The 72,089-nt window shown below is 37.1% G+C and overlaps 5 protein-coding genes and 2 pseudogenes across 11 annotated transcripts in view; all 7 read right to left on the reverse strand.

Annotated features, from left to right (window-relative positions):
* Positions 1 to 28,755: 28,755 nt before the first annotated feature.
* LOC147522531 (uncharacterized) lies at positions 28,756 to 35,474 on the reverse strand (annotated as a pseudogene). The gene is made up of 4 exons (XR_015199515.1): positions 35,363 to 35,474; positions 35,267 to 35,280; positions 30,870 to 31,539; positions 28,756 to 28,818 (listed from the first exon to the last, which is right to left on the reverse strand). The product of XR_015199515.1 is annotated as an uncharacterized LOC147522531 (transcript).
* On the reverse strand, positions 35,336 to 37,304 carry LOC147522532 (myb-related protein 306-like). The gene is made up of 3 exons (XM_086594038.1): positions 37,038 to 37,304; positions 36,704 to 36,833; positions 35,336 to 36,479 (listed from the first exon to the last, which is right to left on the reverse strand). Exons 1-3 carry the CDS (start codon positions 37,168 to 37,170, stop codon positions 35,735 to 35,737), a joined length of 1,008 nt encoding a protein of 335 aa, XP_086450164.1. The 5' UTR covers positions 37,171 to 37,304; the 3' UTR covers positions 35,336 to 35,734.
* Positions 37,305 to 50,089: 12,785 nt separating this feature from the next.
* On the reverse strand, positions 50,090 to 56,598 carry LOC147522533 (pentatricopeptide repeat-containing protein At1g74630 pseudogene; annotated as a pseudogene). The gene is made up of 4 exons (XR_015213123.1): positions 56,043 to 56,598; positions 55,442 to 55,516; positions 51,615 to 55,310; positions 50,090 to 51,486 (listed from the first exon to the last, which is right to left on the reverse strand). The product of XR_015213123.1 is annotated as a pentatricopeptide repeat-containing protein At1g74630 pseudogene (transcript).
* Positions 56,599 to 59,130: 2,532 nt separating this feature from the next.
* Positions 59,131 to 66,987, reverse strand: LOC147522534 (putative aldehyde dehydrogenase). 5 transcript variants are annotated; one of them, XM_086594052.1, is made up of 10 exons: positions 66,853 to 66,942; positions 65,612 to 65,856; positions 62,232 to 62,345; positions 61,769 to 61,900; positions 61,595 to 61,684; positions 61,259 to 61,348; positions 60,641 to 60,850; positions 60,189 to 60,299; positions 59,622 to 59,701; positions 59,131 to 59,536 (listed from the first exon to the last, which is right to left on the reverse strand). In XM_086594052.1, the coding sequence occupies exons 2-10, from the start codon at positions 65,768 to 65,770 to the stop codon at positions 59,398 to 59,400; spliced, it is 1,125 nt and encodes a 374-aa protein (XP_086450178.1). In that variant the 5' UTR covers positions 65,771 to 65,856; positions 66,853 to 66,942; the 3' UTR covers positions 59,131 to 59,397. The 5 variants fall into 5 exon arrangements, with proteins under 5 accessions (XP_086450178.1, XP_086450187.1, XP_086450191.1 ...); XM_086594061.1 differs by lacking the exon at positions 65,612 to 65,856 and having other exon boundaries at positions 66,853 to 66,952; XM_086594065.1 differs by lacking the exons at positions 65,612 to 65,856; positions 66,853 to 66,942 and adding an exon at positions 65,368 to 65,482.
* Positions 66,988 to 67,591: 604 nt separating this feature from the next.
* On the reverse strand, positions 67,592 to 69,218 carry LOC147522535 (pentatricopeptide repeat-containing protein At1g74630-like; the record flags this gene model as incomplete). The annotated part of the gene is given in 2 exon segments (XM_086567973.1): positions 67,592 to 68,882; positions 68,884 to 69,218. Coding segments are annotated over 2 exon segments (1,626 nt in total), but the record flags the coding sequence as incomplete, so codon positions are not given.
* On the reverse strand, positions 69,197 to 70,279 carry LOC147522536 (uncharacterized). The gene is made up of 2 exons (XM_086594074.1): positions 70,164 to 70,279; positions 69,197 to 70,089 (listed from the first exon to the last, which is right to left on the reverse strand). Exons 1-2 carry the CDS (start codon positions 70,168 to 70,170, stop codon positions 69,251 to 69,253), a joined length of 846 nt encoding a protein of 281 aa, XP_086450200.1. The 5' UTR covers positions 70,171 to 70,279; the 3' UTR covers positions 69,197 to 69,250.
* A 917-nt stretch (positions 70,280 to 71,196) lies between these two features.
* The window catches only part of LOC147522537 (uncharacterized), a 4,117-nt gene continuing 3,224 nt past the window's right edge, over positions 71,197 to 72,089 (reverse strand). Inside the window, exons 11-13 of the mRNA XM_086594048.1 lie at positions 71,630 to 71,801; positions 71,459 to 71,519; positions 71,197 to 71,374 (exon numbers count right to left, since the gene is read on the reverse strand). Coding sequence (XP_086450174.1) covers positions 71,345 to 71,374; positions 71,459 to 71,519; positions 71,630 to 71,801 — 263 coding nt within the window. The 3' untranslated portion in view covers positions 71,197 to 71,344. The remainder of the gene's footprint in view (positions 71,375 to 71,458; positions 71,520 to 71,629; positions 71,802 to 72,089) is intronic.

Genomic DNA, 72,089 nt, shown 5'->3' on the forward strand with positions numbered 1-72,089 from the left:
ATCCATGAACACTTCCATAAAGCCTCTACCATGTCACTAAATATATGAAGCATACATCACCGAAGGTACCAAGGGCATTACAAAGGCCAAAAGGCATTCGTTTATAGGCATATGTTCCGGGGGACATGTGAAGGTTGTCTTTTCTTGGTCATCAATATCAATAATAATCTGAAAATAGCCGAGTAGCCATCCGAAAACAATAAAAGGCATGACCAAATAGGCGTTCTAGCATCGATCTATAAATGGTAAGGGGAAAGTGATCCTTTCGTGTCATAGCATTTAAACGCGTCGTAATCAATACAGATTCTCCATTTCATAGGACCATGAGTGACAATATAGTCACCCTTCCCGTTCGTACCATGGTAACTCCCGATTTCTTAGGAACTACATGAATGGGACTTACCCATTCGCTATCGGAGATTGGGTATATAATACCCGCGATCGAGTAATCGCAAGACTTCTTCCCTAACCACCTCTTTCATGGCGGGGTTCAAGGCGGCCGAGGTTCAAGAAGTCTTGGCGTTATCCTCCAAATGGATCGATGAGTGCAAACATTAGGGTCAATTCCTTAATGTCGGCTAGGGACCAACCAATCGCAGACCGATGTTCCCTAATCACCCTTATTAAACATGTCTCTTCATCCTTAGTTAACGAGAGAAGATATAATTATCGGGTGACTACCATCCGGATCAAGTTGAATATATTTTAACTCGGGAAGAGGTTTAAGCACCGGTGTGGGCCGGAATGTCCGTTGATGTTTCATAAGTGTCCTTATCTTGCGTAATGAAGACTTGCTTAGGTAGCAAGTCTTAAGTAATCGATATATGGAGCAACCGGCGGGTCTACAATTGGTGTGGACTCCGGGATGGTGTTGACTTCCTCTAAGTAGGAGTCATTTACAAAATCGAAGTTCCAAAAAGAAAGGAATTTGTACATATTGTTTTCGAAAGCGTGTTGTTAAAATAATCTTGAGCTAAACTCTCGATCATGCTAACCTCCCCATCTACGAGGCATCGATCGTGGTAACTGTTTCATCATTTTAAAACATTTACCTCGGCGGAACGGATGGCCAAAAGATAAGGACATCTTTCCATCGCGACAATTTATAAAGCGCGTTGGCGGTTGCCAAGAAGGGGCGCCCTAAAATGATCGGTGCAGAGTCATTAGCGACTTACGTATCGAGGATAACAAAATCGATAGGATAGTAGAAATCCTGAACCTTAACAAACACGTTTTCCACTACACCTTTAGGATACTTAATTGACACATCCGCTAATTGCAATGTTATTTTTTTGTAGGTTGCATTTCACGTAGACCTATTTGTTTATACAAGTAATCACGGGAGTAAGTTAACACTTCGCCCCGGGTCTAATAAAAGGCGGTGATGGTGTGGGAATCTCCTAAGGTGCATTTTACATGGGGATCGACCGGGGTCCTTGTACTTAACAATTCCATTATTTTTTTAGGATAAAGGTTTGGGAACTGCTCCAGGTTAAAAGGCGTCTTTAGGTATATTGGTCTTCGCCTAGTAGTGCACAACTCTTTAAGAAACTTAAGCGTGGTTAGGTAGCTTTTTAATAGCCGAGAAAAGGAAGGTTTATCGTTAGATTCTTGAAAACGTTCCTAATTTCCTCAAAGTTTGTATCCCCGGTTAGCATGGCTAATTTTTTGAGGAACGGTGGTTTAAACTCTATATTTAGTGTATGGCTCGACTTGAAGTGTAACCTTGGCTTTCTGTTTCTTAGGTTGTGGTTTAACTGGGACCTCTACGATGGTAGGTTCTTCGGTTTCTATTTCGGTTATCTAGTTCGATATCCGGTGTAGGAATCTTGATGGGGTAACTATAGGCATAGTTACTTTGTTATCAACCACTCTTCCAGGCGGAGAGTGGTGATGGCATTTAGGTCACATCTGATTGTAGTTTCGTACTAGAATTACCGTTTACCTCAAAAGTTTGTGTTCTTTGTTTTAGGGTTTGGTATTGCTTGTCACGGAAACACGCCTTTTGGTTGGGCTTTTCGCTTGGGCTAACTGTTGTATGCCCCGATTTATGGATTGTAAAATCTGTTGGTTTGATTGAGTCATTAATGCGGAAAAGTTGTTGGGTAACTTGTATAAAGGCATCGATCTGATCCGGTTGTGTAGGTGTAGTAGTCACGGGTGGTGTGGGGAACTATCTCTCGTTGATTATTTATGGGTGGGTTGTGATAGTTATTATTATTAACCGAACGATACCTCTATTGGTATTATAATTATTATAATTATTCTGACCTTGTGCTTGACCTTGTCGTGGTTACGCTTGGTTGTTATAATTATTATAATTCCCTTGACCTTGTCCTTGTCCTTGCCTAGGTGGAGCTTGGTTATAATTGTTTGCTTGCCTAACGTTTTGATTATTGTACCCTGGAGGTGTTACTTGTTGATTATTTCTCCAACTGAAGTTGGGATGTTGTCTCCAAGGGGCGTTAGGAATAGGATAGCTATTAATAGAGTAAACATTATCTTGTTCTGGTGGTTGTTGTTCATAAGCTAGAGGACAATAATCGTCAGGGTGCTCTGGACTCAAACAGAAATTACATGGGTTGGAGTTTACATTCATGACGGGGGGATAGGCTTTTGTTGAGCGAAAATAGCCTCTACTTTTTAGTTAGAGATTCGATTAGATTTTTAAGTTACGGATCGGTTTTCTTCTCAAACATACCGGCCTTTCTTGTTGAAGAAGAACTAGGCGAAATGGGATATCATCGCTACCCCCAATTATTATTCCGTTTAGTTTGGTCTTCTAAAAATTTATAAGCCTCCGAGGCTCCTTTACTTAGGAAACTACCCCATTCATTATGTCAAGGACTTCTTTATGGTGGTGTAGAAGACCTTTGAAAAGGCCGCGAACTAACGTGTCTTTAGCTAAGTTATGATGTAGACACTCTATAAGGAGATCGGTGAAACGATTCCATGCCTCGAAAAATGATTCATGAGGATTACGGAAAAAATGAATCTTGGAAAGCATCTCATCCGTCTTTAGGGGTGGGTAAAAATGTTCCATAAACAAAAACAACAAGTTTAGCCCACGAGTCCACGAAATTAGGCGTTTGGGCGGTTAACCAAGGCGCCGCCTTATCGGCTAATGTGAAAGGGAATACCCTCGGTTTAATTTGTTCCGCACCTACCGTAGGATGATGGAATGTTGTAAGGACTTGTTCAATCCCTACGCGTAATGTCTTTGATAAGGTTTTCATGGTCTAACCCATGAAAAAGCGGGTAACAAATTAAATATGTTTGGGGATTCAAAATCCCCACTTTGGGTCTGCTAGAAACGATGCGATTTAGGGCTATCGCTCAAGGCTTTGTAAAAGTCGGAGAGAGAGAGTCTCTTTTCTTCACCATTATGTCGGGTATGGTGTGTGTGATAGTAGTTAGAGGTGTCGGTGTGTGGTATACTAGATAGACTTGTTTGTTGCCGTGTAATTACGTTTGTTGTTTTGTTCGACCGGACCTTAATCTCATGCAAGACTAAGTTGAGCTTAACTAAACACATGCAACACTCCAAACAATTCTAATATACTAGTAAAAACCTCTAACGGAAATCGAGGGTATGGAAGAAAGGAATACGATAAGCGTCCTTGCTTCGCTTATGAATAGCGTCTTGTATGCAGCGTGTTCGGTGTATATATAAGAGATTAGAACACTGAAAAATATGAAAGATCAAAGTTTGAATCAAAACTGTGGAAATCCGGGAATTTTAACAGCGGCATTCGCTCGCTCGCTCGAGTAATTTTCAGATTCACAATGTTTTTAGGGCGGGTCGCTCGATTAAGGAAGTCGAGTTCCGATGTTTGGCCGCTGGTCGCTTTAATATGGTAGCGTGGTATCGATGGTAAACAAAATTCCGGTAACTAAAGCGGGGTCGCTCTCCTTGAAGCCTTGGCGGCGCTCCGTTATATTTTTTCGCCGAATTTGTCATCTTGAAATGGGCAACCGACCACGGTATGAAACAAACAAGGGTGGGTGGGTTTAATGGGACTTAAAATTGACTACTTCTACTATGAAAACAATGCTAAAGTGTAACTAAGACGGCGGCAATGCGCCATTTGATAAAAGTAAAATGAATAGTCTACCTACGAAAATGAGCGATGAATTCACAACGTAAGTAAACTAAAACTATTTTTGGTGTCTATTATCAAATCTTCTACTCTCGATCGAATTGCACTAAGTGGAGTAGGAAGTTCGTTCCACTCCTAGTACCCTAGCATGGATTGTTTCCTAAGTCTAAGAAATCAGTCTTAAATCTAATGAGAGCTTTACGAAATGTTATGCTAACAAGACGCGTTATTTTAAATAACTAGATATAATAAATAACAAGATAAAATATAAACTAAAGATAATCTCAAGCTACGGAATCGATTGTTGACTCTAGATAAAGAAATAGAGGGAATTAAATCCACCTCGAATCCAACTTAATAACCTAGTATAGATTGTCGTATCTCGATTCTTACGTTTTCCGCAAGAATTTCGAGTCTAATCCCTAGTGTTCATGGCATTCCTACCGGATACTAACTAGCATGTGAGGTCGTCCACCCATTCTCATGGCGAAACACGACCTTCTAGAGTGGAATAGATTCTACTACCAATTCTATACTAACCACTAAGTTTTCATCAAGGCTTCATCAACCCCTCTAATGGAGGTTTAGCCTTGAGTCATCAAACTAACATTTCCCATTGAATCTAAACTAAACATAATGTAAGAAATTGAGATTTACTTAATTAACAATGATGAATCTAATTTAATGGTTTGGAATGGAATAAGAACAAAAATTTAAATTAGATCTAGAATGGAAATGACAAGAACGAAATTGAATAATGACTATTTTATTTATCTAATCAATCAAGAACAATCATTCAAGAATTTAATCTAAAACAAGAATTGTAATGGAACTAAAACTTAATTAACTAATTAAAACTAGATCTAGAATTCTATATATTAATTTAGGTCTAACTAGCTACCATTAACAAAGAGCTAAGCTTTTGTTTTTTATACATCCAGATCTAAAATTCGTGCATGGGCTTGGAGCCATGTTTTGGGCGAGGAATCGGGCCCAAAACCCAATTCTTTCAAAAGGCCTCTTCAGCTGCAGTTGGCTTCCACAGACTTTTCGTCCACTTCTGCTCCTCTGATTGGATCAAGGCTTGGACCATTGGAAAGCTCTTTCCGAGCCGGTCGTTTTGACATAAGGTAGGCCCAATTCCGAGGTCTGAGTCTAAAGATATGGTCTTCGGAAGTTCTGTTGACTTTGTGCACTATTTCTGCCTGCGTGGACTTTGACTTTTCATCTTTTGACCAGGCTTTACAAAGGCTTGGTCTTCTTGAATCTTGGCCTTTAATCACCGAACTCCTTAGTAACCAACCATTGCTCCTTTATCTCATCAAAGTGGCACATTCACGCATTATAATTGACTTTGAAGCCTGAAATACATAAAAACACGTAATCAGTCTTAACTCTTACTTATTACTCACATAATTGGTCTAAAAGTATGACTGCTAAGGGGTTAAAACTACAGTTTTGGGCTCTTATCAACTTTGTAAGTGAAAACTTTATTCAGCTTATTTATTTATTTCTCTACGGCATTGTGATCTTTCCGTTCGAAATTTTTTGTCAATATCTTTTGCTCGTAATTCCGCCGTTTCAACCTGCGAAGAAAATACAAATCTTTTCGTTAGTCTTTCAGACTTAACCAAAATTTGAAGCTAAATGGAAAAAAATACTGACATACCTGTTTCATGCTGTCGAATTTTTTTGCCACCGCTTTGTCATATTCTCTGAACTTTTCTCCGTCTTCTTCGGCAGCCCAAAATAACTCAATAATTGCGCAATTTCTTTGTTTAACGGAATTGCACTCCCGCAACTTAATTGTGAGTAAGCCGTTACTACTTCATCTTCTTCGACTTTCGTTTCAAATTCGTACACTTCTTCCATCTCAAATTTCTCGAGTCCTAGTATTTTCTGTATTTCCTTAAGCGACCATCGACGCGGTTTCAGGTAGTCGATGTATCTGTCACCTTCTTTCCACCTCACCAAGTCTGCGATCGTCATCGAGTTTTCTTCTCGAGTATTTTTCACTCGTATAGTACGGTCGTTTCTCCCTGAAAAAAAAATCGGGTCGGATAGGTCAAAAATTAGGTCAGCTAGCGCAAAAATCAGGTTCAATGGGCCATATTAGAAACGCAAGTATGGTGCCCCTCCTTTACTGGCGATGCACCATATCCTGTTGGTTAATATCAAGTTTTTTAAATAAGGGCGCCATCAGTATCGCCTTCACCATTTTTCTTCTCATCAACTCATGTAGGAATTCGTTCCTTACATACACCAAACACTTTTATGTCATCTCCACATGATCCGTGCAGAGAAATTCTTGGGGAAAGAGTTCAACAATTCAACGCCATGCACAAAAAAAAAAAACAAACAAACAAAATAGCATAACGCGCAAAGGTTACTTACCGCAATATCATCGGAATCCAAGATGCGCTGAAAGGTGAGTATTCCGTAGCCATGTCCCTTCTTGATGAGTTCAACTCAAGCCCAAGCAAGCTATTTAAATCTCGAGTTGGTGGACTGGTTTTAGATTTCCTCAGTGCTACATATTGGAATCCTGCTCGCGCCTTAACGCGTTTGTGAGATGACCTCAACCGTTGTTGGAATAACAGTGATGCTCTCAAATCTTGCTGTATCAGGCAAGATGCAACACAATATTTTGAAGGCGTCCAAGTAACAGGGTGAGCTTTGTGGATAAGCAATTTATTTCGTGATCTTTCCGATCAGTTTTACTGGTACGATAGTTAAGATGGGATGCAGAAGATGAGAAGAAGAGTTGCCTGAAACCAGAGGACCGTATAATAATCAAACACAGTACTAACCTTTTTTCATCTTCGAAACCAGCGGCGAAACCGTACGGAAACTCGATGATCCCTGTCACAATGGTGTACTAGTAAAACGGTGGTGTTTACTGGTTTTGGTTAAGGTTTTTCTCACGTTCCTTCTGTTTATATTCTTTCTCTTTTCGATCTTCTTTTTGGTCCAATTTCAGTCCATGTATAATTCTATTAGCCAAACCAACTTAAGGTGCGAGACTTGATGATAAGCATTATCCAATCCGGATTTAATTTTGGAGTTCTAGTTTTTTGTTTCTGTGGTATATTCACGTGCACATCTTCTCGTAATTTCGGAACAAATTTTTGACTTTTGAACATTTTTTGAATTCCAATTATTTCGTTCACAATAATTCGCAATATTTTTCAACAGCTTTCAACGGTCTAATCCTCGTATCGCTATTCCGCTGGTACGCGTCGTCGACATCACTTTCGCATTGTTATGTAATGCGTTCGGTACAGTGTTCGGCACTCAATTTCTTTTGAAATTTTATTTATGTGCATCTTTTATTTTATCTGTGCATTTTTGGCCATTTTTTATTTTACTACGTCATTGCGTCCCGTATACGTTAATTTGACATTTTTTTATTTCCGCTAATTCACAAATTTTTTCCGCTTGTCCATTTTCTTATCGTTTAAGTTCACACGACAATTTGTTATACACTCCGCTTACTCTTTTATTATTTCAAGTTTTCCTTGATTTTTCTTCTCTTCTTTGCCATGTGAACTTTGTTCGCATGACAAAGAGGGGGCGGTGTTTCGACCCCCACCTACGTGGCAAACGTCCATTAGTATGGGTCTCTATTTTATTCATTTAATCAACAGGGCTAAAGCCCAATTCGCAATATTATGGATCAATGTACATGCCCATTAACTCATGTGTCTAAGGCTGAACCTTAGCCACATGGCTTGCCACTAATGTACATTGATTTATGTCCAGATTCATTTCTTATCAAAGAGATAATTATCAGTTGAGAGTTGTATTCTATCACAATTGCTCAAGCTACAAGATTACTTGAGCTACAAGGACTCTCTACTCTACCTCTATAAATACCAAACTATTTTTCATAAGGAACTATGTGGAAACTTGATCCCTAGAGAATATATCTTGGGTACGTAGGCAGCCATTATCTTGGTTCAGTTTCATCTCCCCCAACATCAAATTCCTCTGTTTCTTAGTGCGTTCTTTACCATTGCTCTCGTTGTGTTGAAGCAGTTTATTGCCGAAACACAAAGCATAGCACGTCTTAGCAGCCACCTGATCTCCTCTGATTGCCTCAATTTTCCCATGATGTGGGAATTTTAGACATTGGTGATAGGTGCTGGGAACGGCACGGAGTCTGTGTAGCCAGGTCCTGCCTAAAATCATGTGATATGATGTGTTAGCTTTTACCACAATAAAATTTATGATAAGAGTTACCGGACCAGTGGCTACAGGTAACTGGATCTCTTAAACTGTGAGAGCTTTGTCCCCACTGAATCCATACAGGTTAGAGCTGGTGGCAACCATCTCCATATCTGGGATCTGCAACTTTTTGAATGCATCATAGTAGAGTACATCTGCTAAATTGCCTGGGTCCACCAATATGCGATGCAAATCATAATCTCTAAAAGGGAGTGTGAGAACCAGTGCATCCTCATGTGGACTTTGGATGTTAAGCTAGTCAGCTTCAGTGAAAAGAATGAGTGGATCTTTCTGGGGTACCGCATTGACCTGAGCTTTTATAGTCAGCTCGCTGTCTATGATCCTTATCTGCTTGGCGATGCGCATTTGATATCACGCACCCTTGTCAGTGACCTGTCCACTTCGTTTACTTGCTTTATCATAAATCATATTTATCTTGAATCGGCTGTTGAGCGGTCCAGTACTTGGGGGTCCTGAACTGAGGTGCTGATCTCCTTAGGCTGTACTGCATTGGCCTATTCGTGTGCCACAAATTGCTTTAAATACCCCCTTTCAATCAGATCTTGTAGTTCATTTTTTATGGTCCTGCAGGCTCTGGTGTTGTGACCCTTACTCTTATTGAACTTGCAGTAGGTTCTTTGGTCTCTGGCACCCAGGGAACCTGGCTTAAGCAGAGCTAGCCATTTGAGGTAACTCTGATTTTTTATCGAGTCTAGAACCTCATCTCGCATTTTGTTCAAAGGGGCAAAGTTTCTGTCCATTGAGGGAAGAGCTTCTTCAGCTCCTTCCACACGAAGCTTCTTCTATTGCTTTCCATTTACATTACAGGCTACATTTTGGTATTGCCCTCTGGGCATTCGTCCCTTTGATGGGGATTCGGCCCTTTGGTGACCACGATTACGGTCTCTCTTTGATTTTTGAGGGGTAGAATTTCCATTCCCTTCTTGAGGAACTCCAGGAACTGTCCGACTAGTTTTCTTCGCTTCTTGACGTCTGTTTAGGACATCTTCTTCCCACCTCGCATGAGTTTCAACCCTGTCAAGGAGTTCCTCTAAATCACGGGATGGTTTCCTGGAGAGAGATCCGAATAAGGCATTGTTTTCATCCAACCCTTGTTTAAAAGCTATTATAGCAGTCTGTTCATCACAAGACTCTATTTGAATTGAAATTTCCATGAACCGTTGCATGTAGGATCTCAATGCCTCTCAATCTTTTTTCTTGATGTTGAACAGTGCATCGATCCGTTTAGGTTGATGCTTGTTACATGAGTACCTGTCTATGAAGGTCCTAAATAGTTCTTCTTAGGACCTGATCTGATGTTCAGGTAATCTGTGGTACCACTGGAGCATAGATCCAGACAAGGAGGCTTTGAATTTCTGACACATGACATGGTCATATCTCTCATATTGTCCTATAGTGCCACGATACCTGAATATGTGATCCACCAGATCTGACTTGCATTAAAGACACTGAACTTTAGTTGTTTGTAACCACGGGGATATGGTTTCCTCATCACCCGTGATGCGAAAGGAGATCTGCCTACCCCCATTATGGCAGATTGAACAAGGGAGTCTTGCATTTTCTCCCCTTGCCTGTCATCCGATGCATCTGACGGATTAGTTCATTCTTCTCAGTTTCTCATGCAGCTTCTTTGGTAGAATGCTTCTTGGTCTGAGCTTTTTTTTTTGTCGAGGGTCGACATAACGATCCTGGTCGGTTGATTCTGGTTCGGATGTTGTATCTGAGTCTTCATCTGAGTTGTTGTATTCTTACTCAGATGTTTCGCGTTGAGCTGGACCCCCACGCCTTGGCTCTTTGCTCGACCACTTTCTGGAAGGTCATCATCATCGAGATCGATGAGTGGCTCCTTCCCTGTGTCAGATTGATACAAATGCCTCAGCAGCTGTACTTCTCATTCAAGATTGCTCTTTTGCTGTTCCAGAGCCTGTATTGCCTGGCTTGCCTGAATAGACTCTGGGTTGGTGAGGACAGCATTCTCACCATCTTGACGCTCTTCTTGAGCGTTATTCCTAGGGCCTGCATCGGGAATTATTGGTGCGTCGGTGCTGGTCATGGGTCTTTGGAGGGGGTTGTTCGCGTTGTGGTGACAAACGTTGTCCCCCCCCCGTGTCTCATGCTCTTATTCTCTCACAGCGATGCTGCGTGTGGTAGCGCCACCTTTTGTTTTCTTTGTTCCTGCCATCACAACAGTAAGAGTTTTTAGGCTAAATCAATCATCTGAAACAAATATTTATCTGCTTTCGTCCCCACAGACGGTGCCACTAGATGTAGGGGATTTTTCGAGTTTTCCCTAATCTTCCTCTGTGCCTTGTGATCTTGGAACCTTTAAATGAATGGAGAAGGAATGAGATGATTGTGAGTTCAGGGTTGAAACGTCTCATGGCTGCCTATGTATCTCCTTGTTTATTATGGAGAATCAAACCCTATCTTACATAGTTCCTAAGAGCAAAATCTTTATGGTTTATATAAGAAGAGCTTTGAGAGTCCTAGGGTTAGGGCTGTCTTCACCGCTTGTGAGTTCCCTTCTATCTTTAGACTCTATCTTCCTATTAGGAATTCCCTCTTTATGGAAGTTTGAATCTAGACCATATCTTATGAGAGGTAAGTTTCTTTGCTGATCATAATGTCCCATTATTTATGGGAAGATTATATCTAAAAGGTAACTATCCAAGATATGCCATTGTGATTCCCTTCCTTATCATTAAAGATCGCCCTCATCAGGTTCCCTCTGTTCAGGAACTGTCCATGTCAGTTCCTAACGACTTGGAGAACTGTTGTGCTTGGAGGCGCGCAGTCCGTCACGTGGCTGGCACATGTCCACTAAACACTCGTGATGCGCACAAGATTACTTATTCTCAAAACTGATCTGATGGTCCTCGTCTCATTCTGGACATCTATAGTCTTAGGTTATTTCTCATACACGTGTCATCTGTTCAGTGACGGAAAATCCCCCTTACAACGTTCATGCAACCATGCATCTACAAAATTCGCCCAATTTTTTTTTTCAGTTATATATTTTCTTGGTGTCGTTGATGCCTCACGATTGCCAAAATATTATAGTTGGCTTTCAACTATTTCAATCATTCCTCAAGTTATGTTTTTTTTTTATTTACAACAATTTGCTCCGAAATGAGGTCAAAGAACTTTGACCAAAACAACAAATTTAGAATACCCCAATTTCAAAACCAACATCACTGTAACTCAAATTATAAGTAGCAAAATGCAGTGCAACTGCCACTCTTCACAGGCGCAGTTTAACATACATACTAATGGCTAAGGACCTAAAAAGATAATCCATCAGATAAAATGGTGTGGATTGAATAAACAGCATACTATAGATAAACTGCGCATTGGAACCCATTCCACGTTCTCTAACCCATTGTGCAGAAGAAGATCTGCAAAATGCAAGAGATTTGAGGTATTACTTTATCGAATAAACAACATCCAGGTTAGCGGTCTTAAGAAATTGTCCAAAAAAAAAACATATAACTATCTGATCCTATTAGTCATAAAGTACTTCTTGTGAAGGACAGAAATTGTTGACAAAAAACTCACTGGCAAACTAAAACATGCCAAAAATCCTATGTGGCAGTACTTTAGCAGCTCTATTTAGTAGTCCTCCTTTGGACTTGCTCTTAATAAGATTTTAGAAATTGAATCACTTTTAAGAAATTGATTAGACACAACAACATTTTTTTGCAATAAGGAGCAAAACGGATGATACATAAATCGGAAGTTCAGAATAATTTCCATGGAACAAAGCAAAACCAATTAAGCATGTTGTAAGCAACTAAGCATTGTTGCCTCATTATGAGTGATGTTGAGAATAGTATTGTAAGCATGTTGAGAAACGCTTACAATGATAGTAGTTATGAACTTATATGGTGGAGTAGATGGCTATGCCTGATGGGTTTGATATCTATGATATACATTATGTAGGCATGGGTTACAAGCAAGCAAGTAACTAACTAAGCAGTGAGCTGGTCCAATCCATGGTTCCTAGAGGTTATTCCGTTAGCCATCCAAGATGAGGAGCATATATTATTCTCAAGATGAAAGATTGATATGAACACTAAGTATAATTCTTGTAACTATATGTTTCGAGTGAGCATACCTTACACTTACAGGAGGTGATAATCTGACAATGAAAGTGCTCTTTAAAAAGTACCTGAGAACCATTCAAAGTTTTATCTAACTTCCAGCATACAACATGGTAAGACTCTACCCATTTAGAAGTTTGAAAGTACAAAGAAGAATATGTGTGGAACAAAGAAATTAAAACAATATATACACATGAAACTAAGAAAAACAATGGTATACAATTGTGACAAAATACCCATATATTTGAAACTATTATACTTTTGATTGGCACAATCAAGTGGTAATGTAGCACTATCTAATCATCATTGTACTAAAAGTACTTGGTTAAGCAAGGCTTGCTTAATAAGTTCAACAACTATTGTACCTAGTGAAGTACAAAATTATGGAAAATCGATAGCAAATGTGGTAGTGGGTTACCTTGTAAGCTAGACTGCAGGATGCCATTAAGGATATATCCATAAACCAAACACATATGCATCCCGACCTACTTCTAGGAAAAACAAATAGAATAATCCAATGAATTTGACAATAGGTAATTTTTGGATAGAATAATCCAATGAATTTGAAAAGGGTAATTTTTGGACAGCTTAAAGGAACTTGTTAAGACTAAGTACCAAGACCAAAAACCAATTTAAATTTTTTTTTTTATTACTGCATACCATAATAGCACGAATATAACTAATCTACAAAAAGAAGAAACAAAAGAAAACCTTATCTCAAATACCACCAGGAGAACACATTGTTTGTTGTCTAAACTACTGAAAGTCAAGTCCTATCAAGGATGTACAAACGAATTCTCTATTAAAAGTCTTTGCTCACTTACTGAGCAAACCTACAAGACCTGTATCAAAATTTTTGAACAATGTAATAATATGTTAAGCTATTACTGGTTTAGGTTGAGTCAGAATAGTGATGGCAAGTAAATGCCCCCAATCCATCTCACCTAAAGTGAAGGACTGCAAACGGATTAACTTATATATGCTGCATTGACATTGAAGAAAAATAATTCATGATGTTGTAAGATGTCACAGTAGTATATTACTTGTACAATATCATGTACAATATTATATTAGATGTCAATTTCTAAGAAAAAACGACGCTCATTTAAATGCATACAGAACATCCAATAATATCCACAGACACCACTACATAAAACCATACGAGCATATCAAATAAATGTTATAAATAACGAATAACCTACTTCACAACCAATTCAATGGTGATCAAATTCTATCAATGATCAAACTATTTGACACCTGAGCATATAGTGTGTAGCATTTGTGTTCAAATATGCCCCTACCACTTACCCAATGCATTTCCAGTGTCCTCTGTTGGTCCATGGTGACCATGAAGTTTTTTTTTTTTGTTTACTATTATTAAATGGAAGGCCTTTTAGAACAATTGACACATCTATAAACGATAGCCTAATGCTCACAATAAAGCGTTCTAAAACAATAATCACATATGTAAAAACCATATCCTAATACCTTTTTTGATAGTTACAAAGTCCCATTTTCCAGCTAAAGGTGGTATTTAACCCAAATAGTTTGTTTAACCTCTCAATGCTGGGACAATCTGCCCCGACACCAACATTCAAGCAAAGACTAACCTACACTAATTGATATAAAGAAATCATTCAAGTGCATGGAAAAAATTCCCGGCAGAACAAATATAGCACCATTTGGAAAAATAAATATTATAAGAGAAAATAATATATAGCAGTTTTTTATTTATTTTATTGTGGTAGTAGCAAATATATCACCATTAGACACTTGTTACATGCATTACGAATCAACTGTATTTATCCAATCAAATAATATACTTCAAAATGGAAAACATACTTGACCGTGAATTAATTTGAATGATTACCTATGCATACTTTTGAGGGTAAGGATGTGCACAATTTCAACCCAATAAATCATGAAATACACTTTATAATTTGGCATAAAACAATAAACTTACATTTACAATTGCAAGAAGAATACATGCATGAGCATCCTTTGCAACTCACGTGCAATCTACTTCTCAACCTTGCTCAAGTCCATTAGTTGTTAACTTATTCCATCAATCAATTAAGGAGAAAATAGTTAAGAGCTCAAAACAGATAGGGTTGTGAACCATGGATAGAAAATAATTATAAAATGACCCCGCATTGTTGAACATGCAAAATAATCAGGTTGAGCAGCATGCACATATTATATATATTCAGCAGTGAACATACCTAATACATGTAAGTGCCTTCTAGCTTAGTTGGTAAAACCTTTGGGTGATGATACCAGAGGTCTGGATTCGAACCCCGCTACACACTATTGAGTTACTGATCTCTTTAAAAACAGGCTTGCCCACACATTTTGGCAGGTGCCGACTAGCAAAGTTGGTAAAACCTTTGGGTGATGATACTAGAGGTCTGGGGCTCGAACCCCGCCAGCATCAAAGAGTTACTGATCTCATTTAAAACAAGCTTGTCAACCAAAAAAAGAACATACCTAATACATGGGTTATTCTTCTTGTTGTTAGGAGGATATATAAATACTCATGGAACTCGTGTACTGGCCTGTGACTTCTTCTTATAAATCGAAGTAGGAAGCTTCGTAGTTCTCACATTTAGCTTTTGACATCCTTACAAAGGCACAACTTCAAACTGCCCATTTCATCTTTAAATTAGTCAGAATTTTATGTTTCAATGATAAATGCAATAATAAGTGACTATATCAAATTCAACATTATTGGACTGTTAGAGCATCTCTAGGTGGAGGTATCACCTGCATATTTGCCTCAACCATTCGAAATTTTGCAAAAAACCATTTCTAGGTGGAGACAAATGTGTAGGTATCACCTGTCTAGTCGTATCTGTGGATGCAAATTTGCGGTTTTGGATGTAGATGCGGCGTGACAGTGACAATGTCGCGTTCCATTGTCAATGTCGCATGGGTTTTTTTTTATTACTTTTTCAATTTGGCGCGCCAGTGGTAATGTCATGTGGGTTTTTTTTTTTTTTTTTATTTTTTTAAGTGGAAATTTTATTGATACTGAAAAGGAATTTTACAAATAATTAGGACAAGCATGCAACAAGCTGCACCGCAAGTCCTTTATGAATAGCAAATCCTATTCTTCTAAAAACAAACTCGTTAGAACTAGCTGTCATAACGTTACTGTCCATAACTTTCTGAAGTCTCTTGAGAAGCTCAACAAGCTGTTATTCCAAGAAACCGAAAGTGTCGAAACTAAACGGAATGAAACAATGTCGTGCAAGCTTCCTTATGCTTCTCCATCTTCCCTGTCGTTGCTCTCTTAGCTGCTTCTCCCACCTCAAAGACTCTGTTTCGGCAGTAAACTGCTTCAACACAACGAGAGCAATGGTAAAGAACGCACTAAGAAACAAAGGAATTTGATGTTGGGGGAGATGAAACTGAACCAAATAATGGCTGCCTACGTACCCAAGATCTATTCTCTAGGGATCAAGTTTCAACGTAGTTCCTTATGAAAAATAGTTTGGTATTTATATAGGTAGAGTAGAAAGTCCTTGTAGCTCAAGTAATCTTGTAGCTTGAGTAATTGTGATAGAATATAACTATCAACTGATAATTATCTCTTTGATAATAAATGAATCTGGACATAAATCAATATACATCAGTGGCAAGCCATGTGGCTAAGGTTCAGCCTTAGACACATGAGTTAATGGGCATGTACATTGATCCATGGTATTGTAAATTGGGCTTTAGCCCTGTCTATTAAATGAATAAAATAGACCCCTAATAATGGATGTTTGCCACGTATGTGGGGGTCGAAACACCGCCCCCTCTTTGTCATGCGAACAAAGTTCACATGGCAAAGAAGAGAAGAAAAAGCAAGGAAAAAATGGAATACGAAAAGAGTAAGCGGAATGTATAACAAAGTATCGTGTAAACGTAAACGATAAGAAAATGGACAATCAGAAAAAATTCGTGAATTATCGGGACTATGCCATATGAACGAAGCTCATATAGCAAAGAAGAGAAAAGAAAATCAACAAGAAAAAATAATGAGAAAAGAATAAAAAAGAAATAACTAAATTGATGTATCTACCATGGTAGCAATGAATTATGAAGGATGAAGTGACAAATAAATAAGTAAAGAGTCCTCATAAGTAAATAAGGGAACAAAATACTTAATAAAAAATTGACTTGGAGCGCACATGCAGGAGGAGTGTTATATAAGCAAATTGACTTGGAGGCGTGGAGCGCACATGGTAGCAAGAACGTACGTGACTATAAGCCAAACGTTGTGCTGGCTCACAAACATGTTGATGAAGTCAACAAGTCCAATACTCGTCTGCATACATAGTCTAGCTATCGAGGGCTCAAGGCTTTTGAGTTGGGTTCGACATGCAACTTTATTTCTTTTAAATTAAATTTTAGTTTCCTAAGTCAGTTAGACTGCTTAATTACCGGAACCTTGTTTATTAGTAGCAGTTTCCTAAAATCTTTACAATCCTTGAAGTTTACCATCAACCATGTTTGTTTATCCTAAAACCTTGGAGGAAGTTAATCTAATGGCAGATGATATACAAGGCATACCAGAAGAGATCGTCTCAACCATATTACAAAGAGTTCCCCCAAAGGCCATTATCAAACTGAAGTACGTATGCAAACTCTGGTCCAACTTGATATCTTATCCTTTCTTTACGCATGCATATCTCAAGCGTTGGAATAATTCACAAGAAGAATGTGTTATCCTTCATCTGAACCACGGTCCACGGACGATCTGCCAAAAATCAGTGTTACCTCTTCATCAATTTACAAGTGGAAGATCCCGAACTGAAGGAATTCAAGTTACCATACTAGCAGTAAAGAAGTTGCAGGCAGCGACTGCTGAGAAGCGGGCGGCTGAGATTTTGTTTGGACTTGGGTTCAACAAGAAGATGCAAGCTAAAAAAAACTCGGGATTTCTCTGGTGGAAGGCGAATGAGAATTGCATTGGCACGTGCCTTGTTCATGAATCCGACCATACTTCTCCTTGATGAACCTACAAATCATCTTGACTTGGAAGATTGTGACCGGTTGGAAGAGATGCTGAAGAAATTCGATCGCATCCTCGTCGCCGCGGCTGGTATCATTGCTCAGGAAACTGTCATAGGATGACAGGGTTTCGATCAAAATTGAATTTGTGTTGCCGAAGAAGACGGAGAAAAGTGCGGAAAATATGACAAAGCGGTGTCAAAGATTTTTGACAGCATGAAACAGGTATGTTAGTATTTTTTATCAATTATCTTAAAATTTTGGTTAAGTCAGAAAGACTGATGAAAATATTTGTATATTTGTTGCAGGTTGAAATGGAGGAATTACGAGCAAAAGATATTGACAAAAAAATTCGAGTGGAAAGATCACAATGCCGTAGAAAAATAAATAAAAAAGCTGAATAAATTTTTCGCTTAGAAAGTTAACGTAATGCGAATTCTCGCCGCACGGAGAAACGGCGGAATTACGAGCAAATTATATTCATAAAGAGTTGACGGAGAAAAGTTTAGCACAGAAAGGCGTCAATTAATATCGTAGATGAATTAAAGAAGTTTGCGAATGTCGTTGAAAAGAGCAAAGACAATGCCTTAGAAAAAGGAATGACTGCGGAAAATAGTTAACCGAAAGCGTTAAGCGAAGCGAATGCAGATTTCGAAGATAAAAATTAAGATTTAATCGAACAACCGTAAGACAATTGACAGAGACAATTGATTAGGTAATCATGTAAATGTAATACCATAGAGCTAAAACTTCTTTTGATGAAAAATAAAAATAAAGATGGGTTTGTTATTGAATATTGTTGTTGTGTCAGATAACATACCTGCAGAAAACTGACAATGTTGTAGATTTATGCAATTGAAATGAAATAGAACGAGACGCCCCCATGTAGAGAAAAATGCCCCCAATGCTAACTTAACTCGGCAAAATTAGACTAAGCGAGTGTAAAAACGTTCGAACTTCGACTGACAAAACGAAACGCGGTGACTTAGTCGGATATTGTCGTAGTGATAGTAACGGACTAAGCGAGCGTAAAAGTATTCAAACTTAGACTGATAAAGCTAAACGTGGTAACTTTGTCAGATTTTGTTATAGTGATAGTAACGAACTAAGCGAGCATAAAAACGTTCAAACTTAGACTGGCGAAGTTAAACGTAGTAACTTCGTCAGATTTTGTTGTAGCAATAGTGATGACTAAGCGAGCGTAAAAAGTGTTCAAACTTAGAATGACAAAGCTAAATGTGGTAACTTCGTCAGATTTCTTCGTAATGATAGTAATGAACTAAGCGAGCGTAAAAGTGTTCAAATTTAAGCTGACGAAGCTAAATGTGGTAACTTCGTCAGATTTTTTCGTAATGAAAGTAATGAACTAAGCGAGCGTAAAAGCATTCAAACTTAAGCTGACGAAGCTAAATATGGTAACTTCGTCAGATTTTTTCGTAATGATAGTAATGAACTAAGCGAGCGTAAAAGCGTTCAAACTTAAGCTGACGAAGCTAAATGTGGTAACTTCGTCAGATTTTTTCGTAATGATAGTAATGAACTAAGTGAGCGTAAAAACGTTCAAACTTAGACTGACGAAAAGATGACTGCAAAAGTGATGTGTCAGGCCCTTCGCTTCTAACGGCGGCGGAGAGATAAGCCAATGAATCTTCATGACGTAAGTCATTTCGAGGTCTTTGAGTGATAGAGATGCTATCAAAATGTCGAGCAAGACTATGTATCAAACTAAGATAAGTCGTCATACGCTCATCTCTTACTTCAAAAGACCCACCAAACTGATTGGCAACAAGGCGAGAATCCGTGTATAACTAGAGTTTTCGCGCCCCCAGTGTCAAAGCTGTTCTCAAGGCACAAATAGCAGCCTCATACTCGACTTCGTTATTTGAAGCGGCGAAGCCAAGTCGCACAGATTTCCCAATCTTTTCTCCGGTGGGTTTAACAAAAAATGCATCCAATTCCAGACCCAGATTTACTATGGGAGCCATCTGAGTAAACAATCCATAGGTCAATGGGATTAGGAATTGCGTTTGCATGTTGGTCTTCGTCGCCCCCAGTTATTGGCAGCAGAATAGATTCTTCCTGGCGCAAGAAATCGTCAATAGGAGAATCATCAATCGGAAAATTAGCTATCAAAGAAGCCAGAGCATGTCCTTTTTCAGTAGTACAACTTTCAAAGACAATGCTATATGCACTAAGATAACTTTCCCATTCGGCTAATCTACTTCATGTTAAGTGGGGTGAAATCTATTTTATCCAGAAGATTTAAACAGACAGACGCCCCCGGTCGAGCCTATGTGGAAGATGACACCTGCCATTACCTCTTACAAGAGTTAGAGATTTTAGGCGGTACACACATTCAAGTCCGACTGGAGATTGTCTCTTTTTTTGCATGTAACCAGCCTATTTAGGTCGGTAGTTTGTCTGGGATTGTGGTCTTCCCTCTAGTTGCTTCTGTGACACCTTCTTTCCCTGCCTGGTCGAACCTGTCTGGGATGGCAATTTTTCTCAAATCTGCGAGGTCGGCCTTCCCTGTCAGGTCAGTCCAGTCTAGGATGAAGGTTTCCCTTATACTTTCTTCCATGACACCTTCTTTCCCTGTCTGGTCGGACTTGTCTAGGATGACGATTTTTCTCAAATCTGCGAGGTTGGCCTTCCTTGTCAGGTCAGTCCAGTCTAAGATGAAGGTTTTCCTTATACTTTCTTCCGTGACGCCTTCTTTCCCTGCCTGGTCGGACCTGTCTAGGATGGCGATTTTCCTCAAATCTGCGAGGTCGGCCTTCCCTGTCAGGTCGGTCCAATCTGGGATGAAGGTTTTCCTTATACTTTCTTCCGTGACGCCTTCTTTCGGAGGTGTTTGTACCGCCGTTTGTGGTAGCGGCGGCGGCGGTGCTGCTGCAGTTGGATGTTGAGAATTGATCCTACCACTAGGAGCAACTTGATTGTTCAACGGTTCTTGCATTGCCCGACTTGAATTTCGAGGGTTGTGATTCCTATTGGCGGGGAGGAATATGTTGTGCGCTCGGCCCCGCTTCTTGTGCTTACCATCTTGATTGTTTCACGTGATAATGGATTCAAAAACCCACGAGGCGGCTTCAATTATGTTTCGGCAAAGAACCCGTTCAACACAACGAGAGCAATGGTAAAGAACGCACTAAGAAACAGAGGAATTTGATGTTGGGGGAGATGAAATTGAACCAAATAATGGCTGCCTACATACCCAAGATATATTCTCTAGGGATCAAGTTTCAACGTAGTTCCTTATGAAAAATAGTTTGGTATTTATATAGGTAGAGTAGAGAGTCCTTGTAGCTCAAGTAATCTTGTAGCTTGAGTAATTGTGATAGAATATAACTGTCAACTGATAATTATCTCTTTGATAATAAATGAATCTGGACATAAATCAATATACATCAGTGGCAAGCCATGTGGCTAAGGTTCAGCCTTAGACACATGAGTTAATGGGCCTGTACATTGATCCATGGTATTGTAAATTGGGCTTTAGCCCTGTCAATTAAATGAATAAAATAGACCCCTAATAATGGACGTTTGCCACGTATGTGGGGGTCGAAACAGACTCCATTCCCAAGCCCTACCAATGGAGAGGCTCCAGTTACATAAACACATGCATGTCTCCCCTCAGACTAACTGTATATCAATACATCTGCAAGCCGAAGTGTAGATCTTCCCTCATTTGGATAAGTGAGAAAATTCACGGGAGCCTACTTTTTCACTTGTACCCCAGCCCTCCAAAATACATCACATAAAATATCTCTGACATGATCATGTCGGTATTTGAAACCTGAAAAATGTCTACAATGTGCTGCATGGTCCCCGAAAGCATCTAGTCTACTCTTTTTGTAAACAGGGCATAGACCACCATCAGAGTACAAAGGAATCATGAGACGGTACCGGAGAATAGAACGATACTCCACCGATGACATGCACTGTCCCAATCCCTCTATCAGAATAGCAAGTAGAAAATCCTTTGCGTGTTCTGACTGCGAGCATCTAATGACTGCTTTCTGACGATCAGATAACACAAACTCCCTCTCAAAACCAGTAACAATCTTACCATATAACGCTTCCGCCGAAACTTTTTGTGGTTTTGAGAGGACGGTAGTATTCACGGCCATAGAACTGAGGTCAAAATCAGGTAGACAAAGACTCAATGCACTGCTAGCAATGACAAGACTCTTTTTTGTGTATGTAGATGGTGTATGGTCGTTGAACAAAACAGAAGCGTATCAAAACCTAATTATCCCTCAATAAGTAAAGGATGAGTAGGATATCGTTCCACTTTTAAGTGTATGTTATGTGAAGGACAGGACTGGAAAGGGGGTTTAAGGGATTAAAAACTATGATTGTAGAGACTTTAGATTCTAATGCTAAACTAAACTAAATTAACTAAACTATTGAGAATTTATAAGAGAGGGAATTCAAGAGATTAGAATCCAATACTTTTAATCTATGACTTTCTGCTTCATAGTTGTTCTTACAAGTAGACTACAATTAGGCAATCGAGCGAGTCCCGATGCCCTCTTAGGCGAAACATCGTTAACAATTAACTCTACTTAAGGTTGTTCCTATGTTTATGCTATTAATATCTTCTTTCCTTTTATGTAAGCTCGGGCAGCCATTCAATGTATTACCAAGAGCAACATCAAGGAGTACTTCCTAATAGGGCGGCCATTCAATGAATCACCAACTAAGGCAAAAACAAAAGAATACTTCCCCTAGGCAACCACTCCCTGAGCTACCCCTTCTAAGGCAACACAAAGAATACTTCCCTAACTCTAAAGAACTATACTACTAGAAGAAAAGTAAAGAACACTAGCGTGATATTAATATTGCAAAACATAAACCCTATTCTATACTTCCATCCCTTGGTGTGGGCAATGGAACTAATAACTAAAAACATAAAGAACTAACCTGATTGAAGAACACCATGAACCAGAAGAATCATTAAACCTTAAGCACTGGCTTCATCTCCTCCCTTAAAGGAGAAGATTAGCCTTCCATAAAGAATGAAGAACACGAAGAATGAGAAGAAGAAGAGTCGAAGAACATAAGACTAGAAAGACTAATTTATTAAGACTAGCTTAGCTAGTTAAAACCGATCTTTTATTATTAATCTCTCTCTACCTCAAGTTCTGGAGACAAGAGTATAAGTGAATTGGCCAATTACATGAGGCATTTAGGTCCTCTATTTATAGAGGTTACAATGAGCTCTAGAAGCATTCCAAACCGTCATTTGTTTCCTAATACAAATAGACTTCTTTCAAAGTCCAACTTCGTCTCCAAAACTGAGAAGAAATTGGCTACAGTGTCTATCCATGCATCTGGACGCACTATTCATGCGTCTCAGACGTAATCAATGCATCTGGACGCTCGATCTATGCGTCCCAGACGCATTAGCCGATTTTGTCTCTTCTGCTCTATCCTTCTATCCTCTTTTGCGGGCTTTGGTCCAAGCAACGAATCATTTGGTCTTGGGCTTCCAAATAGGCTTTAAAATAGGTCCTAGTCGCATCTTTAATAGCTCCAATTCCTTGGCCTTCTCCATGATTGTCCACGGGCTTCCCATGTGATCCTTAATGCTCCGAATTGCTCCGTTTTACCCCTTTTTCTCTAATATTCCACAAAACTCTCTCTTTAACCTGTAGAATCATAAAACATAACTTATAAACACTATTAGTCCACTAAGATGGCTAAACAAGAGACATAATTGAGGGTTAAATAACACTTTTTAAGCACTTATCATGCAACATCAAGAATCTCATCTAAAGGCACTGGCCCACAACTCCTAAGAATGTGGTTCTAAAGCTCAAAAGTCTGACAACGAGAGGCCACAAAAGCAAAAGTATAGACATCAGTGGCATAATAAATACCTAACCCGCCAAGACGTAATGGGAATATCAATAAACGCCATTGCAAATCACCGAAGTTAGGACCATCAGAAACCACAATACCCTGGAGAACACTGCGGAGATGTCGATCAAAAGTCTTAGTTGCCTCTCTAAATAGGGATGGTGGACAAGTACAAATCGCAAATACCAACTTAGAGAGCCCAGCACAAGCACATAAGAGAGCTAACTCACACTGTGGATCTTCCAATATAGCTAATGGTTCATCAAAGTCACAACCTTTTCAACACGCTTGCGAGCAAGGCCCATGACAAAAGATAAATTATTTTTTTTTTGTTTTTTTTTTAAGTGGAAATTTTATTTATACTGATAACGAATTTTACAAATAATTAGGACAAACATGTAACAAGTTGTGCCGCAAGTCCTTTCTGAATAGCAAATCCTATCCTTCTAAAAACAAACTCATTAGAACTAAATGTCATAACGTTATTGTCCATAACTTTCTGAAGTCTCTTGAGAAGCTCAATAGACTGTTGAGAAGCTCAATCATGATAGGTGCGTTGATGATATTTATACACAATATCATTTTAGGTTCCTTAGCCATCATAGTAAGGTTATACGCCATGGTATGGAAATTTTTTATTTGTGATCTAAGAGCATCTCTAGGTGGTGGAGCTATCACCTGCATGCTTCATTCCGTTTAGTTTCGACACTTTCGGTTTCTTGGAACAACAGTCTATTGAGCTTCTCAAGAGACTTCAGAAAGTTATGGACAATAACGTTATGACAGCTAGTTCTAACGAGTTTGTTTTTAGAAGAATAGGATTTGCTATTCAGAAAGGACTTGCGGCACAGCTTGTTACACGCTTGTCCTAATTATTTATAAAATTTGTTATCAGTATCAATAAAATTTTCACTTAAAAAAAAATTAAAAAAAAAATAATAATTTATCTTTTGTCATGGGCCTTGCTCGCAAGCGTGTTGAAAAGGTTATGACTTTGATGGACCATTTAGCTGCATTGGATGATCCATAGTGTGAGTTAGCGCTCTTACGTGCTTGTGCAGGACTCTCTAAGTTGGTATTTACGATTCGTACTTGTCTACCAGCCCTGTTTAGAGAGGCAACTAAGACTTTTGATCGGCATCTCCACAGTATTCTCCAGGGTATTGTGGTTTCTGATGGGCTTGACTTCGGTGATTTGCAGTGGCATTTATTGACACTCTCGTTACGTCTTGGTGGGTTAGGTGTTTATTGTGCCACTGATGTCTCTACTTTTGCTTTTGTGGCCTCCCGCTGTCAAACTTTTGAGCTTCAGAACCACATTCTTAGGAGTTGTGGCCCAGTATCTTTGGATGAGATTCTTAATGTTGCTAGCAGTGCATTGAGTCTCTGTCTACCTGATTTTGACCTCGGTTCTATGGCTGTGAATGCTACCGTCCCCTCAAAATCACAAAAAGTTTTGGCGGAAGCGTTCTATGGTAAGATTGTTGATGGTCTTGAAAGGGAGTTTGTGTTATCTGCTCGTCGGAAAGCAATCATTGGATGCTTGCAGTCAGAACATGCAAAGGATTTCCTACTTGTTATTTCGATGGAGGGACTTAGACAGCATATGTCGCTGGTAGAGTATCGTTCTATTCTCCGATACCGTCTCATGATTCCTTTGTACTCTGATGGTGATCTATGCCTTATTTGCAAAAAGAGTGGACTAGATGCTTTCGGGGACCATGCAGCACATTGTGGATATTTTCCAGGTTTCAAATACCGACATGATCATGTCAGAGATATTTTATGTGATGCATTTTGGAGGGCTGTGGTACAAGTGAAGAAGGAGGCTCCTGTGAATTTTCTCACTGATCCGAATGAGGGGAGATCGACACTTCGGCTTGCGGATGTATTGATCTACAATTGGTCTGAGGGGAGGCATGCGTGTGTTGATGTAATTGGAGCCTCTTCATTGGTAGGGTTTGGGAATAGAGTCTTTGAGGTGGGAGAAGCAGCTAATAGAGCAGCGGTAGGGAAAATTGAAAAACACGAGGAGGCTTGTAGAGCTAACCAGCATTATTTCATTCCTTTCAGTTTTGACACTTTTGGTTTCTTGGCACAACAGTCTGTTGAGCTCCTTAAGAGATTGCAGAAAGTTATGGACTACAACATAATGACAGTTGGTTCTAACGAGTTTGTTTTTAGGAGAATAGGATTTGCCATTCAGAAAGGACTTGCGGCGCAGCTTGTTGCATGCTTGTCCTAATTATTTGTAAAACTCGTTATCATTATTAATAAAATTTCCACTTCAAAAAAAAAATTCATGAGGGGAGGCATGCGTGTGTTGATGTAACTGGAGCCTCTCCGTTGGTAGGGTTTAGGAATGGAGTCTTTGAGGTGGGAGAAGCAGCTAATAGAGGAAATTGAGAAACACGAGGATAGGATTTGCCATTCAGAAAGGACTTGCGGCGTAGCTTGTTGCACGCTTGTCCTAATTATTTGTAAAACTCGTTCTCTTTATCAATAAAATTTTCACAAAAAAAAAAAAAAAAAGCAAAAAAACTTCTTCTCCGGTAAATGCTCTTCTTTCCCAAATGAGAAACCCAAATAATTTGCACTTCATGCAACACGCAACAGCCCCCTTCACCTACCACCAACCCCCTTCACCATCCACCGCCATGACCATCCACTAAAAACCCGACCTTGTTGCACCACCACCACCACCTTCTTCCACGCCCTTGCTACACAACTCGTGATGCGCCTCTTCCATCTGCCGTCACCAACACCAATTACCACCTCCATTATATAATATCCCGCCACCATCACCATCTGTCATCGACCACCAATTAAAAAAAAAAACAGCGCCCTTCTTCCCGAGCAAGAAACCCCATCACCTGCCACCGCACCTCCCCAGTACCGCCCTCACCATCCATCCCCCATCCACCACCAATAGATTTGCTCACATTCCCACCATCAACACTTCCACCACAACCGAACCCCCACAATAGTCTCCAATCCATCTGATTCCTCCTCCCACCTTAACAGCACAGCACCACCATCACTCACTCACCACCGTCAGCAACAGTACAACAATGCACTCACTGGTTTTTGTTTTTTAGAATTTTTGTTTGCTAGAACAGTGTCGTATACTGTTTCTGTTCTTGTCTATTTTTGCAACCAAAGACTTCATAACCAATTCCTCGACAGTAAACTGAATTGCTGACAGCATTTGGTTTTGGATTTGGTTGTTGGACTGGTTTTGGGATTTATCTGTGGATTTGTCTGTATTGGGTTTTGTGTGGTGTTGTTCAACGGGTTTTGGGGTATGGGATATGTATAGTTTGGGATTTGTTTGGTTTGGGGTTTGTTGACCTGGCTGCGGGTTTTGGCTATGAGAGGGAAAAAAGGTCTCGCCCTCTTAGTGACTTCTTCGGGGGTCTGTGCCCCACCCCCTAAGAAATGTGTCCATTGTCCTTTCCGGGATCGTCATGGATGCACCAATGGAGTAAACGGTAATGGGTTTATTGTGTGGACACATGTGTCCATGTCAATGCAACTTAGGTTTAACATCAAACTAAAGGGATATGATGCTTAAGTTCTATATTGTACATTTTTGTCAACCACGGTATCTATTTTATTATATTTTAATTAGTACAAATAGCTAACATGCAATATTAAAGTGGTAAATGGCCTTCGATGATTCATAGGTTTCTTTCCTCAAGCTAAAAGTTTTGTATTGCCTATTTGCTAACTATTTTTTATGCAGGGAGAGGATATCAAACTTGCAATTGAGAATGCAGGGTTTGATGCAGAGGGCCGGTGCTTTCAGAATCCGATTCTATTCAACCGAAATCAGGGTACATTAACAGGGACAAAGTCGATAGGGGTACGACACTGCAAAGATGTGTAAACTCTGTCGAAGGTATTTTTGAGAAAACTTGCCAGTGTCAAAAGACCAGTTGTTGCCTTATCTACGTCATTGGGGGAAGTCGAATATGAACATACTTCAATTAGTAAGGAAGAGATTGTTGTTGCAATTGAAGATGTTGGTTTTGAAGGTTCTTTTGTACAAAGCAGTGAGCAGGACAGAATAATATTAGGAGTATCTGGAATATGCATTGAAATGGATTTGCAGATTTTGGAAGGCATGCTTGGCAATTTGAAAGGAGTGAGGCAATTCTATTTTGATTTAACTCGTTCGGAATTAGAGGTTCTCTTTGATCCATAAGCCATAAGTTCCATATCCATAGTAGATAATATTTGTGGAAGGAACAAAGATAGATATAAAGCAATAATCAAGAACCCTTACCCACCAACAAATTCAAGTATTATAGAAGAATCAGCAAAAATCAGCAAAAATGTTCCGGCTTTTCACCTCCAGTTTGTTTCTCAGTGTAAGTAAGACTGCTTGTTTTAGAGATACAAATAATATTAGTTGTCTTTTTTCTTTATATGGATGTTTCCACATAGAATGGTACCTCATGTTTGAGTCTTATTCACAATATCTAACCACTCTATAGTTTTTTCTATTGCATCAGTCGTAAATCCACCCTCAGCAATCACCACCATCATCTCTATAACCTTACACTCTTATCTTCGGAAGGACTGGTTTAGGCAAGAAACACGTTGAAAGGGGATGAATATAACTCATCAACTGGTGTGTTGGTGTGGTACTCAATAAAGTTATGCAACCATAGCATGAAATGAATCAATTTGCAACTAAACAATTAGAGTTTAAAGGGCAAATTTGACAACAAACATTTAAAAAATATGTGATAAAGAAAGTAGTAGTGAAAGCATGTAATGAAGGTCTTTCGAGGCATGTTTCTAATGTGTCTAGGTAGTGGCTCATATAATAATGACTCCCCTGCGTATACTTACCTTCAATTAAATTACACTTCTTTCCATTGGTACTGATAGGGTATCCATAGCCACTCATGACACCCAAATCATGAATTTGTTTATTTTTGTTGGGGAAAAAAAATACGAATTTATGCTAGGTGGTTCTAGAGAGTGGAGAAACCAAAGGCTTAAACTATGCTCCCTATAAAAGACTTCAACTGTGGCCCCTTTGACGAATCCCATTGAAATTGAGCTCAATGGTTCTATTCCTAGGGAAAAAATGAAACAATAATTTAAAAAAGAAAAAATGGAAAAAAAAAAATGAAACAGGGGCTTAACTTTAAAAACGACATCTAATCTCTAGCAGTAACCGCGCCTAAATACCATTGTAGCACCATGGTACCAAATTAAAACCCTAAAACAAACAATATATTTCATGGTAAGATACCAATAATGAAAGAAATAACAAAAAGCCATTTAATGACCAAGCATTCCTATAAGGTGAAATCTATAATTCTGAAACTTTAAAAACAACTATCGAATGTCTTGAAAATTTTAAACGATTTTGATAAGAATAAAAATAACATATTTACCTACAAAAGAGAATGGAACATGCATACCAAGTATTAGGCATATTTCTTAGAATAAAGATCTCCGAGAATAGACGACTTTAGTAGGCAATCCTAACATCAAACAATAAGTGAAATAAGGGAAACATAATTAGTAAAACACAAAACGGAAGAAAATTGATTTAACAACCACTCTTAGTTGAATTCTAACAATTCTTAGTAAAGGAAAGATTTAAAAGAAGGCTATGACTTATGTGCCAAGAACTAAAGCCTGAAGAAAATGGATTAAGAAGTGTCTTGAATCAATGCATTAGTAGAATCAAAATTGCCACTAATTCTATGAAAGCTGCTAGAGGTAGTGTACGACTTAAGAAACCGCTATAGTGTTCTTTGAATAAAGCAGCAAATAGGAAAATGTTAATTAGTAAAGATCATAGACAAAATTGATTCCGTGAAACTTTCACACAAAAATTCAAATATTATTTCTTACTTGCTCTATTATAGGGTGTAAGCACTTGACCTAGAAGTGCTAAAATGGGAAAGCAAAACAAATTCTCTAAGAGCACGACTCGCGGTTTCTCCACTTTTCCCAGAGTTTTGCAAGATAGGCTTGAAAAAGTTAATCTCTAGTGCCGATGCTGATGTTAGCAGTTTCGTAGGGTAGGAAAACTTTATGAAGTGCATTTGGATTGAGCTAACTATTTATATAAGGGTCCACTAAAAAATAAATATTTCGCGAGTGTCTAAGAAGTTGGGCTACGAGTTTTCCTTTCCTACAAAGCATTGTAACTAAACTTGATCAAAGCTGTTGCAAAACGCTATAAACCATACATGATTATAAACATAAAAGTAACCAAAATGGGAATTTATAGTAACTACTTACACCGAAGTGTGAAAGTTGTCAGGAGTAACTAATACAAAAACAAAGGAACAAACCAACACAGGAGAATATGAGTGCAACTGCGAGGCTGTTAAAATTACCAACACAACTCCTCTTCTCAGCATTAAGAATCATGTTACCCATTTCTTATTTCATAGAACCTAAATCATTATAATTTGTTTAGCATATGTTGAAATAATTTTTCAGAAAAAAAATTCAATATAATATTGGAATATTGATACTATACACTTATCGTTTAAAAAATTACCTTCTTTCGATTTTGGTTTATCAATGTGGTAAGAACAAAAACCAAGTAAGAACGATTTTTTTGTGGAACAAAAGAATAATCAACAACAACTAATTTAACAGCAACATCAACATCAACACCAAAAGAAGAAATTAAAAAACCAATTTTCTTACCTGTAGCTGTTGGTAATTTATTTTTGCTTCTTTCAATTAATTTTTTTGGAGTTTTTGAGAAGACAATTGTAAGTAAGGACGAATAATTGTTTACAATATGGAACTTTGTTGCTTCGTTGGGGATTTGGTTTTTAGATCGGTGGAGAAGAGTGGGTGTTTGTTGATCGGTGTTTACTGGTGGTTTCTCTGTAGCTTGTTGTTACCAGGCCGAATTTGCTTGACAGAGAAAACGTGGGTAACGAACATCTTCTTTCTTCCTCTTGTTTTGATTGGATGAAGGAGGAAGCGAGAGAGGAGTTAAAGAAGAGACGCCATGTGCCTTTTCTTTTCTTAATTTTCTTTTTGGTAATTTTGGATTCAGTGATTAAATTGGGATTTGGGGAGGTTATAGAAAATTAAGAATAGATTAGGGAGAATTAAGCAATACTGTACCATTGATAAATTAAGTAACCAATTCATAATTAATAAGGTAATTAATTGGTATCACAACAAGCTCGAATCAAGTAATGTTAGTATCCCCTTCTTTCATCCTACACCAAATCCTACCAGTGATGTTTAGTGTCCTTCTTGTCCTACATTACTCCCTCAAGCTATTACTGCTACTAAAGTCATGTACCATAGATAGCGCTATAAGATATTAACATGCTCAAAGTAGTTGTAGTCACGATGTGCAAAACCAGTACAGAACTACATCATGGACATCATTTTGCAAAATCATTTCAACCAAAGAATTCTACTCATCGAGATTTACTCAAGGGGAAAATAATAATATAGAGAAGAGACATCTAAAATATTTCAAAAAAAGCAATTTGAAAAGAATATGATTAAAAAAGATTAAAAGTTGAAATTCAAAGTATTCACTAACCCGTATCCCACTGTTTGAAGGAACATTTTCAGTATTTCTATAGCTGAACATTGCTTTTTGTAGTTATCAGTTAGAACTTTCAAGATACTACCCAGTTTACAGACATGACTGGCGAGAAACTTCGAAGAACTTCAACTGGAAGTTCTGTCGTACCTTCAAACCCCACCTTTGCGACCAAATGAACAATCGCTTGCTGAGACATCTGGAACGCCTGCTCTTGGCCAAGATATCTCCCATTCCCTTCAAGTCCATTCTTCCCTCTATATTTACTTTTTCCAAGTCCAATTCTCAAGTATTATGGCCTTATTCCGAATCTCTCAAGCAGTGCAAGACTTCGAGTCATTACATGTGGCAGGCTATCAAGAACACCATAGCACTCTATCTTACGATCATCTTGCACTCTATTTGAAGAAGGGAGTGCACTGTGAGGTACGTAGTCTGTTGGAAACATTATTTCAGGGAAAAGAGAAGTCTCGTCGTCACTTGAGATATTACAATCAGAAACATAACTCAGACGCATGTTTGTTCCGTTGTCCCAGATAGGATTATCAAAGCCCATGTCGTCCTCCTTGAAAGCTCGTCGACTTTTCTTATGTCTTTCAAGTAGTTTAAGGTATGTTGACATGCCTTCAGATGTGCGCTTGTGTGGTTCTCGATCCCTAGAGAGTAACTATTTCTATTTGGTGTTGGTGAGACTATTGATACCTTGGGGAAAAGATAATGATTTAGATCAAATGCAAAAACTACTCCCACGTTGTCTAGAGCATAAAACTGGTCATTTCAATACATAACATTCAGAATCCGATGAGAGAGAGAAGTTAGGAGGCCGGAGCGTACGAAGGATTTTTCTGTATCAAAGTTTTTTTTTTTTTTTTTTTTTTTTAAATCGCAGGGTTTTTGAGGTTTTAGCTTTGATCATTTTCCGGAGTTTCTAACTTTTGGGTTTCCATTTTTCTCGAGTAGTTTGGGGTTTAATGTTTTTGGGTCCTATTACTGCCGGACCCCAATTTGTGTTGGGCTGACTCCCAAAAAAAACAATTATTACAAGTATGCCATTGGTTTCAAAAAAAAATTTTAAAAAAATTATTACAAGTATGCCATTGATTCCCAAAAAATTGAATTCGAAACCCCAAACTTAAACGACCCGGCTAGGTCATTTGGACTAAGTCCCAAACGACTTGGCCACACCGTTTGGGACTTAATCTAAACGACCCGGCCACACCGGTCAAGAGCCCAAAAAATAGAACTTTGAATTTTTTTTCAAAGTTCAAATCCCAAACGACATGGCCACATCATTTTGAACTAAGTCCAAACAGTGTGACCATATCGTTGGAGACTTAGTCCAAACGGTGTGGCCATATTGTTGGGGATTTTTCTAAGTCCAAACGGTGTGGCCAAGTCGTTTGGGACTTAGTCCAAACGACCTAGCTGGGTCATTTAAGTTTGGGGTTTCAAATTCAATTTTTTGGGAATCAATGGCATATTTGTAATAATTGTTTTTTATTTATTTTTTGAAACCAATGGCATACTTGTAATAATTGTTTTTTTTGTGAGAGTCTGCTCAACACAAATTGGGGTCCGGCAGTAATATTACGGTGTGGCCGGGTCGTTTAAGTTTGGAGTTTCGAATTCAATTTTTTGGGAATCAATGGCATACTTGTAATAATTGTTTTTTTTTTATTTTTTGAAACCAATGACACACTTATAATAATCGTTTTTTTTTAGAGTCCGCCCAACACAAATTGGGGTCCAGCAGTAACAAATACCTTCTTTTTTGGCAGGGAGATAAATATAATTACTTGATAGAAAAAGGAGATTTAAACAAATGAAGGGAGGTCTAACTAATTATTAGCACCTCTTTTTTTTTAGGAGTCTCTAATATTATTCGGTTTGGAAAATAAAACAATATGGTGAGGAGAGATGTCATGTGTAAGCTTTTATATATATTCGCATACATTTGAGATCCTTCAATCAATTAACATCAAAATGAATTAAGCGCTGATTTTTCGTGACAACGATTATTTGTCTCTTACTAACGATTATAGCCACATCAACAGTTAATTCCCTAATAATTTTTAAAGGAAAAAGTCTATAGGATTTTAAGAGCATGGACCCTATGCTTGGGCGCGGCCATATTCAATCATCCAGTGCAGAACCAATGGACAATATAATTCTTGACATATGCTAAACGAAGCTGTCCCTACATGTGTGCATTCTATACTTCACATGCTTCACTTAATACAACATGAGTTGGGACACTAGGGTCCTGTCTAAGGTGCACATGATCCTGTCCAGAAAGTTAGTAATGTTAGGCAAGAAGACTCGAGAGAAATAATTTACACTAGAAGAGTGACCAAAGGAAGAAAATAGTGAATTAATAGCTATAGAATAGCTGGTTTTTTATGCTAAGATAGAATGGGTACTCATGCTTCTCTGCACTATGCCAGCTTCACACCCATCACATCACCATACATTTCTTTGAATGATGTATGATAGGAAGGTTCCTTGTATGTGGGGATGCATGGCTTTTATTCTCTTGAAAAGTCTGTCCATCTTTCTTCTATTTCAGAAAGGAAATTCATCATATAGGTTCCTAACCTTGAAGCCATTCACATGCGAGGGTGGGAAGAAGTCATGCATTTACCTCACTTTACTGTTGTTTACCGAATCAAAAGGGGTAAAGAAACTATTTATTCCTTGCTATTTGGATATAGTATTCATGAGGGACTTATGGGTGCTCTTATGCTTTACAGTATGAATTACACACTTGGTCTGGACCAAGCTAGTCCAACTTGTGAAAAGGAGTAAAGTCAAAACATTTCACATGTTATGCATTTAAGATCCGTTTGCATGTTTCCAAAGCAATTCCTAGTTTCTTACTGTGGGTAGACAATTTTGTAGACCTAACTATAAGATCTATTAATCATTTTTTAAGAAAAATAGCACCCTTCCCCACCCTTCTTTCTTTCTTGTTAATGCCTTCATTTTTTTACCCTAAAAGTAACTACATGATTATGCTGTCAGAAGCGAGATGAGGCACTATGCTACCGAACGGGTGGTCGATCAGGGTATAATCAGTCTTAATGTTATATCTTTAGTCTTTAGAGACGAATGACCATTTGGAAGCAGAAGTTTTAAAGAGCAGGAACAGCATCTAGTGATCTTGCACTCTTGCAGTAGTTGCACATAACCAATGGGCCCCTTTCGTATGAGTCGGTACCTAAGATTAGGAAGCAGTATCTATGAAGTGATACCAATCTTTCTTTCCAAACGGTCCAAGCAAACTAAGACATGGGCCATGGATGTTAAATTTCAAGGTTTATCACTTCTAAATGGAATTTTACGTTGTCACAGTTCTTGCTGAAATTTTCAGTCCCACAGCCTGTGCTTCAATAATTAGATGAACTTAACCTCCAATGAAACAGCTCTACTTGTGTTGACTTTGTGTCCACCTGAATACCTGATATCAAGGTGAAAAACATAGTCAACCCCTGTTTTTCCATCATTTTTTATCTGCCTAAGGCCCGAGTCATCAGCTGTTTATTGGCTGTGTACACAGGTCTAGGTCTAGGTCTGGGCTTTGGATTGCACACATCACAAGATGTGGAGAGACAATTACTACGAGCCATTGGATTTCTCTCCCACTCCATCAAAATTTTGCTTTTATTTTTTTTGAGCGTATGGTGCTAGAACCCTAGAAGGGCATGAGGCAAATGGTTATAGATTAGATACCCTTCCACCCAAAAAAAAATGGTTATAGATACCCTAATATAATGTTTTCACTCTATGGATCCACATTTGTGAGCAACATGAGGGGACAATGTTGATGAAGGGCAGATGTTGCCGATATTGTTCCTACTTACATCACCCATTGACATTAGTAAATAGTAGTCAATCCAATATAATTTCCTAGCCCGATGTGGGATTAAACCCCAAGTGGAATTAAACCCAATCCAGAGTGTCACCGATACTTTTTTCTTCCCCTTAAAATTGACTTCATAATTCACATAAACATAAAGGTCTAGTTTAAAGTTTTTACAATTAGATACTGAGGCTGATTGCAATTATGGTTCTAGGCAATTAGATACTGAAGTTTTCAGCAAAACAAAATTAGATATTGAAGCTGATTACAATTATCTGGATGGCCAAAACATGAAGTCCATCAATCAGATTTGTAATCCGAAGAATATACACTGAAAAAAATAGTGGAACACAACTTCTTAAATTAATCGGGAATAAGAGAAAAGGCGCAGCCCCTTGTAGTGGCTAATATATATATATATATATATATATATATATATATATATATAGTAATAGCGACTTGAAGCACTCTCATAATTTCAAATCCACAATTAGAAGTGAACATATGAAGCATTAATTCTTATGATTTGATATACCAGCAACCAATAAACTGTAAATTAACAACCAATATTAATAATAAAAAAAAAAAAAAAAAGATCCACATCCACAAGATAATGAAATATAATTCCAACTTTCTGAGAATATTAAGTAGGAACTATTATTAGCAGCTCTAGAGTACGCCTGCTGCACCACCGCATAAATCTCAGCTCTTACACAGTACTTTGTGATGAAATACACAGGCATCTTTTGGTGTGATGAGTGGTCTCGATTGACTACACCACTCTCTCTCCTGCACACAGTAGATTTTCTCAACTATATTATTTCACTGCATATATGTAGCATGTAAACAAGAGATGGTTTTGATGAATTTACAGTTTACATTGGGGAATCAATCAGTTTGATCAAAGCCTTAAAAAAACAAAAGACATCCACAACCCCCCTAAAAGTCCAAAAGATAGACATCCACAACCCCTCTAAAAGTCCAAAAGATAGATCTCTCCATTTCAAAACAAATTGAGACTGTCATCTAGTGATGAAATTTCATGCATAAGGTCTTCATGGCTTTGACCAAGAATATTTTCCTCAAACAACCACTTCTCAAGTAAGGATAGTGGAACTGGAGTCTCAAAGTTAGGCTTGCTTTCATCTTGGAAGAAACTATTTTCAGTACTGTCATCAAGTGACATGGATGGAGAAACATCTGGAGTTGATGAGTTCAAAGCTAAAAGTGAATCAAATGCCCCTTGTGACACAATCTCATTGTTGTTTTCTGCACTTGGTGTACCTTCCCTTGAAGAAGAATCTGTTGTACCATTCACATTGTTGAAGGAATATTGAGTAGTTTCTGAGTTTGTTTCAGCTTGTTTTGGTGCATTGGCCATCCATCCTTCAAGCAACCTTGAAATGTTTTCAGTACTGGAAGCATAAGTACCAGACTGGACTGGCTGGATTGGTCTAGTTAACGAATAATAGCCATTTGAAGCCTTCAAGTCAGATAAACAGCTACTATTTGGTTTGTTATCAAGAGATAAAGCTTCACATAGAGCCTTTTTAGCTGTGTGAATATCAGTTTGAAGCCTTCTCTCCCATTGGCCCTTGGTGATTGTTTGAAAGGTTGAAAACCCATCTCTGTTCTGACCATCTAGGCCTGTCTGAAGCTTTCTGAGCTTCTTTTTCAAATGGGTATTCCAGTAATTCTTGATATCATTGTCTGTTCTTTGAGGGAGGTATGAAGCTATGGCAGCCCATCTGATCCACAATAAATATCCATTAATATAAAGATACCAAACCTCTCAAAATACCAAAAAGTAATAATCTATTCACATGAGCACTATTTAATAATATATATATAGTATTTAATAATTCATATAATGTCATTCTTTTAATCGATTTAAGTTTAGGAACAGATCCAAAGTTAAATCCAAAAAACCAAACATAAACTAATGTAGAGAGAAAAAGTGGTGCTGTGTTACCTGTTGCCCAACAATGCTTGAAGGTGGATTATCATCTTTTCTTCATGATCAGTGAAGTTACCACGTTTGATCCCTGGTCTAAGGTAATTAGTCCATCTAAGTCTGCAGCTCTTACTGCATCTAAGCAACCCTGAGAACACAAAGATCAAAGGTGACACATAATTAGCAAATCTATATATGATTAACAAAAGTGTACAACTTATTTTAACTTAATTTTTTCATTTCTACATTCCCGAATCAGCATTTTGGATCTTATCCAATAAAGAACAAAAAAAAAACTCTCCAAAACCTTTGAAACTTATCCAAAAAAAAACAAAATAAATTCTGTAAGTACCTGTATTAGTAGGAACAGCCCTCCAATTTCCAGGACCATGTTCTTGAATATAAGAAACTAAGATGATATCTTCTTCAGGAGTCCAAGGACCTTTCTTGACACCAACTTTATCACAGCAAGGAGGTCTACCCATGTCTTGTTGTTTATCTTTTTTTTCTGTTTTCCCTTTGTAACTCGTTGAATCTTGTTTTTGAGTAGTGATCAACAAGCGTTCACTTTTCTTCTTAGAAAGCTGAGACAAGGGTCAGTGTTAAGGAAATGGTTTCTTGGGTGATATATATAGAAGAGACTTGATGAGATGTGTATCGCTGACCCATGAGAGAGGCACATAAGTATTGCCAAGAGTCAAAAGAGGACAGCAAATGCATTTACTGCATGGCCTTGCAAAAGTCAGCTTTGCTTTAAGCTCTTCTGCCTCACAAAACCGCGTTGCATTCAATGTAGTTTGCATTGGGAAAATCCTAATTCTGCTTAATTCTCTAAGCCTCTTGAACTAAGTGATGTTTGTTAGAGTTTTTGTTAAGGTATAAGCCAATTTAATTTGCACCATTCTCCACTCATTATATTAGTCATCTCTTTATACGTACTCTTTACTATAAGTGTGTAATAAGTAGTATTAAAGCGCTTTAATTCCATCTTCTTAGTAATATGTGTAAGATGATGTTCTTGGATTCTGGAGGCTTACTCGCTAGATTCTCTCATTAGTTTTTAATACTTCCACTTAGGCAAGAATCAATTAAATTTTTTAAATTGAATTTTATTTATCCAATCGTCACGACAAGTGTCAACAAGTAACTTGACAAATTGACTATTATGTCTGACTCTATCTAACAATTAAGAGAAGTCAATTTATCATTTTATCATCAAGGTAGTGACCTTAGATTAATTTAAAGATACCGTATTTTTTTATTTTTTTTTTAGAACGACACTATATATATGACTGTAAAGTCTACAATAGAAAAGACTATATAAGTCTATAAATAATTAAATAATAGATTAATAGTGTTAGGGTTCTGATTTTGTCATAAGTACTACTAGTCTACTACTACTATTTGTAATTCTTATCTTATGGCTTTTTATTAATATATATCGATATATCAATCAATCAATTAATATATCTACATCTTAATATTAAAACTCCCACAAGAGGTATTTTTCTAATTCTATTAAAATTTCACGTCATTTTCTATTAAAACGGAAATTTCTCTTCTATTTGAAAAATAGGAATCTTTTTTTACAACGGGAATTCCTCTCCTATTATAATGGAAATTCTTTTCTTATTAAAACAAATTCTAACACTTCTAATTAAAGTGGGAATCATTCTCCTATTAAGATGGGAATTTCCCCTATATTGAAAAGGGAAAATCTAGCATATCTAATTAAAATGGAAATTATTCTCCTGTTAAAACATTAAAACATGATCTCTCTCCCAATTGAAAAAATGGGGTTTTAAAACTTAATTAAAATTTTATTTAAAACAATTTGTTAGAAAATTAAAACGGACTAGCGACTAAAATGGTAGTCCCAATTTTCTAAAAAAAATCTAAATGTTCTCAAAAGAACTGGTGTGTATGCACGGGCCTACAAGCTAGTTAATATTAAAGTTCTTACAATGGATATTTTTCTAGCTCTCTTAAAATTCCACGTCATCAACTCTTATTAAAACGGAAATTCTTTTCTTATTGAAAAGAGCAATTCTAACATTTCTAATTAAAACAATAATCATTCTCCTATTATAATGAGAATTCTTTCTCTATTGAAAAACAAAATTAACACTTCTAATTAAAACGATAATCTTTCTCTTACTAAAAATGAGAATCACACTTCTAAATTAAAATAGGGTCCCTCATCAAATTAAAAAAATAGGTTTTTAAATTTTAATTAAAATAATTTATTAATAAATTAAAACGGATTAACGACGAAAACAATAATCACAGTTTGTTATAAAATTTCTATATGTATAATTATAATTGTTGAACAAGTTTTTAAAAGAGCTGATGTGTATACATGGGTCTACTAGTCTTAATATTAAATCCCCCCATAAAGGATACTTTTTGTAGCTCTATTAAAATTCCACGCCATCTTCTACTAAAACGAAAATTTCTCTCCTATTAGAAAAAAATAATAATAAATAAAATAAATAAAAATCTAACACTTCTAATTAAAACGAGAATCGTTTCCCTATTAGAACAGAAATTCCTCCCCTATTGACTATTGGAAACGAAAAATCTAACACATCTAAATAAAACGGGAATCACACTTCTAAATTAAGTCAACTATTAAAACGAGATCCCTCTCCTAATTAAAAAACAGGTTTTTAAAACTTAATTAAAATAATTTGTTAAAAATTTTAAACGAATTTCTGAAACTTAATTAAAACAATTTGTTGTTAAATTAAGACGTGTTAGCGACGAAAGTGATTTGTTAGAAATTTTCTACATGTATAGTTTATATACATGATGAGTTTGATAGTGGGAAGATTCAAGTCTAAATATTAGCTTATGATCAAACTCCTAATTCGTGGGAACTTTTGACCCCTAAAAATATATGTAAATGTGTGGGAAAGTGTTTAATTATAAGTAAAGTGAGTGGAATAAATTAGGTGATATTTGAGCTTTTGAATACGAAAACTAAAGTTCCAACAAAAATAACTAAGAAATTATGAAGTTATATTTTCTTATAAACTTGAAATTAATAATATTTTTTTTTTCAGACGATCATTATCTCATTACCATTAATTTATTCACAATATTTCTCTCTTTAATTAAGTTCCCCCCTTTCTTATACTTATCTCCCTTGAAGACTCTTATCCTTTATGTCCAACATCTATTTTATTTTTCTCCACTACCTAGAGTCATTGCATTGGTTGTATGATTTATCTTTTATTTAGCATCTCAAATCGAATTTCCAATCACTGCCATGATATTATAAAGAAAGCAAAGTGGTTTTCATTTTTATTAAATAAGTACAAAAACAACAAAAATAATACGAAGTGTCGACTTCATATTAAGCAAAGTAGTGTTGGATTTATAAATATAAAAAATCTTAAAATATCATTGGCATGTGCTACCACAAAATTTTGTAACGTAGTGTTTTGATCCATGGACTCAAGTCAGTAACCATATGCATCAATTTCTTTTATCAGATTATTTGTTAAATTTTATTTTATTTTATCTATTTTATTTTTTTGAAATATTTAGAGGGTTAAGGTAGACTCACACCGGTTTCTTTTATCGGATTATTTGTTAAATTTTATTTTATTTTATTTATTTAAAATATTTAGAGGGTTAAGGTAGACTCACACCGGTTACATTGAAGACCACAAACCCAAGGCTCATCAACCCTGAAAAGAACCTAGTTTGAAGGGTCTCCTGGATACGCCATTTTGAGTAGATATAACCGCCTCCACATTGTCTATGAAGACTTTCTTTCGCTCCTTAGTCCACCTATCATATATATAATAGTAACCTCGATCTTCCATAAGGAGAGGGGTATATAACCAATTGAGCTAGAAACTCTTGTGTAAGAATTGAAAAAAATTTCATTATCATATTTGATTGCAATCATTGTGTTAAAAAAAAATTTTAATTAAGTGAATTGTGAGTCTGTGACTTCCATATAGGTTATTGAAAATGCATATTTTTTTTTCTATGTTGCATTAAGGGTGTCATTTTTTTTGAAAATCCATTTTTTTTCCGAAATTCGATTTGATGTTTTGCAAATAGTGTTTGTGTTCCAGTATCCAAAATTCTAACATCTGAATTTTTCAAAAAACAATCGGAACGGAATTTAATAGGCTTTTAAAAATCAATCCAATCCGATAATCCGATTTTATTATGATTTTTTTTATATATCATAGAAGTCTATTTCATATAATGTTACTAAATTAGAACCACATATATATTACAAAACCAAATAAAATCCTTATAGAAGTCCAACCATGTCTCTCTCACACCTTCAAACAATCAAAACTCTCTCTCTCTCTCTCTCTCATATTTCAAATTATTAAATTATGCATTATTTTGTTAAAAATACCTGCTTAGTTAGTGAATGTATTAAAAGGACCAAGTTGTTTGCTAAATAAATGTATTAAATGGTTGCCCAAAAACGGGCATTTGATTATCAACTTATGATTTTTTATTTTATTTATTTTTTCTGAATTATTTGATTTTGTAAATTATCATAAATAAAAATAAAAATTATTTGATTTTGTAAATTATTTGATTTTTTTCCCGAAATTTTCAAATTCAAATTCAAAATAAAAATAAAAATTGCATATCATAAATAAATTGGAATAGAACTGAAGGGGATTTTGCTTTCTGAAAAAAAAAGTTATAAATTTTTAAACAAGATTTTAGGGCATGGTTTTTTAGGGCAAAAAACTAAAAAGGAAAATATATTGTTTAACAATTCAATGAGAATACAACATATTTTTTATACAAATATACCACTCATGTATTTGTTAGTCGCATACACTTAGGGCTGGTTTCGTATTGGATCAAGGCTTTTAGAATTTTCAAAAAAAAAAAAAAAAATCTAAACACCATATTTGTTCCAATTACTTTCAGATCTGTAAATATTTTTCCAAATTTGAAAATTTCATAATAAAAAATGATTCGGCAAAAAAAATAAAAAAATCGGGAAGATCCTTTTTTTCGCAACCATTTTGTATACGTTAATGCAATTCAGTATTCATCAACCATTTTTAAACATGTCAATACATTCATTCAACAATCATTTTTAACTTGCTAATACATTGATTTAGTTATTCAGTAAGCATTTTCAACATGTTAATACATTCATAATTATTTTGTCCAAAACAACTTATTCCAAGTAACATTCATAACATGTTAATGGAGTAATAACTAAAACATATTACAAAATGCCGGGAAAACTAAACTTAGTTAATATCAAGGCTTTTGATATGTTTGCAAACTATATGTGGGTTATCATTTAGTGTTAGTTTGTGAAATGGAATGTTAGGACGTGTATATATTGCAACTTATAAGTAACAAGACTTCATAAAAATTGAGAATCAGATCGGATTGGATTTTGAAAACTCATCCAATTCCAATCCAATTATGAGATCTTTTTTTGGAAAAATTGAAATTTTGGAAAAAATTAGTACCCCCTAGTCACACTGGTGTCGAAAGTGAACTCGTGATTACGTGGCGTACCTGGGCCCTATCATATCTATATCTTAATATTAAAGCTCCCACAAGGGGTATTTTTAGAGCTATATTAAAATTTCACGTCATTTTTTATTAAAACGGGAATTTCTCTCCTATTTGAAAGACAAGAATCCTTTTTTACAACGGGAATTCCTCTCCTATTATAATGGGAATTATTCTCCTATCAAAACAAATTATAGCACTTCTAATTAAAGAGGGAATCATTCTCCTATTGAAATGAGAATTCCTCTCCTATTGAAAAAGGAAAATCTAGCATCTCTATACTATGTGATAGCCGGGTAGTTAAGAACCCTTCTGCACTGTCGAGTAGGCAATTTGTAATCTCCATAGTTGCTTAATTTCGAAACACCTCCCTCACAAAAATTAGAATAAACTCCCTATTTATTAATAATTTAGAAAAACCTCCATAATATCACTTAAATTATATAATTATCCCCAATTTTCCTAGCTAATATTAGAACAAGCTCTCTTTTATTAATAATTTAGAAAAACCTTTCTAATGTCACTTAAATAACATAATTATTCCCTATTAAAAAAAAATGAGTCTTTCCTATATAATTACAATTAGAATCCAAAAAAATCATGTTAACTATCGAACTCGAGGGACGGGTTTTAAGACTTTAAGACTTAAGGAAAAAAAAAAAAAAAAAAACCAATGCGCAGTATGGTTTGCATACTTGTATCTAATTAAAACGGAAATTATTCTCCTATTAAAACATGATCTCTCTCCCAATTGAACAAAAAAAGGTTTTTAAAACTTAATTAAAATAATTTGTTAGAAAATTAAAACGGGTTAGCGACTAAAACAGTAGTCCCAATTTTCTAAAAAAAATCTAAATGTTTTCAAAAAAGCCGGTGCGTATACAGGGGCTACAACCTAGTAAGTAAGGTAGCGATTAAACTTTTATTACAATCATAAATCCTTGACGAGTCATTGAAAATTTGTATGACTGTACTTATGTTAAAACATCATTTTTCTTAATTAATTGTAAATTCAATGACCCCAATCTATCTTGAAATCTTAATTGTGTCCTAACCTTTGGCACCTACTGGGAAATGTCCTTGCTCTAGCAATTACTGCAGTATTTATTTATAGTTTCTATTTTCGTAAAGAAATTAGCTCACTAGTAATTGTCCACCAATTGAGGAGTTCTGAAATTTTCTGTTCTCACAATTTGTATAATAGATTTTATATTGTTTTGTATGGTGAAATGCCCCAGACGGCCGGACCATTGTGACTCACTAAATGCCTTCTTTTAGACCATGAGTGTGAACCCTGAACCCATACCGAGCCAAGATTAAAAGATAATTTTTGGAAGTTTCCTTCACCTAATATTATTGACTATTGAGTGAAGAAGGGTGGTTTTTGCAAAGCTTCATTTCCACCGACGAGAATTCGCTATGTTAGACACTTTTACACATACATGATACATGTACTTTCGTACCATTTTGCTGGAGGATTATGGGACTCTTCGCTGGAGAGTCCATGTGAACTGTGGAAGATTGGGATTTGGAAGGACAATAAGACAAAATTAAAGTACTATGAAACCAGTCGGCAAAAAACTTTTGAGTTTCAAGTATGGGCTTGACGTGGCGACTGATTGTGAATTGGACGGTCTATGTTGACTGATGGTTGTGTAAAGAATGGCCCATTTTCACTTGTGAAAGAAAGAAATGGGAGGGGGGAGGGACTGGGGGAGTACCGGAGTAGTGTAATAGACTAAATAGTGGAACAAAATCATCTAAAGGACCCGTTACTGCGGCCATTTGATAATAAGCTTATCCTTATGACCTTAATACCTTATTATTATCTGTGGAAAGTAGAGGCTTTCTGCGGTAGATCTATAAACAGCTACTTAATTGACCTATCTATTAATCTAGTGACCCCATTTGGTCTGTTTGTTATCCAAGTACAAGTATATCTACTAATCTAGAGTTGTATGCAAACATTTTATAGATCACTTTAAAGTTGGACCCAATGAAAATAACACAACATAAATTTCACTAGAATTTTGGATCACATAGACTGAGTACAACATACGAAGTCAACTAGTCCCCTATGGTTTTGAAAAGAACTAATTTTCATTTGTTCAAAATTGAGTGATTGAACTAGGATTTTTTACTTGATTAGGTATTTGGGTTAGGATAATCAGTAGGACGCTCATGATAATTTGGTTTGTTAAGATTTATCATGCGTTTGTAATGATGGAGGAGTTGCAACTTATGAGAGTTGTCTTCTTTTTGTGTTCAAAATATATTAAGTTCCACTTGTAGGAAACTTGTTACGAGTCTAACTTTCAATCAAGCGTTGCAACTCCATAAACTATGGTTAAAACTCTTTTTTCCTGAAGAACTATCTAGTCCAAAATGAGAGTTGAGATGCACACTCTTAAGGGAAGCCCAAATTTTTGTCGTCTTTTTTATAACAATATATGAACAGCAATAAAATATGAACAGCCAACAGGTCGATAAAATTAAAACCAAACATAAGAAAAAAGATTAGATAAATGAATAAATCAAGGTAAACAGATTCAACTATGTAGTATGTACTATGTCCTTTATCAAAGTATTATCGGAAAAAAAAATGTCCTTTGTCAAATAAAAAAAACTCTACTATCTCGCTGATTGGACATAAGGACATCTAATGTACGAATAATAGAGAAGACAGGGGCAACAATAAAGTTTATTGACATCTTTTTTCAGGGACGCATAGTACAGAGTGAAAATGACGCTGAACATAACAGTGTTGGACGACTACTAACAGAAAACTTGTACTGTTGTCGAGTTGTAGGCTTGTAGGTTTAATATTCCTCTTTTCATTTTCAGTAAACAGAACCATTCAAGCATGTGCGGCTCAATACAATTGGGACCCTGAGCAAAATTAAAATAGGAGGTCTTCTACGGTTAATACCAAAAAATTTATTAATTTTTATAAAGAGAGAAGACGAATAATTCTACACCAAAATAGAAAAAAAATTATTATAGAGAAAAACTAAATAGTTATAGAGATGGGTTTCACATTTGCTGAGAGGTGAAGAGAGTTATGGAACCGAGCAGGGCCGGCCCTAGCTTCGGTGAGGTCTTAAGCGAAACTCAGAACTTGAGGCCTTTTTCCAAACCAAATTTTAAGTCAGTTACTCCATTTTTTTGTTTGCAATTCTACACTACATAGTAAATTTTCTTTGCCTAATAGGATTGAAATTTATACTTATTTTGATTAATTTGTTTCTCATAAGTCTGGTTAGACTTATTATTTGTGGAGATATAGTATAGAGATGGAAAATTGAAAATTTAACCATTTGAATTTGAGATATTTTCAGAAATTCTTTTTAACATAAGAGAAGGAGAGTTATTACTTTTTATTAGGAGACTTTTATGGGATATGTATTATGTTTTGTAGTATCCAAAAATCTTTTAGTAAGATTTATTGGCTATTTAGTAGGATTTTTATGTTGCATAGTACGATTTTTGTGGAAATTTGAGGCATTTTTTCACTTGAGGCCTTAGGCAATCGCCTAACTCGCCTTATGGACGAGCCAACACTGGAACCGAGGAGTATTTTGTAGTTTGTTGGAGAAGGCGAGGGAAACAATCTGTTACAAAAAAATTATTTTCTAGCTTTGCATTGTATCTAACAGTTAACTGAAAAAAAAAGGAAAAGCAATAGTGGCTAATAGATTGGATTATATTGGGGGCTCCTTGGGGTGCAGGGCCCTAGGAGTGCAGCTTATTTTGCTATATGGTTGAGCCTCCCTGAATTCAAGTTTGCAAATATGATTCCTTCAATTCTTTTTTATCCCCTGGGGGGTATAGCCTATATCTTAGGCGCAAGTGTATTGAAAATCAATGAGAAAAATGGTTCCAGAGTTAGGGGAGACTCATGGAAGAAATTAAGAAGATTCACACCATGGTAAATTGTGCTTCTTCGCCTATAAAAATAGACATCAATAGTTGTGAGTTGTGACGTTTCAAAGTTCTTATAAATGGTAGGTGCCGACTAACAAAGTTGGTAAAATCTTTGGGTGATGATACCAGAGGTCTGGGACTCGAACCCCGCTACAGCTAGCATCGAAGAGTTACTGATCTCTTTTAAAACAGACTTGCCAATAAATAAATAAAAAATCTTATAAATGTTGCTAATTCCAAATCCCATCATGAAAAATGCAAATACAATGCAAGAATTTCATAGTTTCAAAATGGCAACAAAGTCTTCACTCAATTGTATCATTTGGTTAGTTTTTTGGGTAGGGGCTGTAAACTAAACAAGGTGTAAAGTTTGCAACCTCAATTTCAAAAAACTCGTAAGCTAATAGAGAACTTTCCACTTGGATACAAATTGTGAAAAAACTAAGGCATCACTTAGAGCGTCGCACGAACTTAAAATAAGTTCGGATGTCCATTTTTAGTTCTAAAGTGTTGATTTGGAAAACTCGTATATCACTTGGAGAGACGTTATTCTCTCCAAGTGACATCCGAATTTAAAATCCATTTTTTTTTTTTACAAATACATGTCGATTGGTCCATACAATAATAGTGTATAATTGGAGTTGTAAAATCCTTATGACATCGAAATAGAGCCTATGTAAATGTGTAATTTTACACCCCATTGTAGCTGCATTGGAGCTGCCTTTAGGAGTGGAAACACGTTAGTAACTTGCAGCACAACTATTCTGGACTAATCTCAGTAATTTAACATTTTAACAGACAACACCAGCACATAACTATATCACCAATATCTTTATATATATAAAAAAAAAAACTATATCACCAAAAATTATTAAAATCCCAAAAACATTTTATGGTACAAATCAACCAAAGATTCTTTAATCAATTAGAAGATCTTACTCCATTAAATCGTTCACAAATTTGTGCTGTCATTCTGTCAAAGGACAAAATATGATAAAGAAACAGAAGACTCCACTATTTGGACTCTTTAATACAAATCTTGACGTTTATTACATTCAATTTATTAGCCGGTAGAATTTGACGTGGTCTTCTCGACACATGTCCACATACGTCAACCCTTGCGTCATGAAATCACGTCCGTGGATTACATTGACTTATTTCATCATTAAATCATGATCTAGAAAATCTTACAGAACATTATTACTTAATCAAATTTCTGCTATCAAACAGCATGTGACAGCATTAAACCAATTGGGCCCACCAATACTGATGTGGTCATCCACGTGGACTGTGTACGTGTGTGGTGAAAGAGTTCCCAAGTGGCATATGTGTTCAAGAAATCATACAGATGCCACGTGGAATTAGCAACTTAGGTCATTCTCCATGATTGGGCTTGGTAGGTATAGTGATGAGCCATTTAGCCCAGAAGATAACAAAATCATTGATTTTGTACTTTGAGTGGGACCAGTTGGCCCAATTAAGAACGCACGTCTTGATTCAGATGCTTATGTGTCAAAATATTGACGAAGGAGAATTAGTAACAGCTTGTTTGTATTAGGCGCGAAACGACACACGTCATGATCTTGACGGTTTCGTTAGAGATAAAAAAAAGGAGAATGGGTTCACATTACAAATTTAGAAAGAAGTAGACACGTGTCGTTACGTGAACCTATTCCCGACACAGGATTTAATGTTGTTAGTGACCCTACGAGTTGACCTAAATGTATGGGTGATACACACTGTGAAGTGCGGCTTCAAAAGTCAAAATGCCTCCGAACCAATTCACTCTCACTTGAAGCATGTACGAAATATTTTTTGATATCTCTTTTTAAGAATAAGATAAGATGTATTTGAGACTGTGAGTCACGGAGTCTTCAGTGGTCACAGACTCATAGGTCAATATTAAGTAGGTTTGATGGCAAAGCCCATGCTTTGGGAGGGGTAAAAATGGAGAATTCACACTGATAGTAGGAACTTAGCAACAGAAAATTATATATGCGGAAAAAAAATGCGAAATATAATGGATGTCATTGTCTCGAGGGCTATAAAGTATAAACTCTATAATCTTTACATCCTACCTGAAATTATTATGTGGACTTCCATAGCACAATCAAAATCACATATTCAAAATAACAAATTAATATTTCGCTTACTGAAACTTAATTTGAATCACCAATAAGTTGAGGGATATGAACAAACAGATTATGAAATTCGGTCGGTATTCTTGCTTGATACACCATTTTTTTTTTTTTTGTCACGAGATATATAAAGCAACAAAATCTAGGAGCGTTAGTAGATTTCTCAATTTCTCAATGGATTTTTCATTCCTAGACCAATTCAACTATTATGTAATCATCGATTGATAAAAAAATCAGGACAAATTACATAGAATCTTAGTATAGGTTTAGTTTTTGGTTATGAGGAAACAAAAAAGAAAAAGAGGTCTAATTTTCAAATAGTACCTTCACAATCTATTTACTCTCTGACACTCCACTTTATGAACTTTTGTTCTCCTATTTCCTATTTGAATTCATACTCGAGTTATGAACACTAATCGAAAAAAAAAAAAGACTAATCGAGTTATGAACACTAATCGAGTTATGCTTTTGGTTATCTTGAGATGCTGGTTAGGGGCTTAGGGCGTTTGGCACAGAAGAGAAGTTTACAACTCGACACTGCAAAAAGGTTGGGAGGCATGTTCCAAAAGGCTACTAGCTTTCCCACCTCATGTTCTACCCTATTTAGCTAATTGAAAGCTCAACATCAACCCCATTGAAATAAGGCAGTATATTCCCATCTCACTTTAACAACAATAATAATGTGACACCTGGGCATGATCATGACACACTTTTAATTAATAACAAAAGGTTATTATAGGTGAGAGAAAGTGATGTTTGTCCTCGTGATATGTCGCCTTCTAGATGCAAAAGTAATTCAGGCAAGTGAACACTTAACCAATAATGGAATTACACAAAAGATATATGATTTATCGCTGAAGCAACTCAATTTATTTCCATAACATCCTCTACAGATATTTAGATTTTGAGTTATTTAGATTTCGCCCTGAACTTAATAACGAAAATGAAATCCTTCAAAGTGGTGAGAACGAGATGTTAACTTTTCTAGACCACATTCCAATTTTACATGATAATTGCTTCAGTGTTTCGGTCTACAGAATGCTTTTTTTTTTCCATTATCATCCGATCCTCATCGTCATTCTTGCCATAATTTCTCATCTATGCGACTATGCGAGTCAGAATCTCCTCTTCAATCATATAAAATTATAGTCAACCGAGTCCAGAACTCACGTATATTTTCTAACGGAATAAACCATTGATCTAATCCTCCATTTTCATTCTTCTATTTCCTACAGAGCGACTTCTGATTTCTGAATGGGGTGTTGCCTAGAACTATCTTTTCAAAACTTTTTCAAAGCCGATTCCTCTTAGTTGGGAAAAGTTCAATATCTCACAATGAATTAATATTCACATACTATGAAAAGAAAAAAACACACCACAAACTCAAAAAAATGCTTATAAAAACTAAGTTGCTTCTCCTAACATTAGAAAAATAATGATTTTGAAATTTTTATCTATAATGAAGGAAAAGATTCAAAAACTACTGCATAAATCAGTCGTAAAGAGAAAAAATTTCAAATCATATAAGAAGGTAAGGTTGATAGAATCAAAAACCTGAAGCTAGCTGCCTAGCTTGCACAGTGCCAAAGTTCGACTACTGGGCTTGGGTCGTGGCCCAATAGTTCTGTATGTAGTTCTGTACCCACTAAGTTTCTGTCTTTGTGAAACAAAACTAACAATTAAAAAAGAATTAAAAGCAACTTGAAGATTTTAATCAACTACACCTCATGCTTAAACCTTGACAACCAACTACATTTAATCAGAAGAAGATGAAAAAAAGTTACTCATCAACATGAATCAGTTTCATGGGCCAGGTCAGGGCCATGTTTTGCCACACGATCTGGCTCGTGCCTAGTCCAACATTCCACTCCAACTCCAAGTCTCCAACACAGAACATGATTATTTGAACATATTTTTTCATGCATACAGCACCTTTTAGAACCCTCTTCATATTTTAGTACCACTTCCTCTTGTACGCCATTTTTGAAGAAAACTGATTACAACAAGTTTGAAAACCTGAGATCGCACTCCAGGCCCCTGTAGCAGCATTATAACCATCAGACGATGGTCTTCTCAGGCTTTAGACTGATGTACTCCATAGTCCATGGTCTCCAAATTTCTAAGCCTAAGTTAGCATGTTGCTATTTCATCCATGGAAACGTCCATGCTGTGAGTCAGTGGACACAACACTGATTTTTCCTCAATGGATAAAAACTATTTTTCAATACTTCTCAGACATTACTTTTTAAAAGTTAAAAGTAAATCAAATCAATCTAAAAGGTATTACCTTACTTCAAATAGTTCTGATAAGTGATTGTGACGTTGAAGATGAATTCGGATAGTTTTACTAAAAATATAATGTTAATAATGGAGGGTATGCGCAGCTTGACTCGTTGAGGGATAGTGATCATTCAAAATAGATTCACTTCTCAGTTCACCATTTCCACGCAGCTCATCCTAAAGCTCTCTATCTATAGTTTTCGCGCGCTACCAATGAGTTATATTTTGGAATACCGAATCGTGACTAGGTAAATAGAAGACTGAAAGCAGCAACCTCTGAAGTAAAAAAAAAAGAAAAAGAATCCAACACAATCCTAAAGCCCTGCTTACCAGGAACATTCCATCTTTTCCAAACTGGGATGCATGAATACTCATTTGAACATAGTGATGACTACAATTCAAAACAGTTCGTTTTGAGTGCTCAAGAAGAAAAGTTTAAGAACATCAATCTGAATTACACACTGCCAAAACTGTAAAGAGAAATGCTAGAATTGCAAAAATGGAGTTAATCCTAGCCTATCCCAAGTCAGACCTGACATAATAAAGAAGAAATCAATCGGGTATACACAGATGACCAAGTCCATTCAAAACTATATAACACTTACTATAGCGCAGAAGTATTAGCTAGTTAAAGGGGGCACACAAAGTGTATTTCAATTTTTCCATGAGACACATTGTTCAATAATCAATATGTATTGCTGTCATAAATTAGTATGAACAAAATATATATAGACAGCGATTAGGAAGTAGTTACCTTCACGTTGTTAGGAATGAAAGAAATGAAAGACAAAGACGATCAACCCACCGCTCCATCAATACTTAAGAAGTAAGAACATATGAGATTGGAGTGCCGTTCAGCGCCCGTGAGAACACTATACATAATACACAAAATGAATCTTAGACTTGTCCACAACATTCCATACCTGTATATTCCTATGGGCAGTGAGGAAAAATGGATCAGATATGCAATTAAAATAAACCAAAGATGCAGAAAAATCTAAAACAATCTACAGGTTTGTCACAAGACCATTTGTATTGAGGTACTATGTTTGCCAACTTACCAACAGAGAGCGGCACACTGTTGAGAACAGAGAAGAGGCTAAGGTAACTAAACAGATGGCACTGCCAATAGTGTTATCGAATCTGATGTTCCAACTGGAATCCTTGACCTACTTAAATACTTCTCCTTAAATACTAACAGCAGCAAGGATCAGTAAGCATGTAGTATTCCGACTATGGGCCTTACCACTTGCACACAACAGACATGCAAAGGATCTCAAGCACTCCCTTTACTATTTATTCCAATTAGATGTCAAGTTGGTCTGTACTCGCTAACTACCAAGTATGACCTTTTGGCAGAAAAAAATGACATTGACATTGCGTAGACGTAGAATAGATTCTCCTTTTGTCTGCTTGTAGTTACCGAGACCAACTGCTCCAGGGATCTCATAGAGGAGATCATCCCCATAGAGGTCAAATGACGACTCAGGCTAAGCATCAGTCACCAGTAATCTCTGCATGAACAATGTCCGTCTTGGAAAGAATGAAACCTATTACGATCCCTCAGGACAATTTGCCAATTATACACCTCTGAGATTAGCTTCATAGCAGTATGGCAATCCCTACAAACCCTCAAATTCTTCACAACTCTTATGATGCTTCCCCGGCACAACCTCGATATGCCAAATGCAACTGCAAGCTTTTCGCTATGCATCGAGACTGCATTTTCCTTTTCTTCCTCCTCTATGTCATGCAGAACACTCCCAACCTCAGGAATGTAACCTCCTTCAATCCTGATTCTAGACATAATCTCCACTAATTTTTCATTAGCCTCCTCTGTAACTCCATTCAACCCTTCACCCATGATAAAACTATACATGACCTTGTCAACTTCAATAATGCTCCAACCAGGGGACTTCTTGATTCTGCGGTCATTCATTGACTTCCTAACATAAGCAACATCCCTCCATTTACCAGCGACAGCATAAACGTTTGACAACAGAACATGATCGCCAGAATTGTTAGGATCTAACTTTCGAAAGTCTGTTCCTTAACCTGCTCCGCTAATTTTATATCCCCATGAATACTACATGCCCGAGAAGAGTTAAGCCAAATTATATCGTTGGGTTTAATTGGCATTTCAGTCACAAAAATATAGGCTTTGCTCAATAGGCCAGCCGCGACCATATAAATCGACCATGCAGCCATAATGCTCTATGGACGGCTCTATCCCATATGTCACCTGCATTTTGTGGAATAAAATGATTCCTTCTTCAATCAATCCTGCATGACTACAAGCATACAATACTGAAATGAACGTAATGCCATCTGGACATATTCCCAATAACTCCATCTCATAAAAAAGTTGCACTGCTTCCTCCCCCAAACCATGCATTGCATACGCTGCAATCATAGAAGTCCAGGAAATAACGTTCTTATCATTCATCATCCAATTAAAGACCGAACGAGCCATGTCAACATTGCCGCATCTAGAATACGTATCCAAAAGTGCATTACTCACAGACACAATCAGACCCAACCCTGCTTTTTCTATGTACCCATGTAAGACTTTCCCAAACTCAAATGCACCAGACTGTGCACATGCTGAGAGAACCCCTGTCAAGCTCACCTCGTTCGCTCTCATACCAACCGAAGTCAATTCTCGAAAAAACCCAAAAGCCTCATCAAAACTCCCATTATGAGCAAACCCAACAATCATAGTACTCCAAGAAACTTCATCCTTCGCAGTCATCTCTCCAAAAACTCTTTTCGCACTCTCGAGTTCCCCACCTTTCATGTACCCAGCAATCATCACATTCCACGAAGTCAAATTCCTTAATGGCATTTCACTAAACAAAACCTCAGCACCCTTAACATCCCCACACCTAAAACAAGCCGTAACGATCGCATTCCAAGCCACAACATTTGGTTCAGGCAATTCATCAAAAGCTTTCCTCGAAAAACCAATACACCCACATTCAGCATACATACTAACAATAGTAGTCCCAACAAAGAGATGGGTATCAAACCCACGTCTTACTAAATCACAATGCAACTGAATCCCATCATTTAAACACTTATAATTAGCTACTGCTTTAAGAACAAAAGCAAATGAAAAACTATCAGGTTGTAGTATAGTTTTACGTCGCATTTCGATGTAAGTGAGAATGGAATGTTGAGGTGCATTGGATTGAGAAAGTCCACGAATAAGAGTGTTGTACATGAAGATATCAGGTGAGGGAATTTGAATGAGGAGTTGGCGGGAATAATGGGTAGCATTTGAGATAGTTATAGAAGAAAGGAGAATTAGTTGTCCAGCTATATAGGGGTTGCTTAGAAGACTAGTTTTAGTTGCAAATGCATGGATTTGTTTTAGAGTTTTTAAGGTTTTGCAACTTTTTAATATAGTGATACATCGTTGTTCTACGTTGCTCATTTCTTTTCTGCTAAATCTAGAAGAGCGAAACTGCATAATTTAGAATTTCGAAATAGTAAAGTTTGACGCCAAAAACTAAAATATTTTGGTGCATCATGCATGTGCAGTGTGGGTTGTCACTTGTGTGCCAAGCAGTACAGATAAAAAAAATCGGTCTAAAGATACCCTGGCTCAATGCCTAATGGCAGATACAGTATTACATCATGAGGCAAATTTGCAGTGACAATCTGCGCATGCCTTCAAGCTCTCCCACTCAGTAACCCACTCTGTTATTGAGCACAGTTTCAGGTGGCGTTGAAGTGAATTACTCGCAAATAACATCTTCGGTTGGAGAGGCAGAGGCAGGGGCAGGGGCAGTGGCTTCCAGCATTTGCTGCGAAACCTGGTCTATAATAAAGCCATATTCTCAAGAGCTTCCCCTTGCATTCCTTCCTCTTCTTCCAGCATTTGCGTCACACGGTCTACATAGAGGGCTCCCAAGAACGAAATCAGAGCATCAAGAGGTTCCTCATCGTCTTCTTCCCCTTCCTCTTCCTCATCATCTTCCCCTTCCTCTTGGGCTTCCTCTTCCTCCTCTTCTTCCCCTTCCTCTTGGGCTTCTTCAAGAACCTGAGCGTTCCTCCTAACCCAGCCTCGAGAGCGCTCTACCATGTAAAAGTTCACAGGAGGTTTTCTGATTATCCCAACTCTAAAACCAAATACTTCCTTCATATATATTCTGGGTCTCGCAAAGCCATCATCATCGTCCTGGTACAAATACAGATGCCCATTCCAATATATTACACTTACTGGTCCTCCACCCTGAACAAACTCCTCCACTGTCCATTTTGTCCAATGCTTATCATCCAGAACAAAAGTTTCAACAGTGTTCCCATTTGAGACCCAAATAATTAGGTCATGATCAGAGTCAAAAGTGGGCACACTGATTTCCCTCCTATAGGAGTTAGACAGGTAGTGAATGTTCCATTCAACCCCTTTTAGCCAGAGTATAGCAAACCTGTGCTCTCCACTCGTCATCAATAAGAACACAGTCCTCCAACTCTGGAGGCAAAGGTGATACCTCTTCCACTTCCCACCTCATCATGTCCAAATAGAATAAGCTCGTATCTTGTCTCATCCATAAGAGCCAACCATTGGGGTTCCAACCTATTAGGTCACAGTTCTTCCATAGGCTATGTGTCATGTACAGGGTTATATCCTGCTCCCAGAAGTAGAGCTCAGCAGTCTGGCTCTTGATAGGCTTTAATCTAGACACCCCATGTCTTCGGTTAACTGTTTCAATCAGTACATGGGTTCCAAAACCAAACCCATACGGTAAAACCTGAACAAAAATATGAGCATGAGCTAAGCACAATCACAATATTCACTAGTCTACTACATTAAACAAATTGAACAGAAATTGACTTTGATACTTTAAATAAATATACTACTAAATTAATCTGTTGTTTTTACCTCGGGCAACTCAATGCTTCTTATTCTTTTGAATTTCTTCTTTGACTTTAACCCCTTCAGTTTTAACTTTAATACCTGCAGCACAGTCAAGAGTCAAATTTAAAACAGCGAATGTTTATACTATCATGCACTCGTTTTTGTTGCTAGGCGCGCTATATATCATATAATTTAGATCTAGATTGTCGCAACTAGATGGGGTTCAGTTGAACTTTATTCACCTTAAGTTCAAAGAATGTGATGAACTAACTATATAATCCCTTTTGTGGTCTCCTGATTGGGACCAGATAATTCAGAACTGAAATTTTTCTATAAGAATGTCTTTTTGGTATACTGCCTCAATAGTTCCAAACAAAGTTCATTGTTAAATAAATGATTCAGTTAAAGAAAATAGCAAGATTTTAAGGACTTAACTTGTTCCTAACATTTTACCTGGTTCACGCTTGTTCTAGTACTTTTTTTTTTTTTGCAAAAGCCTCCAGTGGGGAGGGGGGGTTAGGCAGACCCCTACCAGTTTATTAAATTATCAAAAGCAACAATAGAAAAAAATAGGGGTGGGGGGTAATGAGCCTTACCCCCACCCCGTTACAAGGATAATGCATACCTAGACCAATAATGCATACACTTGTTCTAGTACAATAATGTATGTAACATCGCATATGTTGTACATGCCATATCTCTGATTCATTGATGTTTCGCAATGAGGCCAGTACTCCATTTTTGTGAAGTCGATCATGTCATCGCTTGATGATGAACGGCTAATTACCAAAACCTAGATAAATCAATTAACATCCTTACGTTTGACTAATCCCCTTGTATGTACAGGTGACCCAGCACCTATGCCAGTGGATTCGAATGAAGGGGAGAAGTATGCATGGCTTGAAGAGCAGGAGAAACCTGAAAATTTCTCAGTGGTTGGAGAGTTATACAGGGGCCCAAAAGTTGCAGACAACTGATACTCACTTTAGATCTTTAGTGAATTACCTCCATTCTCGTTTAGCATAGTAAAAGAGCAGTACTGGGGTAAAATGAGGCTTTCTGTTTGAGTTTAGTGTACATATATCTAGAACACAACATGAATAAGAGAGTTTGGAGTTTAAAAACCATGCTTTTCATTTGCTAAATGACTCGTTCAACTTAAATGATATATAGCAGAACCCTGCCATAATTTTAGAATGCTATTATAAAAACACTGAGGTGGATTTTAGACGATAAAAATGACAAGATTATGATTTCGGAAATATGGTCTATATAAATGCTTTATCCTGGCATTTAAGTGAAGTAGAGACGGGCAGTCAAAGAGATTGTGATGGAAGAAAAAAGTTAAAATATAAGTAGTCGTGGTCCTGTCCACTATTGAGGAATTAGTGAAATTGACAATTTTTCAGGTTTTCAGGACTACAGTGGAATGTGGAAGATGTCTCCTCTTCCTGGTCGTGCCAAACAAACTTGTTTGGGGTTTCTAATTCTGTTTTCGTCTCTTTCTTTCTAAAGTGACGACAAATCAGAAATAATGTACGTAGTTGCGATTTGGTAATTGTTGTGCCGATCCCGAACTGGAGACGCATTCCAAGTTTGGTTCCACCTAAAACCGACCGTTTCTGTTATCACCAATTTAGAGGCATTACGTCGTTTCAGATTGCAACAATGCCTACCGTGAAAAAGAACAATGGTTTTGAAAATCTGTGTTGAGAGGCTGTAAAAGGAAAAGACGGAACGATGCTACCGTGAAGAAGAAGAAGAAGAAGAATGATTCCAAAAGGTCTGTGTTGATGCTGGAGTTATCCTTCACATGAGGAGAGAAACAGAGCTGGAGAGAAACGGTGCGAATTCGGCATCGAAAATGTCAAAGCGCAACCCACGCTCATATGAGGCGCACCTGCGCTCAGGGTTCCAGTGTTTGGACGCGACCCGCGCTCAAAAGGGGCGCACCTGTGCCCAGGTCTAATTTTGTGGGCTTCGCTACAGTAACCGCGAAATTTGGATTTTGGATATAAAACCAAAATCAAGGTTTGGAAAACCTAAGACTAAAAACCAAACAAAAACAAAAGAAAGAAACCCAATCTTGAAAGTTTGAAAGTTATCAAGATTGAAAGATAACATTTACAGAGATACAACCCTGTAAAGAGATAAGAGTGATCTACTAAGGTGAGAGACTGTAAGGAGAGATTGTAATCTTTCTTCCCACTTTATAAAGAACTGGCTCTTGTGGAAGTAGGCATCATTGGCCGAACCACGGTAAATCTTTGTTTTGTGGTTTGCTTTTACTGCTTTACATTATTATCAAAATCTTTGTTTTGTGGTTTGCTTTTACTGCTTTACATTATTATCTGTTGTTAATAGTTGTTTAGCGAGTTGGGCATGTTAGTATAGGTTGTAGTTGATATTTAGAATTTGTCTGGAGTTGAATTGTGTTCAAATACAAGTTATCTGTGTAGTGGGGAATCGATTGGTATTGGTATAATCCCCAACAAATAGTATCCGAGCCAAGTTAGAATAGCCTAGGGTGTTATCCGAATCTTGGTCAGAAAGTGTTTCACGAAATTCATGAGAGAAGATTTGAGATTAAATAACTTGTAGAGATAGACCATTCCGTGAACACTCCCATAATAAGTCTGAATAGGAAAAACTATACCATCTGGAAAGCCAAGATAAAAGACTTGCTTTACTGCAAGGACTTGACACTACCTATTGAGAATGGGAGAGTAAGACCGGAAAACTCTGAGGTAGAGTACAAAAATAGTGTCCTTCGATGTATGCAATGGAAAGGCGCAAGTACTAAAACACCCAAGTGAAGGAACCGTTCGACTCACAGAACTAAGTGGATTTCTAGCCATTATAAATACCGATGGAAGTGATTATACTATTAAGTTTCCAATTAATGTATGGATTCTGAAGAGTATAAACAGTGGGGAATGGGAAAGAAAATTCAGAATTAGTTGTTTCCCTGAGCACGTTCACAAAGATGTTGAAAATTCTAAATTAGATTTTCACTGGGGTTGTGTTGTAGGGGTTTTAAACAATAGAGAAGTATTTGTGTTTGCAGGAGACAATAAGATATATATGTATGACACAAAAGAAAGACAGTGGAAAGTGACTACTGAATTCAAAACATGGAGATTATCAATATTGCTAGCGCGCTCATGTCAATAATCTTGTCCCTCTGACGTAGTTATTTTGTAATGCGATTGGTTCGTCAGTGTTCCTTTCTGTAAGACTATCTAAATTTCAATGATCATGTATTGTGTAATTTTCCTTCATTCATAGTTGGGATTTGGGAATACTACAGTATTTGTACTTCACCAAAGAAAAGATTCCTAGTTGGTTGGAAATGTATAGAAATTGCATACCCGTACTCTTTATTTGCTGGATTTGTAATTGTCGTCTTCAGTGAAAAGATAAACCTCAAAATCACATTTTCTCAAACTTCTTTTGTTGCCAATTGTTAAGATGTGCTACGTAAACTTTCAGTTAACACGGTCTGCTAATATTTGCTTTGACTAGCAAAACCTTTGGGTGATGATACAAGAGGTTTAGGACTCGAATCCCGCCAGCATCAAATAGTTCCTGATCTCATTTAAAATAGCTTGCCAATCAAAAAAATATATTTGCTTTGACTGTTGCTATGTTTATTCACCCGGCTCTCCGGCCTGAGAGCATGGAAAGAGCACATTTTGTAGCAAGTAACAACAAACAGAGAAATGCAACTTTGCATTATTTTTCACTAAATACTGATTAGATAAAATTATACATTGAACAAATCATATATATCTAAATTTCAGAATTGCAAAATGTTCTGCTTCCTCAACTTTATTCTATGGCTGAGACTTGACCAAAAAAAAGTCTGTTGTTAAGAAATAACCACTTGCTCAATTAATTCATTCCAGACCAACAGTATAAGCCGCTGCTCAAACATATTGTAAAATATGACGAAGCATCTTTTCTCTACAATGACAGACTCAGGTGGATGGTGGGATCTCCCAGTGATGTGGCACAGGGCCGACGTCATATATGATTTCTCTATGGCACGACCAAACAAGCTTAATTGCTTCTGGAGTCCCAATTCCAGCACCCCTAGGGTCTCCAGCTGGTCCAAACCTGTGATAAGTAAATTCATTATTAATGGTTTAAGTTCTTACAATAGTGCCCACAAATATGTAAGGAATATCGACAACTTACTTACCAATGATTTTGTGGAGCTCCTGTTGTTCGAGCTCGCAATCCGGCATAAGTGGCCCCATTTACAGATCGTCCAATAACTTCCTGCACAAGGAATTTCATTGTTGTGACGTATCTAGAGGAACTTTGGACATGAAACGTCAGCCCAGTCTCTTATGGAACTACAAATTATCTCTGGCTTGAAGCATTCCCATGGTATAAGACTTGCAACACATCCAAGATCAATCCCAGTACAATTCAAGACGCAAGTTGGCAACCATGCCTTACACAAAGTACTAAGGTTATCATCATATAATAAGATGCCAGAACCATTCTATTGAAAGGAGTCGCATAATGGCCTCGTTGAAAGATTTGTGAAAAAGAAGAAGAAGAGGTGGCTCCTCAAGTTTGCTGCGGCCCAGATTTCATAGACATGTAAAGATGGAATCCTAATCACCTAATATCCTCTGTTCTACTTACGACAACAAAAATAAACTCAAGGGCATCTGGTGGAAACTTCGTTTATTTCTTGTTTTGCTTAATAGAAAATATATGCTTTAATAGCATGTAATATATTAGTTTTTGTTCTTACCTGCAGAAAAAGAAGATCATTTGAAACCACAGCAGCAGTCAAATGTGCATGCCTCCTCTCAAGTGCATCCAAAACATTTGCTAGTTGGTCTTGCTTATAGTCAGTAACAACCTGGAAAGGAACACCAAACTACCGTTAGTAATGGACAATTCTGGCTTCTGATACAAAAGATCATTACGTAATTAGAAAATTTATTATTTAGACTCCAGAATAATCAACACTACTCGCTATCACAACTAAAAATTTGAAAATTTAACTTAAATGATTAAATCTATCTATAAGGGTGTGTTTCAAATGTATTCACATCCAAATCCGCATGTCTAGAGAGTATCCATCATAGGGTATATACGATCCTTTAAAAAATAACCGTTTGGGTGATTGTGTTTTATACTTCCAACAAACAATTGGCCTTATGGAAACGAGAGTAAAATACAATAACTGCAATTTTCCACCTGAAGTGGCCCAAAAATTTCTTTGGTGACAAGCTCAAAATTATTGTCCTTCAGAATTTCATCAAGTGGAACATAAACAGCTGTCGGTTTTATGGCACCATAGATATTTGGAATGGAATGGTTTTCTAAAGCTTCACCCCCAAAAAGCAATTTTGATCCAGGTATTTTGAGCAAGGCATTCATGTGCTCTAGCATGGCCTCAGTTGTAACCTGCATGTAAGAAATGAAACCAAAATCTGAATGACAGCTAGCCGAACGATAAAAGTAAAAGAAATGCTTGTGCTTACCCAGAGTAGCAGAAAACAATTTAAAATTGTGTGTCAAACGGAAATGAAGATATACGTCTCATCCTATGTGCACGCTTTTAAAATTCTAGTAGCTTAGCATAGCCATGCTATCTATATGGAAGAGCCACCATATCAATTGACATCTTAAAAAATATCCTCCCTATAATTTTTGTTTTACTATTATATTATAATACAATGATGTCATATAGGTATTCTTTTCCGAACTAGTAGTATGCTCTTTTGATTGTTAAAGTAAGTGATCTCCGATATCACGTCTACAGCTATAGAACATGTCAATGAGGTAAAAACAAAAACTAAGTCCTCCACTTACTGTAAGTACTGGACCAATTGTTAAGTCTTCCAACTTTCTTCTCTCAGCAAGAGATTTCATTCTAGAAATAAGATCTGTTGAAGCCCAATTCTGTATTAGCATGTTAATAATATCAATATAGGTTACAGATAAAAAAAACACAAACCAGTCTTTTTACAATTTATCTCAAAAGTTACTTGTATAAAAGAAAGGGTACCCTAAAAGAATCGCCAAAAATTGATGCCTTCAAGAAGAGAATATGGAGCAGAGCAACTGACCCAACCAGTATATAATTGGTAATACTTTTGGGAGTTCAATAACTTAAACAGGCCGTATGAAATAGATGAACAAGCGAACCTCATGCATGAACAAAATTGATTGTGCAGAGCACTTCTGGCCACTGCATGCATATGCATCTTGATCACAAACCCATGCAACGTAATCGGCCTGTCATATAAAAATCACAAATTATTAAAAAAAAAATGATATAGAATCGGTAGTTATATTTAGAAGCATCATTGAGAGAGAAACCTCATGAACATCAGGACCCAGGATCTTCCAGTCAAAACCAGCGTCTTCCAATTTAATACGTCCTTTCAGGTCAAAAGCCAACTTTTCAGCTACTCGTGAGCTACCAGTAAAAAGCGTCATTCGTGGCTTTGCCTGTTCAACCAATAGACAAGGAAACACAATATTTAATGGAAAATCACTGCACATAGCAAGCATTATGCAAGTTGTGGTAAAAAACCCCATTTATCAAACTACCAATGAAAGTAAAACCATCTAACAGATGCCTCAAATATAAATTCTGTATTCTATGCTTCCTAATTACTTGCAACCAATGTGCAAGTAAAATATACCAGCATACCATAAATACACAAGTAGCAAAATGATACTATGAGATCTTACAAAAACAACATTGTTACTTTATGCAATAATAATTATAACCGCAAAAACAAGATCACTAGACAAAAGTGCTTCTGAGAAAAGCAACCTCCAACAGTAATTTGTTCATAGTCTTTCCATCAGAATTAATGAAGTCAACATCTTCCATCGGCAATCCACAATGGTGCAGCAATCGAAGCATTTGATCCATTACAACACTTACCTACAACACACTAATGCAATAAGTAATATAGCAGATAAATATATAATTCACATTTGTCAACAAAAACTCTAAATACGACACTGGACCAGAACAACAATCATCACTCTCTGACTCCACAACCAATGAAATGATCTGCAAAGGATCCGCCACAATTCTCAAACCGATGGTGAGTGACATATGAACAAGGAAGCATATACATATAAAATTTTGAAAATGTTGGATACATTGAGAATTTGAAAAAAAAAATGATTGGATTTTGAAAATTTTGACAGTGGTACTTTCTTTTTATAAGAATGTTGCTACTTTAGACAATACCTAATATAAGAGTAATGCATAGTGAGATTGCCACCAACTGATATTTATTTTTAGGGATCTGTTCATGTACCCTAAGAAGTACATGTAACTACCTATATGGTAACGGTTGTATAAATAAACAAATAATAAAATAAAACAAAATGAAGATCTGTCAGCTTTCCTTACAACTAAAATCATACAAAGAATATTTTAGCGGGAAAAGAATATATATATATATATATATATGGGGAGGGATAGAGCCACTCTCAAAACGTACAAAGCTATATCTCATCCTACCAATTGAATTAAGGGCTGATATTTTGTAGATATGATCTCCCCACCATGAGTAACATGCCCCCCAAATTTCGGCTCATTCAAATATGTCTAACCTAACAAAATGTTATTATGAAATTCTGGACCGTTAGATAAACATTCAAAATTGAACACTAGTTTTCGCAAGGTTAGACATATCCAAATAGGATGAAATTTTGTGGGCATATTATACATTACGAGAAGATCATATCCACAAAAAATCAGAGGTCTTAATTCAATTTGTAAATCGATGGAGTGGCTTGGGAGTGGCTCTATCCCTCCCCTATATATATTCAAGGAATATCTATCTAGTATGACATATTTGTTAGTTCACACCAACAATATGTTGATTTTCCTTTCGGCAATAATGAACAATTATCACATAATTAGTTTCTAGCAACAAACCTTGCTATCAACTTTAAGAAGGGGTTTGTTTCCCATATAAAGCGCACCCATCAATTGGAGAACAGGAATTTCCAATGGGAAGTTGAAGGGAGTCACAATCACCACCTGTAATGTTGCTAGTGACCCTACGAGTTGACCTGAATGTATGGTAATACACACTGTGAAGTGCGGCTTCAAAAGTCAAAATGCCTCCGAACCAATTCACTCTCACTTGAAGCATGTACAAAATATTTTTTGATATCTCTTTTTAAGAATAAGATAAGATGTATATGAGACTGTGAGTCACGGAGTCTTCAGTGGTCACAGACTCATAGGTCAATATTAGGTAGGTTTGATAGCAAATCCCATGCTTTTGGGAAGAGTAAAAATGGAGAATTCACACTTATAGTAGGAACTTAGCAACAGAAAATTATATATGCGGAAAAAAAATGCAAATATAATGGATGTCATTGTCTTGAGTCTTGAGGGCTATAAACTCTATAATCTTTACATCTTACCTGAAATTATTATGTAGACTTCCATAGCACAATCAAAATCACATATTCAAAATAACAAATTAATATTTCGCTTACTGAAACTTAATATAATCACCAATAAGTTGAGGGACATGAACAAACAGATTATGAAATTCGGTCGGTATTCTTGCTTGATACACTATTTTTTTTTTCTGTCACGAGATATATAAAGCAACAAAATCTAGGAACATTAGTAGATTTTTCAATTTCTCAATGGATTTTTCATTCCTAGACCAATTCAACTATTATGTAATCATCGATTGATAAAAAATCAGGACAAATTACATAGAATCTTAGTATAGGTTTAGTTTTTGGTTACGAGGAAACAAAAAAGAAAAAGAGGTCTAATTTTCAATAGTACCTTCACAATCTATTTACTCTACACTCCACTTTATGAACTTTTGTTCTCCTATTTCCTATTTGAATTCATACTCGAGTTATGCTTATTAGGGCGTTCGGCACACAAGAGAAGTTTACAACTCGACACTGCAAAAAGGTTGGGAGGCATGTTCCAAAAGGTTACTAGCTTTCCCACCTCATGTTCTACCCTATTTAGCTAATTGAAAGCTCAACATCAACTCCATTGAAATAAGGCAGTATATTCCCATCTCACTTTAGCAAAAATAATAATGTGACACCTGGGCATGATCATGACACACTTTTAATTAATAGCAAAAGGTTATTATAGGTGAAAGAAAGTGATGTTTGTCCTCGTGATATGTCGCCTTCTAGATGCAAAAGTAATTCAGGCAAGTGAACACTTAACCAATAATGGAATTACACAAAAGATATATGATTTATCGCTGAAGCAACTCAATTTATTTCCATAACATCCTCTACAGATATTTAGATTTTGAGTTATTTAGATTTCGCCCTGAACTTAATAACGAAAATGAAATCCTTCAAAGTGGTGAGAACGATATGTTAACTTTTCTAGACCACATTCCAATTTTACATGATAACTGCTTTAGTGTTTCGGTGCACAGAATGCTTTTTTTTTTCCATTATCATCCGATCCTCATCGTCATTCTTGCCATAATCTCATCTATGCGACTATGCGAGTCAGAATCTCCTCTTCAATCATATAAAATTATAGTCAACAGAGTCCAGAACTTACGTATATTTTCTAACAGAATAAACCATTGATCTAATCCTCCATTTTCATTCTTCTATTTCCTACAGGGCTTACTTCTGATTTCTGAATGGGGTGTTGCCTAGCACTATCTTTTCGAAACTTTTTCAAAGCCGATTACTCTTAGTTGGGAAAAGTTCAATATCTCACAATGAATTAATATTCACATACTATGAAAAGAAAAAAACACACCACAAAAAAAATGCTTATAAAACTAAGTTGCTTCTCCTAACATTAGAAAAATAATGATTCTGAAATTTTTATCTGTAATGAAGGAAAAGATTCAAAAACTACTGCATAAATCAGTCGTAAAGAGAAAAAATTTCAAATCATATAAGAAGGTAAGGTTGACAGAATCGAAAACCTGAAGCTAGCTGCCTAGCTTGCACAGTGCCAAAGTTCGACTACTGGGCTTGGGTCGGGACTCGTGGCCCAATAGTTCTGTCTGTAGTTCTGTACCCTCTAAGTTTCTGTCTTTGTGAAACAAAACTAACAATTAAAAAGAATTAAAAGCAATCTGAAGATTTTAATCAACTACACCTCATGCTTAAACCTTGACAACCAACTACATTTAATCAGAAGAAGATGAAAAGAAGTTACTCATCAACCTGAATCAGTTCCATGGGCCAGGTCAGGGCCATGTTTTGCCACACGATCTGGCTCGTGCCTAGTCCAACATTCCACTCCAACTCCAAGTCTCCAACACAGAACATGATTATTTGAACATATTTTTTCATGCATACAGCACCTTTTAGAACCCTCTTCATATTTTAGTACCACTTCCTCTTGTACGCCATTTTTGAAGAAAACTGATTACAACAAGTTTGAAAACCTGAGATCGCACTCCAGGCCCCTGTAGCAGCATTATAACCATCAGACGATGGTCTTCTCAGGCTTTAGACTGATGTACTCCATAGTCCATGGTCTCCAAATTTCTAAGCCTGTCTAAGTTAGCATGTTGCTATTTCATCCATGGAAACGTTCATGCTGTGAGTCAGTGGACACAACACTGATTTTTCCTCAATGGATAAAACTATTTTTCAATACTTCTCAGAACATTACTTTTTAAAAGTTAAAAGTAAATCAAATCAATCTAAAAGGTATTAACTTACTTCAAATAGTTCAGATAAGTGATTGTGACGTTGACGATGAATTTGGATAGTTTTACTAAAAATATAATGTTAATAATGGAGGGTATGCGCAGCTTGACTCGTTGAGGGATAGTGATCATTCAAAATAGATTCACTTCTCAGTTCACCATTTCCACGCAGCTCATCCTAAAGCTCTCTATCTATAGTTTTCGCGCGCTACCACTGAGTTATATTTTGGAATACCAAATCGTGACTAGGTAAATAGAAGACTGAAAGCCGCAACCTCTGAAGTAAAAAATAATAATAATAATAATCCAACACAATCCTAAAGCCCTGCTTACCAGGAACATTCCATCTTTTCCGAACTGGGATGCATGAATACTCATTTGAACATAGTGATGACTACGATTCAAAACAGTTCGTGTTGAGTGCTCAAGAAGAAAAGTTTAAGAACATCAATCTGAATTACACACTGCCAAAACTGTAAAGAGAAATGCTAGAATTGCAAAAATGGAGTTAATCCTAGCCTATCTCAAGTCAGACCTGACATAATAAAGAAGAAATCAATCGGGTATACACAGATGACCAAGTCCATTCAAAACTATATAACACTTACTATAGTGCAGAAGTATTAGCTAGTTAAAGGGGGCACACAAAGTGTATTTCAATTTTTCCATGAGACACATTGTTCAATATGTATTGCTGTCATAAATTGGTATGAACAAAATATATATAGACAGCGATTAGGAAGTAGTTACCTTCACGTTGTTAGGAATGAAAGACAAAGACGATCAACCCACAGCTCCATCAATACTTAAGAAGTAAGAACATATGAGATTGGAGTGCCGTTCAGCGCCCGTGAGAACACTATACATAATACACAAAATGAATCTTAGACTTGTCCACAACATTCCATACCTGTATATTCCTATGGACAGTGAGGAAAAATGGATCAGATATGCAATTAAAATAAACGAAAAGACACAGAAAAATCTAAAACAATCTACAGGAATGTCACAAGACCATTTGCATTGAGGTACTATGCTTGCCAACTTACCAACAGAGAGCGGCACACGGTTGAGAACAGAGAAGAGGCTAAGGTAACTAAACGGACAGCACTGCCAATAGTGTTATCGAATCTGACGTTCCAACTGGAATCCTTGACCTACTTAAATACTTCTCCTTAAATACTAACAGCAGCAAGGATCAGTAAGCATGTAGTATTCCAACTATGGGCCTTACCACTTGCACACAACAGACATGCAAAGGGTCTCAAGCACTTCCTTTACTATTTCTTCCAATTAGATGTCAAGTTGGTCTGTACTCGCTAACTACCAAGTATGACCTTTTGGCAGATAAAAATGACATCGACATTGCGTAGACGTAGAATAGACTCTCCTTTTGTCTACTTGTAGTTCCCGAGACCAACTGCTCCAGGGATCTCATAGAGGAGATCATCCCCATAGAGGTCAAATGACGATTCAGGCTAGGCATCAGTCACCAGTAATCTCTGCATGAACAATGTCCGTCTTGGAAAGAATGAAACCTATTACGATCCCTCAGGACAATTTGCCAATTATACACCTCTGAGATTAGCTTCATAGCAGTATGGCAATCCCTACAAACCCTCAAATTCTTCACAACTCTTATGATGCTTCCCCGGCACAACCTCGATATGCCAAATGCAACTGCAAGCTTTTCGCTATGCATAGAGACTGCATTTTCCTTTTCTTCCTCCTCTATGTCATGCAGAACACTCCCAACCTCAGGAATGTAACCTCCTTCAATCCTGATTCTAGACATAATCTCCACTAATTTTTCATTAGCCTCATGTGTAACTCCATTCAACCCTTCACCCATGACAAAACTATACATGACCTTGTCAACTTCAATAATGCTCCATCCAGGGGACTTCTTGATCCTGCGGTCATTCATTGACTTCCTAACATAAGCAACATCCCTCCATTTACCAGCGACAGCATAAACGTTTGACAACAGAACATGATCGCCAGAATTGTTAGGATCTAACTCAGAAAGCTGTTCCTTAACCTGCTCTGCTAATTTTATATCCCCATGAATACTACATGCCCCGAGAAGGGTTCACCAAATTATATCGTTGGGTTTAATTGGCATTTCAGTCACAAAATCATAGGCTTTGCTCAATAGGCCAGCACGACCATATAAGTCGACCATGCAGCCATAATGCTCTATGGACGGCTCTATCCCATATGTCACCTGCATTTTGTGGAATAAAATGATTCCTTCTTCAATCAATCCTGCATGACTACAAGCATACAATACTGAAATGAACGTAATGCCATCTGGACATATTCCCAATAACTCCATCTCATAAAAAAGTTGCACTGCTTCCTCCCCCAAACCATGCATTGCATACGCCGCAATCATAGAAGTCCAGGAAATAACGTTCTTATCATTCATCATCCAATTAAAGACCGAACGAGCCATGTCAACATTGCCGCATCTAGAATACGTATCCAAAAGTGCATTACTCACAGACACAATCAGACCCAACCCTGCTTTCTCTATGTACCCATGTAAGACTTTCCCAAACTCAAACGCACCAGGCTGTGCACATGCCGAGAGAACCCCTGTCAAGCTCACCTCGTTCGCTCTCATACCAACCGAAGTCAATTCTCGAAAAAACCCAAAAGCCTCATCAAAACTCCCATTATGAGCAAACCCAACAATCATAGTACTCCAAGAAACTTCATCCTTCGCAGTCATCTCTCCAAAAACTCTTTTCGCACTCTCGAGTTCCCCACCTTTCATACCCAGCAATCATCACATTCCACGAAGTCAAATTCCTTAATGGCATTTCACTAAACAAAACCTCAGCACCCTTAACATCCCCACACCTAAAACAAGCCGTAACGATCGCATTCCAAGCCACAACATTTGGTTCAGGCAATTCATCAAATGCTTTCCTCAAAAAACCAATACACCCACATTCAGCATACATACTAGCAATAGTAGTCCCAACAAAGGGATGGGTATCAAACCCACGTCTTACTAAATCACAATGCAACTGAATCCCATCACTTAAACACTTATAATTAGCTACTGCTTTAAGAACAAAAGCAAATGAAAAACTATCAGGTTGTAGTATAGTCAAGCGAAGACAGATAAAAAATCGGTCTAAAGATACCCTGGCTCAATGCCTAATGGCAGATACAGTATTACATCATGAATAAAGGCAAATTTGCAGTGACAATCTGCGCATGCCTTCAAGCTCTCCCACTCAGTAACCCACTCTGTTATTGAGCACAGTTTCAGATGTCGTTGAAGTGAATTACTCGCAAATAACATCTTCGTTGGAGAGGCAGAGGCAGGGGCAGGGGCTACCAGCTGCGAAACCCGGTCTATAAATTGGGCTCCCATGAACAAAGCCATATTCTCAAGAGCTTCCCCTTGCATTCCTTCCTCTTCTTCCAGCATTTGCGTCACACGATCTAAATAGAGGGCTCCCAAGAACGACATTAGAGCATCAAGAGGTTCCTCATCGTCTTCTTCCCCTTCCTCTTGGGCTTCCTCTTCCTCCTCTTCTTCCCCTTCCTCTTGGGCTTCCTCAAGAACCTGAGCGTTCCTCCTAACCCAGCCTCGAGAGCGCTCTACCATGTAAAAGTTCACAGGAGGTTTTCTGATTATCCCAACTCTAAAACCAAATACTTCCTTCACATATATTCTGGGTCTCGCAAAGCGATCATCATCGTCCTGGTACAAATACAGATGCCCATTCCAATATATTACACTTACTGGTCCTCCACCCTGAACAAACTCCTCCACTGTCCATTCTGTCCAATGCTTATCATCCAGAGCAAAAGTTTCAACAGTGTTCCCATTTGAGACCCAAATAATTAGGTCATGATCAGAGTCAAAAGTGGGCCCACTGATTTCCCTCCTATAGGAGTTAGACAGGTAGTGAATGTTCCATTCAACCCCTTTTAGCCAGAGTATAGCAAACCTGTGCTCTCCACCTGACAATATACTACCCATTAGTATAGTCAGGTTGGTGGGGTCCTTCGGATCTTTCGTGAAGGCGGCACGCCACTCGTCATCAATAAGAACACAGTCCTCCAACTCTGGAGGCAAAGGTGATACCTCTTCCACTTCCCACCTCATCATGTCCAAATAGAATAAGCTCGTATCTTGTCTCATCCATAAGAGCCAACCATTGGGGTTCCAACCTATTAGGTCACAGTTCTTCCATAGGCTATGTGTCATGTACAGGGTTATATCCTGCTCCCAGAAGTAGAGCTCAGCAGTCTGGCTCTTGATAGGCTTACTGAACAAGCAATCAGATAATCTAGACACCCCATGTCTTCGGTTAACTGTTTCAATCTGTACATGGGTTCCAAAACCAAACCCATACGGTAAAACCTGAACAAAAATATGAGCATGAGCTAAGCACAATCACAATATTCACTAGTCTACTACATTAAACAAATTGAACAGAAATTGACTTTGATACTTTAAATAAATATACTACTAAATTAATCTGTTGTTTTTACCTCGGGCAACTCAATGCTTCTTATTCTTTTGAATTTCTTCTTTGACTTTAACCCCTTCAGTTTTAACTTTAATACCTGCAGCACAGTCAAGAGTCAAATTTAAAACAGCAAATGTTTATACTATCATGCACTCGTTTTTGTTGCTAGGCTATATATATATATAAATTTAGATCTAGATTGTCGCGAACTAGATGGGGTTCAGTTGAACTTTATTCACCTTAAGTTAAAAGAATGTGATGAACTAACTATATAATCCCTTTTGTGGTCTCCTGATTGGGACCAGATAATTCAGAACTGAAATTTTTCTATAAGAATGTCTTTTTGGTATACTGCCTCAATAGTTCCAAACAAAGTTCATTGTTAAATAAATGATTCAGTTAAAGAAAATAGCAAGATTTTAAGGACTTAACTTGTTCCTAACATTTTACCTGAGAAGATCGAATAAGCGGTGAAATGACCCGCCGATCTGCCCTTTGCAAGAATGAAGCCTTGAGTAACTCAATCTGAATGAGCAGTTTCTGACATCTACTTGACAATGCAAGCCTCCTTTTTGATGCTTTAAAGGAACCCTCTTTCTGACCAAGACAAAACGCTTCTCGTATAGCACATCCATCTGGTCTCAAACCCATAACTGAAGTTGTCACCTTCTCTGGTACAACCATAAGCAGAGCTGCTAAGGACACAAGTTCTCCTTCCATTGCTCTTAGATATGCTACTTCTGCTATATCATCTGTGTTCTCAGCCAAAAATCCTAATAAAACAAAAAACAAGTTTTATTAACATAAAACCTAACTAAATAACTGTTAATAATCAACCAGACAGTTATTATTCTAACCATTTCGCTGAATTTAACTAACAAATCGTCAATTGTTTCTTCAGAACTCCAAGTAATCATTCTGAAACGAAGAAAAACAATTAAAATGTCACAATCAAACTCCACATTATATATATACAATTTCCTAATATGTAAAGCGAAGTTAAGTTTCAGTTTATTGAATCAACATACCTTTTGCTAGACAAAGCCATCTCAATAGGTAGTTCCTCACTATCATCAGTTGATCTAAGATCAGTTCGAGCTCGATTTCGAAGCAAAAGCTCAATACATCGATTTGAACGCATGTCAGCAGCACAGTGTAAAGTTGTTTTCCCAAACTCATCGAACTCGTTAACTTGAACACCTGGACCCATTTTTCCAACCATTAAAGCTTCAGCACACTCAACTGAATCAATATGACACGCGAGAAACAGAAGTCTCAAAGCAAATCTTCCATCAATCGGTTTTAGAAATGATTGTTGATAATTTGACGTTTACAGTTTGCACTTCATACATTTTCCTAGTGTCCTACACATACAACATCTGCTGCATTTCAATTTCAATTTAAATTAATTGTTTGCTAATCGGCTATATATCCACTTTATAGCCCCTAACTTAAGGTGCGGGAATCTAGTCGACATGGTAATATGGT

The sequence above is a fragment of the Coptis chinensis genome, chromosome 1, assembly GCF_015680905.1.
Source record: "Coptis chinensis isolate HL-2020 chromosome 1, ASM1568090v1, whole genome shotgun sequence".
Classification (NCBI taxonomy): domain Eukaryota; kingdom Viridiplantae; phylum Streptophyta; class Magnoliopsida; order Ranunculales; family Ranunculaceae; genus Coptis; species Coptis chinensis.

What these genes read in the sequence shown, in the direction of transcription:
- LOC147522532 (XM_086594038.1), bottom strand. Translation starts at nt 37,170, where the DNA reads ATGGGTAGACCTCCTTGCTGTGATAAAGTTGGTGTCAAGAAAGGTCCT. An exon ending in GGCTGTTCCTACTAATACAG is followed by an intron (nt 36,834 to 37,037) that starts GTACTTACAGAA and finishes TTGTGTTCTCAG; the next exon opens with GGTTGCTTAGATGCAGTAAG. An exon ending in CAAGCATTGTTGGGCAACAG is followed by an intron (nt 36,480 to 36,703) that starts GTAACACAGCAC and finishes ATTGTGGATCAG; the next exon opens with ATGGGCTGCCATAGCTTCAT.
- LOC147522534 (XM_086594052.1), bottom strand. Translation starts at nt 65,770, where the DNA reads ATGAAGAGGGTTCTAAAAGGTGCTGTATGCATGAAAAAATATGTTCAA. An exon ending in TGAACAAATTACTGTTGGAG is followed by an intron (nt 61,901 to 62,231) that starts GTTGCTTTTCTC and finishes TTGGTTGAACAG; the next exon opens with GCAAAGCCACGAATGACGCT. An exon ending in ATGATCTTCTTTTTCTGCAG is followed by an intron (nt 59,702 to 60,188) that starts GTAAGAACAAAA and finishes TTCCTTGTGCAG; the next exon opens with GAAGTTATTGGACGATCTGT.